General features: G+C 44.5%; 1 protein-coding gene and 1 non-coding gene across 6 annotated transcripts; both read right to left on the bottom strand.

Annotated features, from left to right (window-relative positions):
- Positions 1–13,317: 13,317 nt before the first annotated feature.
- FHDC1 (FH2 domain containing 1) lies at positions 13,318–56,882 on the bottom strand. 5 transcript variants are annotated; one of them, XM_049852726.1, is made up of 12 exons: positions 56,861–56,882; positions 48,803–49,438; positions 38,385–38,446; positions 37,559–37,661; positions 31,593–31,678; positions 31,400–31,500; positions 28,726–28,796; positions 28,522–28,629; positions 26,316–26,386; positions 23,947–24,064; positions 19,992–20,156; positions 13,318–17,795 (listed from the first exon to the last, which is right to left on the bottom strand). In XM_049852726.1, exons 2-12 carry the CDS (start codon positions 49,298–49,300, stop codon positions 15,744–15,746), a joined length of 3,435 nt encoding a protein of 1,144 aa, XP_049708683.1. In that variant the 5' UTR covers positions 49,301–49,438; positions 56,861–56,882; the 3' UTR covers positions 13,318–15,743. The 5 variants fall into 5 exon arrangements, with proteins under 5 accessions (XP_049708683.1, XP_049708684.1, XP_049708681.1 ...); XM_049852727.1 differs by lacking the exon at positions 56,861–56,882 and adding an exon at positions 56,115–56,819 and having other exon boundaries at positions 48,803–49,335; XM_049852724.1 differs by lacking the exon at positions 56,861–56,882 and adding an exon at positions 56,115–56,819.
- TRNAG-GCC (transfer RNA glycine (anticodon GCC)) lies at positions 29,221–29,291 on the bottom strand. The gene has a single exon. It is a non-coding gene; the product is annotated as a tRNA-Gly (tRNA).
- Positions 56,883–72,089: the final 15,207 nt, after the last annotated feature.

A 72,089-nucleotide genomic window follows, 5' to 3' on the forward strand; every position in this document is an offset into this window, starting at 1 on the left:
GAGGCCTCAAGGATGGCAAATCTTGGCCTTAAAGACGTATTGGGTTCTTGGAAACAGCCAAACCTTGTAGCCACACGTGAGAAGCAATGGTCTGGTATGCACAAGTCACTCTTAGAAGTCCTCTCTAGGACATCCCTTTGAAGCTGGATGATAAGCCATACTTCATCTTATGGTTGTATCGCATTTGTGGTGAAAGATAGGTATAAGCCTATTTGACGTCCCATTATTTTTCTCACATGTGTTTCCATCAGAGAACAGAGCCCCAGACAATTGTCACTTAACATGTTACCATCGAGTTGATTCCGACTCATAGCGACCCTATAGGACAGAGTAGAACTGCCCCATAGGGTTTCCAAGGAGCACCTGGTGGATTCCAACTGCCAACCTTTTGGTTAGCAGCCATAGCTCTTAACCACTACACCACCAAGTTTTCCAGTTGTCTCTTAGGACACAGGAAATGTTCACAGCACAGATTTCCCTGATAATCCTGTTTATTGAGCACCTTCTATGTACAGGCTTTGTTTCAATTTTAATAGCAACCCTGAAAGGTAGGCACGATTTTCCCATTTTATAGATGAGAAACTGAGACTTGGCTGATAAGTGACTTCCCAAGGTAACTCAGTTAGTAAAAAGCAGAGTTGGGATTTGAACCAGGTCTGTGTGGCTCCAAAGCCTATGCTATCATTTCTTAGGCCCTGCACAGGTCCTCAGAGGCCCTGCAGTGGCAACTGTGCAGACCAGCTATGAAGGGGCCTTTAATCCCCTTTGAAGGAGATGGTTAGAGGCCATTGGTGTAAGATGTGAGCAAATTCAGCAGAAGGTGGGCTAGCGTGTGGCCTCAACATCCTAACACTCTCACCAGGAACTATACTATTACAGAACCAAAGACCTTTCAGCCCTGATGAGAACCCGGAGGTCATGGAGCCTCACCTCCCTTGGAGGAATGAGGAAACAGACATGAAGAGAAGATGTGGCCCAGGGTTACCCAGGACAAGACGAGGGGACCCAGGGCTCATGAAATCCAGGCCTCTGCTCTCTCCTCAACATCCTGTGGCATTTCTTTCGCCAGTGATTTGCAGATGTTGGGGTACTGGATGGCTTTTCCCACTTCTGTATTGCCTTCCTTGCAGCCAGGATGGCTGGTTTTGTGTGGGTGGAGAACACACCACAGGGAAGCAGGTGATACCAAGGTGGAGTCAGGAAGGAGTGTGCTGGGCTTCGGAGACAGAGCTTTCCAGTTGCTTGTCCTTCTGCTGGCTTTGTTGACCTTGATGGAGAGCTCCGGGCACAGCGTGTTCCCTTGGCCTTTCGCTGAGTGACACAATGCCTGTTGCTATGGAGAGAACGCCTTCCGTCCACGGAAGTGTTGGGCAAACATCTCAGAGAGAGGGACGCCAGGAGTCAGGTGGAAGGGGAGGAGTCCCATGGAGACTTTGGCCTCAAGGGTGAGATCATGGGCCTTGGGAACAAATGCATTTTATAGATCCAATAAATTAGACCCAACTTGGCTATTTCTGTACTGTCAGGTGTCATGGAATCCTCCTTGCCATTGGAGAAGGAAGCAGAAATAGAGGCACATGTGGGTTGAGTGACCTGCCAGAGGTCACCCAGCCAGATAGGGACAATGTCAAGGTGAGGAGACAATGCCTGAGTCATCAGGCAGCTGTACAGCCTGTAGGCCTCCCTGCCTGACACACATAGGTCTCTAAAGCCTTCCCCTTCCCAGGGCAGAGCTTGGCCAGTGAGCTCACATCACTCAGTTTCCCTTGCAGGGGTGCTGTACCAGTTGAGAAGGTGCCTTGTCTGAGCCCCAACCTAGAGTAATACTAATGGTGAATACGCTGCTTTACAAATATTTAATTATTTAACCATCTCAACAGTCTTGAATTACCTGTGGCTGGCTATTATTCCCAACCACAGATATTAAGCCGTTTTCCCAGAGCCACACAGCTAACAAATGGCGGAGCTGGCAGCGGTCTAACTGTCCGTGGAGGGCAGGCACCCAGCCTGTCCATCTCCCCACCAACCTCTGAAATGTGCAGGGGCCCTCTGTGAATCAGGGGTGTAGTGGTCATGCTTGAAATGTCCCAGTGGCTGTTCTTCCTCTCTCAGTGCTGTGGCAGGGGGTGCCCAGGACAGTGGTAGCAACTCTGCAGCGGGGCTTTGGCCACTCTGGAAGCAGCTGCCCTCCAGCGGGCCCAAACGTCTGCATGTTGTCTTAAGTTTCACATTTTTCTTACTATAAAGCATAGACCCAGTGCCTGGGGCACTCAGTGCGGTCCTTGACTTTGTTCTCCATCCCTTTTCTGGCTTCTGAGGGTCCTCCCCAGCCAGATTCCTTTGTTTCCTCCTCTGGGCCTTCAGATGTGAGCTCTGAGAGCCACCACCATTACCCACTTAGGCCAAGCCCAGGCGGAGGCAGAGACGGGGGCTGGGGCGCAGGGTCCCTTGGCCAGTGGGTCTTGCTAATGTGTTCCCCTGGGGCACAGGAGATGCCCAATCTTCCCTTCTTCCATTCAATTCCATCAGCTCACCCTTGCTGATCGCCTACTTTGTGCCCACTGGTACTGGGTACTGGGGGGCTCTACAGATGAAGGAGCATTCCCCTCCTTCCCCAACACACACACAGCCTGAAGAGGTCACGGCCTAGGGAAGAGTCAGACGGACACAAACAGCTGTTCTACAAGGCGGGCAGGATCAACACTAGAAGCTGAAGTCCATGAGAGTTCAGGAGAGGAAAAAGTCAATGCCAAAGCAAAGGGTCAGAGGAGAGTTTATAGAGGGAAAGAAGTATTTGCGCTGGCTTTGGAGAATGGTTGGATTCGGAGGAGCCATTGGAAAAGCAAGCCTGTGCACTTCATTTTAGAATCCCTGCAGGGCTCAGAGCTTCCCAGAATCACAGTCAGGCAAACGGACCCTTAACTCTCACTGAGGGTCTGCCATACGGTGACTGTCCTCTTGCTCCCGGGCCTGGCCATATGGACAAACCCAAGGGGAACAAGCAGATGCTGCCATGGCAACAACAGGCCTTACACCCAGGGGACACTACTAGGTGTTCTTTGGTGTGATGATGGTGACTGTCATGAAGCGTCTTCTCAACATTCAGGTGCAGCGGGGGTTTCCCAGCGGGGTTGCTCCTGCAAGGGAAAAGTGGCTTTCAGGGGCAACTGAGTCTGGGGCAGTCATTTCACAGGTTCAGAGCCTTTCAGGTGAAAGAAATTTGAGGGGACTCCAACCCAACCTCCACCCCAGAAGAGGGACACGAAACTTTGGCATGAACCCACCTTATAACTGAGGACTTATCTCTGTTTTGCTTTGGAGTGGCACAAAATAAGATCAATTCTTTTTCTGCCTGAAAGCCCCTTACTTATTGAAGGTTTTGATGGTGTCCACCACCAGATCCTTCTTAGCCTTTGTCTTAGTTTCTTGGTGCTGCTGTAACAGAAATACCAGGCATGGGTGTCTTTAAAGAACAGAAATTTATTTTCTCACAATTCTGGAGGCTAAAAATCCAAGTCAGGGTCTCGGCAGTGTTGATTCCTTCCTCGTTAGTAACCCTGAGCATCCCTTGGTTCCCCTGCTTGTAGACATCCTCACAGGGCATCTGTCATCCCCACTGTGTGCGTCTCTGTGACTCTTTTTATAACTTAGAAGGGATTAGATTTAGACCCTACTCTCCTCGGGTCTGATCTCATTAACATAACAAATACAACCCTCTTTCCAAACATGATCACATCCATAAGGCCATGGGGCAAGTCTACTCTGTCCTATACGGTCGCTATGAGTCGGAATTGACTCGACAACAGTAGGTTTGGTTTCGGTATTGTTCAATCCGTAACAGCCTTGTTCAGTTTAAACAGTCTTGGTTGCCTCAGCTGCTCATCCTCAGGCATGGTGTCAGACCCTTGGGATGATCCTTCTCCTTTGTCATGGCCCACTCATCAAGGTTCTTCCTGAAAGGTGGTGCCCAGGGATAAGGGCAGTACCAGGTGTGGACTCAACAGCTGGACCTCACTCTGGACACCATTGCTCCATGAATGCGGCCAAAGATGGTGCTAGGCATTTGGGTAGTGACGTGAGGCTTTGGCTCACAGGCTCCCCTTTCACCTTTCCCAGAATTAATTACTCTACCACTGAAAAGTGGGAATGACAAGTTTTCCCTCCCACTCGGTCCCTGGAGTTGTGAAGTATGCCGAGTAACTGTCCAGACTGTGAGCTTCTTGGAAGAAAAGCAATAGCTGAATTTCAACCACTTCTTAGCTGATTGAGAAAAGCAGGGGCTTGGGAAAGGGCTGAGAGCAATTAGGCACCTTATCCAGCTGCTTATCTAGTGACTCTTACTTCTATTGTGTTGGAGCTGAACTTGAAGTTGGGAGTAGGAGGCTCTGTGGGGGCGGAGAGGCTGTTCTGCTGTCTGTCTCTCAGCAGTCACCAAGAAGCCTGCCTGGCAGGCAGCCCACCTCTGCCCTCAACTCATGGTGATGAATCAGCTGATGGGAACCACTGGTGCCTTGGGAAGGAAGAAAATAAAGCTGACCAGCACAGCTGATGTCTCCACTCAGCCATGGGTGAATGGGGGCACTGTTCTCTCTGCTGGGGCAACTTCCAAAGCTGAACCATCCTTTTCATCCAAATATAGCCCAAACCTCTTTGCTGCACTTGCCCAAATGAGCAAAATGGCTGTCCTTTAAAGTGGCAGGACTGACAAGATTGTTCTAGCAACTTTCTCAGACTAATGGGGGCCCATTGACAGCACAGAAGTGGTGAAGATGTCAATTATTCTCTGCTGACGGCTTTGGAAAGAACCAGTGCCTAATTCTGGTTCTCCCTGCAGGGAGGACTTCCACACTCTGAAATGGGTAGGGCTGTCTTCTAGGCTGCTTCCTCTGCCAGTGTTCTGAATGTACATGGCGGGGGACACACATGGGTCCTGTCTCTGTGCTGAGTCAGCACCCTGGAGAGCTGCACCCACCCTCGTCCTGCCTGATGAGGTCAGCCCAGAGCGAAGGGGAAACCAAGACTGTAGAGAGCTCTGGGACCCCAGGAGCCTAGGGAGTCATGTCCCAAAGAGCAGCACTGCCCACAAAATCTCACTGTGGGCACTCAGATGGGTATGTGGCATGGCTCAGCACTTATATTATTAGCAAACTGCTTCACAGACATTAAATTATAAGCCTTCTAAGGGGCAGTCATTGCAAGAAGAGAGAAGAGGCACAGTAAATGCCTCTGCATCACTTGCTATGGGGAAATGGGCTCTGCATTCACTCCACAGAAGTTCTGAGAGGGTCCGGCCCCGAGAACAGCTTATGAGCCCCTCCAGAGCCCCAGCGTTCTTACCAGCCAGGCTTCAGGCCTCTCTCCAGCCCACTGATTCTCAACAACAGGGTGAAAAATGAACCACTGGGAACAGAAGCAAAATGTGGCATACACATACAATGGAATAGTATTCAGCCATGAAAAGGAATGGCCTTTGGATACATGCTACAACATGGATGAACCTTGAAAACGTTATGCTGAGTGAAAGCAGCCAGACACAAAAAAATATTGCATGACTGCACTTATTTGAGGTATTTAGATTAGACAAATTCACAGAGACAGAAGTAGATTAGAGGTCACCGGGGGCTGGGGGAGAGGGGAATTGGGGAGTTATCCCTTAGTAGGTACAGAGTTTCTATCTGGGGTATTGAAAAACTGGTGATAGTTATACAACTTTGTGAATGTACTGAATGCCACCAAATTGTACACTTAAAAATGGTAAAAATAGTAAATTTTTGTACATGAATCACAATAAAAAATAAATGAATCACTGAGGAGTTTTTAAAATGCAAATTTGGGGCCCCAAAGGTCACACAGGGGGTCTCCTGCAGCCCCTGCCATCTTCTCCTTGATTGTCCAGAAGGATAGAGGAGTATGGCTGAATCAACCCACATCCAGCCTCCCTCCTGGAAAATCTAAAACAGAGGGCATGCACTCTTCTGCTGGGCTAGAACAGACAAAAGGTGGTTCCAGATATAGAAATGGCCCACGTTTACTGGAGTTGTCCTAGGAGACTGGAGCCCCTGTGTCTGCCCCTGCTTTCAGCCTGAAGGATGGACCTCTAGAGAGGAGAGCCCTTTTCTTATCAAGCAGTGGAGAGTGAACATTACTGCTGCCCTAAGACTCAGTGCCTTAGACTACTTGACTCCATAAGGTAGGGACGAAATGTTCCTGGCATCCCTGGCATTGTCTCCTAGAAGCATTGCTGCAAGTGAAGTTCTCTCTTCTAGAAACATTAGTACTACAGTCTACCCACTGCTATTGCTAGCTGCCATCGAGTCAGCCCCCGACTCATGGCAACCCCATGCACAATGGAACAAAACTCTGCCAGGTCCTGCTCCATCCCCATGATCAATTGTGGATCAGACTGTTGTGATTCATTGTGTCTTCACTGGCTGATTTTTGGAAGTAGATCGTCATACCTTTCTACCTAGTTCGTCTTAGCCTGGAACTCCACTGAAACCTATTCAGCATCCTAGTAACATGCAAGCCTCCACCAACGGACAGGTGGTAGCTGTGCATGAGATGCACTGGCTGGGAATCGAACCCAAGTCTCCTCCATGGAAAGCAAGAATTCTACCACTGAAAGAGCCCACCCATAGATGGGTTAAACAGGTTTCTAATGGGCTGTCCTGGAAACATGCCTATAAAGCATAACATGGTTGCTCTGGGAAAACACGTTTTGAGTTCAGGCCTAACTGCAAGCAAACTTGGGGAACATTATCTGCTTATGAGTTAGGGGTTGCCTGCATAACTCAGCCCTTGAATGCTTCGAGCAGGCCAGGGGTAAACCCCAGGACCTGATTCCAAGAGCCTGGCATGCATCCGTCAATGGGAATTCCAAGCCAGCCCCTCATTGAAAGGCATCAGGTGCTTTCCCTCCCTCTGCAGGCTGACGGCTAGGTCATGCCAGGCTCCTGGTGGGTCCTTGGTAAGGAGCCCATGAGTGAGTAGACTGGGAATGCTTCTTGGGGCCATGGCCCCTCTTGCAGTGGGGGTCAGTTATCCTACTGACCAACCAGGAAGCCAAAAGCCCCATTGCAGAGACAGAAAAGCCATTTTCTTTAACTACAAGAATGTTACTCCTGTCTTATCCAGTGAGGACATTTTACTGGAAGATATTTTTGGATAAAAAGCCCCCAGGCAGAGGTTGGGCTGGGTTATTTTTCAACCCTGCCACAGATTCCATCTGAGGTCTAGGCTGTTACCTCATTGATGAGCAGACTGACTTTGCAGGCCTCCTGTACTCCATTTTGTTTGTGCTCATGGCCCAAATAATCTTAAGAAATACTTACCAAATGACCAGATGCAACACCGCTTATTCAAATTTGGTTTATACGCTTGATGCTTACGTGTGCTTGGGGACACACATCAAAATAAAAGTCTTCTCCCTTTGAGGGGGGAGGGAGGGGCAGGGTTGGACCGTGAAGCAAAAAAATATAATGAAGAATAAATAATAGTTTACATTTCAATGGAAAATCCTGGAACATTGCAAAATGTCACATCAGCAGATAGGAGCAGGTAGGGGAAAGGTGTTGTACTCTTAGAGGCAGAAGTTCATGAATTTGTACAACCTTGGAATCTGAATTAATAGTTCTACCAAGCTATCCCAGAGCCTCTTACCATAAAACATAAATAAGATCTTAAGGTGAGGCGGGGCCAAGATGGTGGAATAGCCAGATGCTTCCAGTGACCCCTCTTACAACAAAGACCCAAAAAATCAAGTGAAGCAATTATATTTATGACAAGCTAGGAGCCTTGAACATCAAAGGCAAACTTAGAAAACAGACTGAGTGGCAGGGGGAGAGAGAGACCGTTCAGAAGTGGACAGGAATTGCCAGACCTGAATCACTGGTATCCCTCAGGCACCATTCCTGGAAGCGCTGTGGTGGGCTGGTGGTAGCTTTCGACCGCAGTTTTCTCAGGGAGAATCAGCCAGCTACACAGCCCACTCACAACTCCGGAAGCAGAGAACGGTGCTCTCAGCAAAAGCTAAGTACTTACATATATATTTCACCATGATCCCCGCCCCAAGCCAGCTTCAGTGGCTATTGATTTCCCTGGGCCTGACATAGTCCCATTTGAGTGCCCTCAGCCATGCTCTTGGACTTGGAGAAGGAATAAATTCACAACAGGGGTAAGAGATAATTTGCCAGTTCCACTAACTTGGGGGGCTCAGGACAGAAGAAGCTTTTGTCCAGGCATAAGCAGTCCATGGACTTTGAATACGTTTAACCCCTGCATGGACCCACAAGGGCATATTTCAGGAGAATAGGCCCTTGCTGGCAGACTACAACTGTTTCAGCTGTGTGGTGGAGAGGTGGGTGTTTGATATTTGAAACGGCTTTGCCTATTAAACAGGGTCCTCACCTACCCACATTAGGGGCCTAAGGACTGGTGGCTCCACTCAGGTCACCTAGCCACCCAGGACAGGGTTCCAAGGATAACTGGTACTTCCCAGACCTTACAATCAAAAGCATTGGGTGCCCATGGACTGTCTACAGAACCCACCCACCTGTACGATCTAGGGAACAGGGATACACTTTCCTCAGAGACACTCGGAGGACAGTTCTCAGCCCCCTGCCTTGTTCAGAGCATGACCTCCTGCTGCGACCAGATACCGGTACCTACACCAATCACCCCGCCCCTCTAAGACTGTAGGACAGAGCCTGTACCACGCACTTGATGACCAGCTACCTGGACACCTGAGCTGAACCCAGACAAGAAAAATGAATGGACTCATAAGCGCATATACCTGATAACAGCTCTAGCCATCTGGTGGCAAGACATCAGAGTCCCAGAGACAAAAATAATCAAGCTAGCTCACTCAAGCAACCCATTTGGGCATATCAAAACAAACCGTAGCAAGAGGCTATGATACATTAAGCAAACATAAAATAAACTAATACAATAACTTATAGATGACTTGGAGACAAGAGTCAATATCAAGTCACATAAAGAAACAGACCATGATTGCTTCAACAAGTTCTCAAAACAATCAAAGGATCTTCTGGATGAAGGTGCCTTCTTGGAATTACCAGATGCAGAATTCAAAAGATTAATATACAGAACTCTTCAAGACATCAGGAATGAGATCAGGCAATACGTAGACCAAGCCAAGGAACACACAGGTAAAACAGTTGAAGAAATTAAAAAGGTTCTTCAAGAACATAATGAAAATTTTAATGAGCTGCAAGAATTCATAGAGAGACAGCAATCAGAAATTCAGAAGATTAACAATCAAATTACAGAATTAGACAACTCCATAGAAAGTCAGACAAGCAGAATTGAGCAAGTGGAAAGCAAAACTGGTGAGCTTGAAGATAAAGCACTTGGTACCAATATATTTGAAGAAAAATCAGATAAAATGATTTTAAGAAATGAAGAAATCTTAAGAATCATGTGGGACTCTATCAAGAGGAATAACCTACGAGTGATTGGAGTACCAGAACAGGGATGGATAACAGAAAATACAGAGAGAATTGTTGAAGATTTGTTGGCAGAAAACTTCCCTGATATTGTAAAAGATGAGAAGATATCAATCCAAGATGCTCATTGAACTCCACATAAGGTAGATTTTAACATAAAGTCACCAAGACATATTATAATCTAACTTGCCAAAACGAAAGATAGAGAATTTTAAGAGCATCTAGGGATAAATGAAAAGTCACCTACAAAGGACAGTCAATAAGAATAAGCTCGGACTACTTGGCAGAAACCACGCAGGCAAGAAGGCAATGGGATGACTTATGTAAAGCATTGAAGGAAAAAATTGCCAGCCAAGAATCATATATCCAGCAAAACTGTCTCTCAAATATGAAGGTGAAATTAGGACATTTCCCGATAAACAGAAGTTTAGGGGGTTCATAAAAACCAAACCAAAACTACAAAAAATACTAAAGGGAGTTCTTTGGTGAGAAAATCAATAATATCAGGTATCAACCCAAGACTAGAACACTGGACAGAGCAATCAGATGTCAACCCAGAGAAATCACAAAAATAAATCAAGATAAAAAAACACTCGAAACAGGGAAACAGTGATGTCATTATGTAAAAGAAGACCACATTAAAATAATAAAGAGGGACTAAGAAATGTAGTCATAAATCTTTCATATGGAGAGGAAGACAAGGCAATACAAAGAAATAAAAGTTAGGTTTAAATTTAGAAAAATAGGGGTAAATATTAAGGTAACCACAAAGGAGACTAACTATCCTACTCATCAAAATAAAATACAAGAAAAAAATAGAGACTCAGCAGAAACAAAATCAACAACAATGAATAAGAGGAAAAGACAATATATGAAGGTAAACTACTCAACACAAAAAATTAAGTGGGAAAAAGAAACTGTCAACAACACACCAAAAAAAGACATCAAAATGACAGCACTAAACTCATAAAAACTCATACCTATCCTTAATTACGTTGAATATTAATGGGTAAATGCACCGATAAAGAGACAGAGAATGGCAGAATGGATTAAAAAAAACACGATCCGTCTATATGCTGCCTACAAGAGACACACCTTAGACTTAGAGACACAAACTAAAACTCAAAGGATGGAAAAATATATATATCAAACAAACAACAATAAAAAAACAGCAGGAGTGGCAATATTAATTTCTGACGAAATAGACTTTAAAGTTAAATCCACCACAAAGGATAAGGAAGGATACTATATATTGATTAAAGGGAAAATATGCCCAGAGGATACAACCTTATTAAATATTTATGTACCCAATGACAGGGCTGCAAGATACATGAAAAAATCTGCATTGAAAAGTGAGATAGCTCCACAATTATAGTAGAAGACTTCAAACACCAGTTTCTGTGAAAGACAGAACATCCAGAAAGAAGCTCAGTAAAGACACGGAAGATCTAAATGCCATAATCAACCAACTTGACCTTAGAGACATACACAGAACACTCCATCCAACAGCAGCCACGTATACTTTCTTTTCTAGTGCACATGGAACACTCTCTACAATAGAGCACATATTGGGTCATAAAGCAAACCTCAACAGAATCCAAAACACAGGAATATTACAAAGCATTTTCTCTGACCATAAGACCATAAAAGTAGAAATCAACAACAGAAAAAGCAGGGAAAAGAGATCAAACACTTGGACACTGATCAATACCCTGCTCAAAAAAGACTGAGTTATAGAAGACATTAAGGATGGGATAAAGAAATTCATAGAATCTAACGAGAATGAAAACACTTCCTATTAGAACCTTTGGGACACAGCAAAAGCCGTGCTCCAAGGTCAATTTATATCAATACATGCACACATCCAAAAAGAGGAAAGGGCCAAAATCTAAGAATTATCCCTACAACTTGAACAAATAGAAAGAGAGCAACAAAAGAAACCTTCAGGTACTAGAAGAAAGCAAATAATAAAAATAAGAGCAGAATTAAATGAAATAGAGAACAGAAAAACAATTGAAAGAGTTAACAAGGCCAAAAGCTGGTTCTATGAAAAAGTTAACAACATCGATAAACCACTGGCCAAACGGACAAAAGAAAAACAGGAGAGGAACGAAATAATTCAAATAAGAAATCAGATGGGTGATATTACAACAGACCCAACTGAAATTAAAAGAATCATATCAGATTATTATGAAAAATTGTACTCTAACAAATTTGAAAACCTAGAAGAAATGGATGAATTCCTAGAAACACACAACCTACCTACCTAACACAAACAGAGGTAAAACAACTAAGACCCATAACAAAAGAAGAGACTGAAAAGGTAATTTAAAAACTCCCAACAAAAAAAAAGCCCTGGCCGGGATGCTTCACTGCAGAGTTCTATTAAACTTTCAGAGAAGAATTAACACCACTACTACTAATCGTATTTCAGAGCATAGAAAAGGATGGAATATTCCCAAACTCAAGAATCCAGCATATCTCTGATACCAAAACCAGGTAAAGACACAGCAAAAAAAGAAAATTATAGACCTATATCCCTCATGAACTTTGATGCAAAAATCCTCAACGAAATTCTAGCCAATAGAATGCAACAACATATCAAAAATATAATAATAATAATTCACCATGACCAAGTAGGATTCATACCAGGTATGCAGGGATGGTTCAACATGAGAAAAACAATCAACGTGATCCATCATGTAAATAAAACAAAAGACAAGAACCACATGAGAGGCAAGCAGAGAGACAGGGGGACCTCATACCTTCAAGAAAGCAGTGCCAGGAGAAAAGCATGTCCTTTGGACCCAGGGTCCTTGTGCTGAGAAGCTCCTGGTCCAGGGGAAGATTGAGGACAAGGACCTTCCTCCAGAGTCAACAGAGAGAGAAAGCCTTCCCCTGGAGCTGACACTCTGAATTTGGACTTCTAGCCTACTAGACTCTGAGCGAACAAACTTCTGTCTGTTCAAGCCATCCACTTGTGGTATTTCTGTTATAGCAGCACTAGGTAACTAAGACACCCACTATGGGGGAAAAAAGAAATTTTGTGTTTCTGTGGATCACTTCTCGTACAGCAGAGTCGAAGGTATAGGGAGGTGTCTAGTGTCCCAAATTGCTTATTAAAACACGGGCAAATCCAGATTCTAAGTGTCCAGGGAACAAGCAGAACTCACACGAACATTATCAACACGCCCATTCATTGGTGTCAGGAAATCCACTGACCCCGTGATACTCTTCTCGTCCACTTCTAAATACAGCAGAAGAGCAGCTAGGACTAAAGCTTGACACGGAGACCCTGAGGTACGTTCGAGATGCATCTTAAGACACAGTCTCTTTAAGCGCCAACACTGCATTTCAAACAAAACGACACCTCCCTCCCTCTCTACTCATTCCTGAGCCAGCCGCAGAGGTGAGCTGCGATTTCCCAATCGTGTCCTGAGCCAAAACTCATGAGGACACACAGAAGCAGATCCAGACTTGCCGGCCTCACGGAGATTACACAAAGCTTGGCCCCAAACATGGAAGAGAATGAGTGTGTGTGAGGTGCTGAACATTCCACCGTGGCTGACTGGCTGCCAGAGGCCTGCTGCACTCCCACTGCTCCACCGCCAGGGCCCCTCCCCAGGGCCCCAGTTAAACGTGCAGGTCCTGTGTGACCAAGAAGACAGGGCACTAAGAGCCTAATTTGGCTCTCAATCCTTTTGAGGACAAGACTGCTGTATCCCAACCCTCCTGCATCTCATCCATCCTGCCTTCTCTCTGTGCAGGAAATCGAAATACTCGCTTGCCAGGGTCACGCAAACACGTCAACAGAAAAAGCCAAGGCTGTAACACAACTCCCGTAAACAGGAACTTTATTACGCTACATGTTATGTAAAAGAACATATAAATGGACCATTAAATACATTCAGTTCATCTTAAACAAATTTATATAGAAACATATTTACATTACTCCATTATATACTTAAATTATTTTTCCAAGCTTACTACCGATAAAAGGTAATAGAATGATCACCTGCTCACACAGATGTACACACAGAAGTTGCACACGGGGCTAAGTACAATACCTCTTCTGGGAAACTCAGCTGACCACTGGGTTTTAAAGCAACAACCCACTGTGAAGGCGCTTTCTTCTGAGCAGGCCTTTAAGTAAGGCTTTTGCTTTAAACACGCTGGGGGTTGGTTCTGAGAAGCTGATCCCAGGGCAGAGGAGGACTGTTGGAGTTGGAAAGGGCCATCACTGAGGCTGTGCCGCCACTTCCGTAGACTGGGGAACAGAGGCTTGTGGAGAATAGATGACTTTCCACAGTTAGACAGCCTCAGCAACGAAGTGGGGCCCCCACCCTTTCACTATCCACAAGTCCATGAACCTATGACCTCATTCGTTCATTTCCCACCACTCATGGAGTCTATGTTTTAAAAGTTTTTGTCTGCCTGGTTAAATATATGAATTCTTAGGTTTCTTTAGATAGTGGATATACCTACACAGGGCTATTCTACAAGAGGTATTGTGATCGGGTGTCTTACTTCTTCAGCCATAAAGTTTTACCTTTTCAACTTAGCTGACTTAGGGAAGCTGAAAGTTTCCAATTCATTTATGTGGAAAGCAACATTCTGCAGGAGAAAAATCATGACACCGGCCACACGGATGCATCACAAATACACCAGATTTGTTTAAATCCATCTACCGCTGTTGGATCTAAACCGAGGTTTCACCAATAAATGAACCAAAGTGAGAAAAAACAGGTAACTTAAAAAAATTTTTCTCCCATTTACCAATTATTCTCAGAAGGAATAATTCCTTTTGAATGGAACCTGACTTCTTTCCAAAAATTTTCTGATATAAATTCAGCTAAAAGTAATTTTATTTTTAATTTAAAAACTGCATTTGGCTTGTCTTAGGATTTAAAAACCACTATATACCAAGGAACAGGTCCCTAAGTGACGCAAACAGTTTGCTCTCTTACCAAAAGATTGGCAGTTCAACCCCCCCGCCATAGCACCCTGAAAGAAAGGCCTGGCGATCTGCTTCCATAAAGATTTTGTCCAAGAAAATCCCAGGGAGCAGTCGTACTTTGTAACATATGGGGTTGCCATGAGTCAGAATCAACTCAACAGCAATGGGTTTGGTTTTTTTGGTACCAAGAACAGATCCCTACATTAAAAAGCATCACAGTTAAAGAGAGAGTCCCCAGCTCCAGATCATATGAGAAAAGATGAAGGAAAGGATGGGTAGAAAACAAAGAGAGGTGAGAAGGAGAAGAAAGACTGAGTGAGAGACAGGGTTTATCCTTGCCTGTAACCAGAGCGAACACAAGCCATAGCAGCCACCTCTGAGTTTTAAAATAGATACACAGACAGGAAGACAGGGACTGGGAGAGAGGTGCTCAGGTGAACTGCCTTGGATGCCTTTCCATTAAAATATGGCACTTCTAAAATACAAAAAACCCAACATTCTACCAGGGGCCACCACCTGTCTCTAGGTGAGGACTGCCCTGCAGCTAGGGGTCCTGGGCATCTGGAACGCCACCATGCACCCCACGTGGCCCACCCGCCCCCCATGCTCACGGTGCTGCCTCGACCACACGGGAGGGAGCATTCCATTTCTACCCCCACGGTCTGACATGCCCTCCTGGTCCCGTGCAAACCTTTACCCAGTTACACAAGGAGAAATGAGCAGGCCGGAGATTCTTCACGGAGATAGAGCCAACCACAGAACCCCCAAGGGCTTGCAGGGAAGTCCAATTGCCAGCAATGGGCAGCGTGAGGGCAGGTAGGACTCTGAGGCCAGGGAACAAAGAAGATAAAAATACCTTCAACTAAAGGGTATTTTTTTTTCTGTCTTTTTTTTCCCCCCTTGGAAGCATATCACTCTGCAAAAGGAACCAATGAGAACATCTAATTTTCATAATATTAAAATAAGTCTTTGATATACAAAAACTGGCCAAAAATTTTTACTTGTTACCTAAGAATGTCCTTACACTCTAAGTCTTCCTGGGACCTTTGCTCTGGGGCTGGGCGGCTCACACACACCCTCAGACCCGCCACCCGCTGTGGGCACGGGCGAGGGGTGCTGCCCTGGCACAGTAGTGGATGCACGTTCAGATTTTACAGCAGGAGGCTCCAAGATGGCACCTTACAGACAAGATTGTTAGCAGGTGGTACCAGGGGTTGCTGTGTGTGGAACAAAGACGTTCAGTGCTGGCCTCTTTCTGCCCTCATCCCAGAAGCTGTCCTCACCGTCCAGTCCAGGGCGGTGAGAGAGGAGGACACGACCCATCATTTCCACAAGGGATTCAGCATCTTCCCCAGCGTGGTCCGATTTGAGCCTTTCGGTTGGAGGGAGGCCCTCTTCCCGACCGCTCTGCCCTTCAGAGGGGCCTCTGTGTTGGCACTGGGCCCCTCAGCAGACTCTGGGCACTTCTTGGGGGTGCAGGTGCTACTGGCCCGCCTCAGGGTGCTGCTGTCCTTGGGGAAGGTGTCCTCAGGGCCACCCTTGACCCTCAGCTGCCGCTGGGAGACTGCCCGGGTGAGGCCGGGGGCTTTGGTCACAGGAAGGGAGTCTGTTCTCGTGGACCGCGACGAGGAGGCCACAGTGTTTCGGGCAAAGCTGGGGACGGAGGCCGGGACACGGAGCAGGCTGGGGGCCGGTGAGGTCTTGGGATCTTCTTCGGGGCTCTCAGGGCCCTGGGAACTGGAGCGGCAGACCTTGTTTTCCTCAGGCTTCTGCCGGAGCACGTTCCTGAGTGGTTTGGCGCTGGGCTTCTTGAGAGAGCTTCTGTGCTGCAAGGGAGGCTCCTTCCCCAGCCGGGTGCTGCTGAACCGCTGCAGCTTCTGCTCCTCCGGGGTTGTGGCCACCGCCACCGCGGCGGGCCTCCTGGGCGAGGTGTCCGAGGTCCCTCGCATAGAGCCCCGGCGCAACAGCAATGTGTCTGTGCTGCTCGGGGCCCCACGGGGTGCTGGCTCGGGCCTTTTCCAGCCCCCAGGCCCCCCGCTTGACTTGGAGATGGGCACGACCTTCCGAATGCTTTCGTTCTCCGAGGCGTGCAGGACTCGCACAGGCTTGGGAATGGCCCCCGGGCTCCTCCGAGCGCTGCCGGGCTTTGGGGCCCCTGGGGAGGCCTCTTTGAGGGAGCTTCTCTTTGGGGCTAAGACATCTTTACCTCTGGGGGTTCTGTCCCTGGGAGGGCCATGCTTGCAGCTGGGCTCACTCTTTTGGGAGACTGGAGCGGGGGCCTCCTCAGGGGGGCTGGAAGCAGGGTTGGAGGAGACCTGGCTGCCCCCAGTCTCCCCAGCCCCCGAGGACACAGAGCCATCCCTGTCCCCACTCTCCTCTGGGTCCCTGCCCCCAGGCCTGGAATCAGTCCCCTCTGAGCAGTCCAGAGTCAGGGAGCAGTCAGTGGTGTCCGAGACACAGAACAGAGGCCCAGCATCCTTGTCCTCAGGGTCACCGCTACCTACAGAAACCTGAGCCACACCGCTGGGTTGGTCAGGGGCAGCCCTGTCACCCTCCAGGGCTAGACCAAGGCCCTCCCAGGAACCTCTGCCCCCAGGGGTCAGGCTGCGATTGCCAGTATCCAGAGCCTGCAGGTGGCCATCCTGCGGAGATGCCTGTTCCAAAGGGCTGACGTCATGCAGGGGCAGCTGGGACACCTCCTCTGGGCCCTTGGGGCCCTGGAGGTCAAACCGGGCCAGCCCCGTCACCAGCTCATGCTCCTCAACCCCTAGAACCAGTGCCGAGAGTGGAGGGGACCGGCTCGGAGCCAGGCCCCCAGGCTCACTCTGCCTCTTTCGGAGGATGCTGACCCCGCTGCGCCCTGCTCGGGGGAAGGCAGAGTCAGGGCCCCCAGGCCGGGGGGCTGAACGCTGGCTCTGCCAAACTGTAGACGGGCTGGGGGCCTCCACCCGGCCCTCCAAGGCCTGAGGTCTGTGTGTAAGTCTGGGACTGAGGTGTCCAGCCTCCAGCCCAGCTACTGCGGGCTGGGCCTGCCGGGGGTTGCTCTTCCGGGGCAGGCTGTGGGACTTGGTGAGCTCCTCGGGGCGGCTGATGGAGCTCTCCAGGAAGGTCAGCAGCTCCCGGCCAGCGAAGGCGCCCAGGGAGAGGCGGGAGCGGCGGGTGTTGGGGGGCCGGTAGGAGGGGCTGAGGGGCCTCGGGTGCAGGAAAGGAGGTAGGTCCTCTGTGCCCTTCTTGGTCAGCAGCTCCACGTCATTCTCACTGCTGCTCCGGCCAAAGCCCCCGAGATCCCCTGCCATCCAGGAGCTTCGCTTCTGCTCCAGCTCCCTCAGCCGCTGCTGCTGCCTCAGCTCCTGCACCTCCCGGTCCTGGTTGTCCTGAACAAAGGGTGGAGAGAAACCCACAGAGGCATAAGCCACATGGGAGTCGTATGTAATTCCAGCCACCTGTCCTGCAACCAGAGTGCACGCACAGAGGGGGCCTCGCAGCCTGCTCTGTCTGGGAAAGAGTGTGTGTGTGTGTGTGTGTGTGTGCACACTGGTCTGTGTGTGCCTACAGGTGTGTGCACGCACATGTGTGCGTGCAGAAGGGGGTTAGCTTTCCCACAGCTACCTGGGGATCTGGAGCACACTAGGCCTGTCCCAACCATCTGTCTAAAGTTGTCATCTGATCCCTTGGACCCAACCTTCAGCTCTCCAGTCAATGCGTTCTCCCTTCAGTGTGGTCTGTGGTTCCACGCAGGCTTGTCGCCTCAACTCCAGGGAAGCCCACGTTGGTGTCTAAGCAGAGCAAGACAGAGAAAACTGCCAGGAAAGTGCACTGCTATTTAGGTAGTGGCAGAGAGAAAAACACAATGGTGTCCAAAGGCTGTTAAAACTGTATTTAGGTATCGGCATGGATATGTGCGCGCACACACACACGTACCTGCACACGTGCTCATGTGCAGGACATTTTACTTAACAACCATTTGGACGCACAAAGATATACCCAAGACATTAAGAGATGCCTTCCAAAGCCCTGCTCTCTGCCTGCTGTCTGGTAAAGAAACACCACAAACGCCAAGGTGGCTCGGCCAGCTGCCCACCCCAGCAGAGGGGCTAAGCCCCTCATGCCCACCCTGGACTACGGCTCTGTTCTCATAATCAGAGAAGAGGAAATGGAGCAGGCGTGCTTTACAAATCCTTCCACCTTTCCCCCTGCTCCAAACACTCACCCCTCCTCAACAAAACTGATCCAAAACAAGTGCACACACCAAAAGCAGCCTTTCCCACCTGGCTGTGCACTTTACATATACTTGTGTCATATAAATACGTGGCTCTCACACACAACCCAAATCTGTTATCACGAGCACTTTATACTTGAAAATCAATTGTCTCAAATAGTGGAATTTCCCTCCCAAGTTTCCATGAGGCTCTGGCTGGGCTTCCCTGGCTGGGCTCCCCTCGCCTGACTCCTGGCTCCTCTGGCAGTTCTGGGCTCCCCCATCCTCCCCCAGTCTCTCAGGCCTTCTCCTTTCAAGGCGGCCTGGAGGGGGGCTCCTGGCTCTCAGGGCAGCTGTGCTGACAGCATCATGCAGGTGGCCTCCTTGGCCTTAGAATTCTGACCGGGAGTGAGGGCCTCAGGCCGAGCCAACTTGGCCTCTACCAGGCCACCACCGCCTCCCCAGCTGAGCTCACTGCTTGGACAGAGGAGCGTAAACGTGGCCACAGACTGAGCCTCCGTCTCTTAGATGGATGGAAAAAGGAGAGCAGAGAACTCAGAGTAACCCTGGGTTGCTCAGTTAGGCTCAAGAGAAAGCAGACGGTCCTAAAAGGAATTCCACTATGGACAGACCTGCCTTTAAAACACAGGGGAAGAGAAGCCGCTAGTATTTGCTCCCTCCTCACCACTGGGAATGAAGGGATGTGAGTTATTTTGTTTTGTTTTTAATAGGTAAACATGTTTTTCCCCACAAAATCAAGCAACCCAGAGAGCTTCCTGGCTTCTGCCCTAAACTTAAGAGATTACTCGAGTGGGTGGGTGAAGGGCAAGAAAGGTGTCTCTTTGCTCAGCACCAGACATCTGAAGATGTCAAAGTCTGCTCTGGCTGCAGACAGCATGGGTCCCATGTGCTAACACCGCACTACGGCTGTGATGCTCACAACAGGAAAGAGTGGACCTTCCAATTGTCCCACTGCAACCAACCCCGGAAAGATGAAATTCTCCGCTGGGGAGGGAGGTCATAAAGACATTTAGAATCTTCAAAGAGACTTTTAAATATCTTTATTGCCTCCACAAATAAACTTTACTAACAAAATGCTTTTAGGGAATTGGCCAGAGAGCTGGTATGAGGTGCAAAGTAACCGAGACAGCCACACACCAGACTTCTGGTGCTGTGGAAGCCCATGGGGCTGGGACCTCAGGGCCATGTCCCAGTAATCACAACCGAGAGCCTGGCAACGCTACCTGGGCCAGACCTTCCTGAAACCAGGAAATGCTCAACCATCTGTCTGCCGTGGCAGAGGAGTGGGTAGGGAAGAAGAAAAATAAAAATCCAAATAACCGTGAAAACAGAGAGGTGCCATGGGCCATACCTTAACTGCCTTGTTGAATTTGGTACAAAAGTCTCTAAATATCTGGAGACATTCATCCAGCTTCATGGTTTCTTTGTCTTCACAGAAAAAATCTATAAGGGTGTGGGCCTCGTCCTGGAGCCTCTGTTTCCAGTGTTCTAGTTCTGTCAGCTTCTCTACGGTAAACTGCAGAGAAACAAACACACGCTGAGGTAAACAGGGCCAGCAGATGGGGTGCTGGACGTCTCGTCTGGGGCCTGGGAAGACACGTTCCCTGGGTTCAGTTTCAGGTCTCAGAAAAAGGCTTATTGACAGGCCAGTACACTCAAAGCCAAAAAGAAAATAACCCAAGCAAAACTTCAGGGAAGCAAGGTAAAGCCCTTCTGTGGGAGGGTTAGATGCAACGAAATAGATTTAAGAGCTTTAACCTGTAGAATGCCATTCACAAAATCTTTATCTTTAATGTCACCGAAAAAATTACATAGGTGTACAGCTGTTTATTTTTTAAGGCAGGTCTATCCTCTAGACCTGAGCTTTATACGTAAGCCAAAGGTCCCTGCGTAGTGCATTCAGTTTGTGCTCAACTACTACCCTAAAGGCTGGCAGTTCAAAAGAAAGGCCTAGCAATCTGCTTCCATAAAGATTACAGTCAAGAAAGCTCTATGAAGCACAGTTCCGCTCTGTAACACACGGGGTCACCATGAGTCAATGACTCAATGGCAACAGGTTTGGTTTTTATACTGACCAAACCAAAAAACCAAAGCCAGTGCTTTCGAGTAGATTCCGACTCATAGCGACCCTATAGGACAGAGAACTGAGTGACCCTATAGGACAGAGAACTGCCCCATAGAGTTTCCAAGGAGCGCCTGGCGGATTCAAACTGCCGACCCTTTGGTTTGCAGCCGTAGCACTTAACCACTACGCCACCAGGGTTTCCTTATACTGACCAAGAGGGTCCAAAAGTCAGCTGTCCTACTGATAAGCCACTTGTCTTATTGACAAGTTGTCAATGTTGCCAGGGTGAGAGGGAGTTTAAGCTTGATCCTGAATGAAGCCCTGGTGCCTAAACTAAGGCCCCAGCCAGGGTTTCCTAACCAGGGGTGCTTCCCAGAGTCAGCAGTGACACTTCCTCGATAGTCACATGCTTGTACCCCACCCACACAGCTTAACAGGTTTGGTGCATACCCAGGAGATTCTGGTGGGTAGCCACGGTTAGAAACTACTACTTTCCTATACAAACCCACCCCTCTTTATTTATTTTCTCTGAATTCTTCAAGTATAAATAAATCCACAAGGACTTTACAGATTCTGGTACTGTCTCCACAAAGATGTGGGAATCAAAGAGGTTTGCCTTCCTCCAATGAGTTCCCAACCCTTTTAGGATGGAGAGCTACTATGTCCACGGGTCACAAACACATTTCCCTGGACTGAAGTTCAGTGGCATTGAACTTGTTGAGCTGTACTGAGGAGGCGTGGCGGTTACAGGGAGAAGAACACCACAGCAGCCACAGCCCCCTGGGATACCGAAGTCTTCTTATGTTGCTGTCTTTTTCATTGTGGGATAGGACTTATATGAAGGAGGAATGTATGAAATATTTTATTTTATGAAATCTCATCTGACTTGTTAAAAAAGGCTTCTCTTTGAAAAACATTTTGAGTAAGGAAGATGTGCCCAGGACATGGTAAAGTTATAGGTCGTCTCCTTTGTGGACTTGCTGTTTGAATGTCCTGGGAGAGCTATAGCCCCCAAAGAGAAATCCTGGTAAGACTCACCACCTCCCACCCATTCTAATACACATTCCCCCTTAAAAGCCCTTTTCTTACAGCAAATACATTCAAGAGGTGGTAGGAAACCAAAACTATTTAAGAAACCAAATACCAGAGAAAGTAACCATCTGAGTCAGTAGCCCAAGGCAGTGTGTGCATTCATGATATATTTTTCTTTATGGAGAGAAGGGTATTAATGAAAGGATAAATCTTTGCCTGTCATTCTACCACAGAAGTGAAGGACAGATTCCAGCCAAGAACAGCTCAATTGCAAAAAAATAGGACCCCTGACAAGAATCTACACGGAAGCTTAGATTCACCTCATATGTCTCAGTTTGAGATCCTATGGGAATCGGTAGAATACCAGGAAGGAAAAATTTAAGGCACTGAAGTCTACCTTAGCACCTGGGAAAACGAAACATTCTGAATATGGATCTGAACAACAACCAATCTCAGAGTTATTTGCTAAGAGTTTTTTTGTTTTGTTTTGTTTTTGTTTTAACCTCTTCCACCTGATTAGGGCCACAAACTAAAAAGTCCAAAGCTACACCAGCAAAACATGAATGACAACAGACTAGCAATTGAGGCATCAAATTCAACTTTACATCTCTAATTTGCCTGGTAGGGACCAAAGTTCCAAACCAATTCATGAAGCATTTCTTGCCCAAAGGGTTAAAATACTGAAAACAGATCTGTAAAAATGTGTGCCTGTCATTTTTCTGCTCAAAAACCTTCAGTGATTTCCAAGTACTTACAGCATAAAGTCCAAGGTTTTCCAACAGGCACTGGAATCCCTCGTGGCCTAACCCTAGCCAACCTTAAAAAGTTTTATCTCACTTATTAAAAAAGAATAATAATAATAATAAATTAAGAAAAATAAATAGTTCTGTGAAACATTTTATTTAGAGATATAAAAATGGCTACAGGAAGACTTTCAAAAGCTAAAAACATGTTGCCTTTGAGGAGCATTCTAGAGGTGAGGCTACAGCAGAGCTGCTTTATCACTAACCTTTCTCCATTAATACTTAGTGTAAGATATTAGCATTTAATACAAGAAACTTGAGGAAGATGAAACATCCAGAACTCTAATCTTGACGTGTGATGGTTCTCATTCTTGAGCTTCTGAATTTGTTTTATGCACCTGGATGTGCTTACTGTTTAGGTGTTTGTGGTGGTCGTGCTGGCTTTGGTGTTTCTCTTTGAGAAAAATCTGTGCACTTTTGACAGAAAATTAGAGTTTGGATATATTTGAAATAAAATACAGAGCACACACTTAATAATAAAAATAAACTCACGGCAGAGCCAGAGCAAAATCAAATATTTGCTGGTGAGAGCTAACGCTCAGAATATTTTGATGTAGCTTAGTTACCAGTAAAGGCTCAAGTCGGTACAGCTCTGGAGCACCCTGTTCCTTCCTCGTGCCACAGGCAGCCCTGTCACACGCATTCCACCTCGCAAGCCTCAGAGCACAAACAACACTTTAGAGAGCACACGGTTTAACTGAAGGCTAAAAGCGTGAAACGGTGCCACTTTTTTTTTTAATAAGGATGATAAAAGAAGTATGTCAGACTGTGTAATTAGTGAGTCACAGTGAGCTGTCACCAACATGTCCACTCTGCTGTTTTTTGTTGATGTTATTCGGAGCAGCTCCTGACACACCCTGTGGGGCGAATGCATTTCTGGTGTTGATAGGCACAGCTATCGCGTGGTCTACCACTGTCATTATAAAACATGACAAAACGTAGCCTGTCTCTTCAGTAAAAAACAACTGAAGGAGCAACAACCCAAGTTCTAAGGCATTTTTCAGGTTTCTGTGGAACTTCACTCTGTCGTCCAAAAGTCTGATAGGAGGCAGGAACTCCTAAAGTGTGGCTTAGAACCAAAACTTGAGTTACCAGGCATAAGCACCATATGTTGATATTATTTCACGCCGGCGAACGTGCAAATTCAACAATGATAAACAGAGGCCCAACCCCTAAACAAATTCCTTAGTTTTAGACCATATTCAATATCCTGTTTAAAAAACAAAAAAACAAACAAATTCCAGCAATGAATGGCCAATAAATTATAAAGTTCCTTTTACTGACTTAGAGGAAAAATATGAATGGGAGCCTACTTCTCCCACAAACACACCCATGCAAATTTAACCAGCCTTGGTCTTATTACTGCAAGATGAAATCAGAGGGACTGACTTGAATCACCTACAGACCTGAAGGAATTCTTCCATCTGCTGACAAAGTTCTCTATCCCGCTGGATGTTTTCTTTGAGAGATCTCGTCCTGACAAACATTGAGTGCAGCTCTGCCTCCGTGTTATCCAGAGATAATCTAAAAGAAGAAAGGAAAGAGTGGGCACTCACACAAGGAAGCCGTGTGTCTTGTGGGTACATTACACAAGATCAACCGTTGGCCACCCTTAGAACCAGAAAGGGAGGGTCACTGCGACTATATTTATCTACCTTTGTGCTCAGATCCTGTGAGATTCTCTTGATGTTTTCTTAAGAGGGGGTTTCCTCCATAAAGACATACTCTGGTTCAGTGAAAGCAGGCAGTAACTTTGCCCTTGCTGGTGAGATAACCCAAACCAGAGGACTTACAAAGCTTTTCATAAACTAGGTCTGAACAGCATTTAAAACCAGCAAGACTCTGAGAGATTTATACTTTTCTCCAGCCACGAAACACAAAACAAAGCTTTAACTCAAAAGAACCAGAAGTCAGGGCAACATATGCGGATCAGATACGAAGGGTACTCCAGACTTCCCCTCACTTGCCACGGACAGCCAGAGCCGGCACTCTGTGTTCTACAGAGAACGAACACACAGTTAACCATTCTGCAGAGAAATGGTGGGATCGACTGCAATGCTTTTTGTTCATACGCTAAATCAAGATCAGTTGATGTCTGTCACCTGGTAAAGTGAACAGGTGAAACCTAAAATCCAGGTGAAATTCAAGTAATGAATTCATAAATTAGGATGCTTTCATGCTCCCATTGTCAATTCTCATTTTTCTTTGTACAAAAAACATTTTCCACCTTTGTTGGTTATTGGCACCCACCTGTGACCTGCTTGTACTTCGCCTTACATTTTGATCAAGCAAACTTTACTAATAGTTTTTCTAATAGGATATGTAGCTACACCTCCCACATTTAACTCTAACCAGAAATGCCAGTTTAAAATTTTTTAATAATTATTTCTCTTCCTTACATTTCTTATACTCTACTAGTCAAGAGTAATACCTACATATATTTCCTTTAGTAATTTGAAAACAAAACAGTTCATATCTAATTAAATGCCAATACTTTTTGGAGAAGATTTTGAGTCATCTGTAAACATGAATTTTGAACTCTTTACATCTTTGAAATGATAATCACACTTTGGGACAGACATGGAATCTGTGGTCAAATGTGTACAGAGTCACTAATATCGAGACACTGGCCAACAACGGAGTCCCTGGGTGGTGCAAACAGCTAAATATTGCTTCGCCACTAACTGAAAGGTTGGCAGTTCGAGCCCATCCAGATGCACCCTGGAAGAAAGGCCTGGCAATCTACTTCCGAAACATCAGCTATTGAAAACCCAGTGAACCACAGTTCAACTCTGACATACATGAGGTTGCGATGAGTCAGAATCAACTTGATGACAATGGTTTTGGTTTTTGGCCAATGATGGGGAAAGGTTTGAAAAGCTATGATTCATATGGCTCATATTTGTTCATGACCATATGTGGGCACACAACTAATAAATACACGAACTGAGTTGACACATGGAGTGGTGTGCTGAAGTCAACTCACAGTAACCAACTATGGGTATCTGTTCCCACCCCTGCATTCAGTAACATCACTTTGGTAGCTTGAAATCAGTCACAGTAGCAATATTTACACCACAGAAATTAGCAAATGCTACAGATCAGGGCTTTTTTTTCATTAAGAGAAAAAAAAAGCATTTACCACTGGATGTATTATAAATTTTAAAAAGCAGAATTCAAAATGTCAAATACCCATAGACTGTAACCACATTAAAATATGCATCTTTATTAGGATCAGAAACAAATTAGAGTGATATAAATAGAGCTTTATGTTTGGTACATACTTTCTCTGTAGAGCTGAGTGACTAATCTAAAAAGAAATCCTTTCACAGCTCTTGGCATGGTTTCAACTTCTTCTAATTTAACAGAAAATAAATGTACCATGTTAGACTCTACAAGGAAACAGTAATTGATAGCCCTGGAAGTTTGACTGATTTGTAACAGCTCCCAAGGTTGTGTTGTTAGAGCTCTATCTTTTGCGTGTGGAGGGATTTGAAGTTCTTAATCCATCTTTTTTTTTTACACTGATGATATTCATTAGAATAGACTGCAATCATTTTTTTAGACTAAAAATAAAGATTAATTTTTCAAAAACCTCCAAATTCCAAAGGTGCACACACACCCCTGTAAGCAAATGAAAAGGCCTGAAACTTCAACATGATAAAGCTTTCTAAAGTTCCAACTTGAATCAAAAAGTTGTCAATATTCTTGCACTTTCATAAGAAGGCAGTTTTAAAAAACTCTTGAGTTCTCACCATTCGTCTTTCTTGCTTACCTAGCAGCCTCCTGAACGTGATGCAATTTTTCTGAAAAGTTTAGAAGAATAACATCTTTCTTTTGGGCTTCCTAGAACAAAAACAGAATTTCCTCACTATATGGATACAACGGGAAGGAAAACAATTTTCCTAGGGCTTAAAAAAAAAAAAAAATTTTTTTTTTTTTTTAAAGGAGCCTTAAAATCACCCGTTTTTATGCCTGATGTATCCAAAGTAATTCACTGAGACACGAACTCTGACATTCTTGGTAAGATTTACCAGAACTCCCCTACTCTCATGATACATCTAACTTCCCAGAGCAATTTATCCTTACATGAAATACAACTGGTGTGCTTGAAAACTCAAGCAAAGGAGGTGGCAGCTTAGCAGGGCCATTGTTTCTAAGAGAACCCAATATATCCTGCTTAAATACCCCATACCTACAAGTATGCCTTTAAACGATCGAGAAACCTTCAGCTGCTAAACCAGTTTTCGAACTGAGTTTAATCAGAAGGTGCACATGCCGTGGAGGTGCTTGCATTCTTCACCTGTTCAGAGGGTGAGAGGAAGGCAGGTGGGAAGGGAACAATTACTGACTAAGAAACCTTCCCCAGATGGACAGGGACCAAGTGACGCAGAGCAACTAGGCACATGGATCTAAACACGCTCTGTCAGACAAGAATCTGCTATCCACTCTGGATAAGGAACACACTTCCTGTTTTAACACTCTGCAAATTAACTTGGGAGTTAAGTACCGAGCTAAACGTGTCATCTATCTTCTGAAGATTATTCTGAAGTAATAATAGCACATATTGTTTATGGAGAGCTTACTATAGTCCAAACATTCAACTTTATGGAATTATTTCCTTCAGCCCTTTCATTTCTCTTAGCTACGTATCACTCTCCCCAGGAGCCCTGGTGGCACAGTGGTTAAGCAGTAGCTAACCGATAGGTCCGTGGTTGGAATCTACCAGCCACTCCATGGGAGAAAGAAGCAGTAGTTTACTTCTGTAAAGATTTACAGCCTTGGAAACCCTATGGGGCAGTTCTACTCTGTTCTATAGGGTCACTAGGAGTAGGAATCGACTTGACGCTCCCCTGGAGTCCCTCTCTGTGTGGTGTAAATGGTTAACATGCTCAGCTGCTAGCCGTAAGGTTGCAGGCACCCAGAGGTGCCTCGGAAGAAAGACCCGACGACCCACTTCCGAAAAAGCAGCCACTGAAAACACCACAGAGCGCAGTTCTACTCTGACACACGTAGGGTCACCATGAGTTGGAATTAACTGGACAGCAAGTGGTAGTGTCACTATTCCCATTGTTATCTGTAGAAATTGAAGGTCTTAAAGTTTAAGTGACTTGTCTGAGGAAGCGCAGCTGATAAAGGACAAGTCAAAATCTGCTTCAAGTTCTGTCCCATTGTAAAGCCCACACTCGTAACACCCATACCGCACCGCTTCCTTCCCAAAAAAAGCTAGGTCTATGTGACTGATGTCACAACAACACGTTGAGTCAATGAGGGGAAAAAAAAAATCAGTAACATTAGTTATTTGAGACTATTTAACAACAAGGCTATAACTGTCTTTGGCTAATTTTTCCCTTGGTAACTAGCTATTTTTGTGTCACACAGGCCTTGTCAAAAGAAGGAAGGGATCATTTTCATTGCTCCGACTCCCTCACTCTTTACATAGAACTCGTCACAAATCTAGTCAAGTGGGCATCATAAGCATTCTAATAACCAGTCCTCTTCTCTCCATCACTATGGCCATTACTCATTTCATGCTTGCCAAACAACTAGAGCCAACTTCCACTGAGTGGTAGCCCTATTTCTAGATCTCACTCTACCCCAACCCATCCTCCACACTGCCTCATTTTCCTAAACACAAAAACTAACCTAGTCGCGCCATTACGCTGTGCTCAAACCTCTGCTGACTCCCAGTTGCTAAAACATGAAATCCAAATGGCCCAGCTTTGGCACATGAGTCCATCATAATCTGGTCCCACCAATCCCTCTGCCCCACTTCCCCTCCTCCACTTCTCTCCACCCCTAGAGCCCAAGGCACCACTCAACCCTGGAACGTGCAAATAGTGCTTCTGCAAACAGATCCTGCTCAGAACACGCCAGGCCCTCTCCTAACTGCTTGATGCCACCTCACACCTGGGAAAAAGTCCATCATCTCCAAGGAGGATTCGCACACATCTCTCTCTGTGTGAATCACTTTCACATACCTGTGCGACAAAGTGCAGAAGATTCATCCCAGGTTTGTTTGATTTTGTGTCTGCCAATTTGAGCAAAGAAGACAGTTTAAATCCCACTGCATTGCCAGCATACCCTCCCTAAAGAAGACAAAGCAAGAGAAAAAAATAAGCATATGACTATAGACAGACAAATATAAATGTGAGAAAAGTTCCTACTTTTTGAATTTTACTCACTGCATTCATGATATTCCCAGCCTGGAGCACCAAGTGTAATATAGAATGTAGCTCCTCACATGACATCAGCTCTGTCAAGAAGAACACATCATAGTAGCTTAGAGAAGGGTTCAACTCAAAAGGTACTAAAGACAACTACCACATCCAAGCTTACTGTGTCTGAAGCAAGCACTGACCTCAAACTGTCTACGAAGTCTGCACAGACAACCAAGCAGCATATTCTGCAGTATATCTAACGCAACATTTAGTACTGGAAATCCTCGTCCTAGTATTTAACTGGAATCAAATGTGCATGACAGTTACAAACCACAAAATACTTCAAAAGAACCCCTTGCCGTCGAGTCGATTCCGACTCATGGTGACCCTGTAGGACAGAGTAGAACAGCCCCATGGAGTTTCCAAGGAGCACCTGGTGGATTCGAACTGCCAACTTTTTAGTAGCAGCCACAGCACTTAACCACTACACCACCAGGGTTTCCAAAGGGGACAGTGGGCTGCATGGGCCGGGAATCGAACCTGGGCCTCCTGCATGGCAGGTAAGAATTCTGCCACTGAACCACCCATGTGCTACAAAAAACTTCAGTGATGGTAATTTTCAAATACTGAAAAATACTAAAGCCTAATGAAAAAGGGATAGGATGTGTGATAGAAACAACTTCCTTCTTAGCAGTCATTTCTTTAAATTTTCCCTTCATAGCCACTAACCTCTGATATTATGTTTATGGAGTATGAAAACTGATAGAGAGCAACATTTTGTTTAGCCAATGAGCAGTAAGTTGGTTAAAAAATAAATAAATAAACAGGCCAGGACGACATGTAAATAACTTGCAAAGTACCAACCCTGGGGACCAGGGAACCTGTCTATTTTATTCAAAGCTACGTATTTCATTTGGATTGGCTTAAGGCTTTAAAACTTTTTTCATTGTAATATATTGGCAAGCTAGTTTTTTAAACACCAAATTTTTTGAACACCTATGTAACAAAACAGTAATATTGCTTTTTTTATGTATTTGACAAACTAAAAAGAAAAACCGATTATTAAAAATACAGTATATACAAATAGTAATACGTCACCTATGATTTTTTAAGTTAATATTCCCTTTAAGCCTGGTATTACTTCTAAAAATTTTTGTTTGGATCATTGCCTATATTATGTTATCTAAGAAGGCCAGTTTTTGAAGGGTATCCAGATAAGACATTTCTGCCATGCCCACAAATTTGCATTGCTCAATGTGAAAACACACGCTTCCACCTCTGTTTGAACAGGAGGAATGACCCTTCTAAGGTGCTGCATAAGCCTTGGTATAGGAAGAAATTTGAAAAAGCCTTTATATTGAAAGAAGAAACATTCCTACTTCTTTGTCTTCTCTCTTAAGTGAAGAAAATATGACGAGCTACAGAGGAAAACCTCATCTCAACACAGGACAGAACAAAAAAACAGAAAAACCTAGTAAGAACAAACAATCCTACAATGACTAGGGGAAATGAGGCTGACACTGATGAACACTGGAGCCTGTGAGGGTCAGTGAGGGCCAGGGAATTTGCCTTGGAGATGAGAAGGAAGCGAATGCAAAGGAGCTGGGCCGGCACTCTCAGGGGTGTAAAGGGCAGGAAGCAAAGCTCCCGTCCCTATGTCCCTAGGAGGAAGGCACTACAGCGAGTCTGAGAGGCGTCTGTCTAAGCTGGGCAGGCGAGCATTTTATGAGTTGTTCAAAAAGAAATGAAAATTACCCACTTGCCCCTCTCAAACTTAAACAGCCCACCCAGATATTAGAGACAAGAGGAAGCGGGTGGGAGACAAGACCACAGAGGGGAACCATCAGGAACCCTGGCAGAAGAGTCACACTGGAGCACCTGTGAGAAGTCAGGGGGAAAGGAAGTCAGCCTTCTGTAAAAACAGCGTCCCAGCCACCCAGAGAGGCTGGAGCATGGGAGGAGAGAGGACGGTGGCTCAGGAGCTCAGGCTTTGGGACTGCATTTGTTTTCATTAGCTGCCCTCAGTCAGCCCTGACTCATGGTGACCCGAGGCACAATGAAACGAAATGCTGCCTGACCCTGCACCATCCCCATGGTCAACTGAGAAAAGGACAGTTGTGATCTATACAGTTTTCATTGGCTGATTTTCAGGCCTTTTTTCCCTAGTCTGCTTTAGTTTAGAAGCTCCGCTGAAACCTGCTCAAGCAACATAGCAACACGCAAGCCTCCACTGACAGCCGGTGGTGGCTGCGCATGCGGGGCATTTACCGGGAATCAAACCTGGGTCTCCTGCATGGGAGGTGAGAATTTTACCACTGAACCAAATCCCCCATTCTGTGTACATGTACACCCCCACCCACAGCGCGCCCGTGCGCGCACACACACACAAAACACTCAAACAGAAAGCTAGCCTAGGGCAGAAGCAAGAAAGAGCCACAATCAGCAAGCTTACTCCAAAGCTTGAGATAAAAGAAACCTTCGTGGAAGGATAACATGTAAATTAAAATTCGGTAGGCAAAAAAAAGAAAAGCAAATAGAAATAAATCTTAAATGCCATCCCTGATGACATCTCCTATCTCCTCTTAGGATGTATCAGAAATGGGACTTTCCACGTCTAATTTTAACTGAATAGTCTTTTCAACAAACTGCTACCACAACTAATAACAGCAAATGCATGTGAGATCATGTGTTTACTTACCTTTTGTAGCAGTTCTTAACATTGTTATATCTGTGTATAGAGAAGAACAAGAAGGTAAAAATTCCTTCTTTAGCACCATGGCTTCAATTCGAAGTGAGTAGCTGGAAAATGAATAAATAAACTGTAGACTGCAGTGTCAGTAATTTAAAAGTCACGCTCTGCACAGAACAATGATCAAGGATGATATCCTTACTTTGGCACCTGAATTAAGCAGTGCATAAAGGAGTCTGCCAGCGACAGCTTGGACACATCACTACTGAATGCTTTTAATTTCTTTACCTAAAAGACAAATAAAAAGGAGGCAGAGAAAAAAAAAATATTTAGGATTAAAATTTAAGATTATTAGAAATTTCATTTTAGAATTCTTCTAAGAAAATAGGACTTTGTTGCTAAATCAAATTAATAAAAATGCAGAACTAAGAAAAGACAGAAAAGGAAATCATCACACCTACAACTTTGTTTTTTTTTAAAGGAAAAAAAAAACTCACAAACTCGAAAGAGAGGAGCTAGTGTCACTTCTATAGATGTACCCGTACCCACTGCCATCGAGTCAATCTGAACTCATAGTGACCCGGTAGCAGAGTAGAACTGCCCCTTGGGGTTTCCAAGACTGTAAATCTTTATAGAAGCAGAATGCTGTATCTTTCTCCTTCAGAGGTGCTGGTGGGTTTGCAGCTGAGTGGCTAACCGCTGGGCCACTAGGGCTCCAAACCCACTAACCCATTCCCCTACGAATCAGAGAGGTGGAGCCACTAGAACCCTTAGGGGCATTACTACAGGGAGACTGAAAAAGGATCAGCTGTAAGGATGAACATTTTCTGTAACTAACAGTCTGCAAGGGGAGATCACTGTTTTGGAGAAGAAGGAAGAGACTGGATAGTCATTACAACATGATTCTTCGAGTTATAAGTGAAAAAAAAAAATCCTAGCATTTTGGACATAAAATACTTAGGCTGGGTAAGGTCTAAGACATCTCCTCTCTATCAAATTCCATGTCACTTATAATAGCTTCATTGGAAGGGACTACTGTATCTGGCTCTCCAGCAGGAAGATAGAAAAGAAAAACTGATAAAACAACTGTAAGACCAATGCCAAGACTTCCCCCTCTGAAAAGAGCAGGTAATAAAACAGCACATACAGCAGGATCCCATTGCTGTACATTTTTAAAAGCGTCTATTGTCCCCCAACCCTCCCACGCACACACCGCACACACAACAAGACGACTCAAAGGCCAGCCGCGAGTACACCAGGTGATAGGACTACAAGAGGCTCTTCTTTTCTTCCACCACTCATTTGTAATTTCCAAAATGTCCGCAATGAACATGTATTTATTCCTCTTGTAAATAATTAAACTAAACTAAATGTTATGAAACACATACAAATATTCCTTCAAATGCAGTAAAAAAAAAAAAGTTCTGACAGATATATCGCCAAACAGCTAACAGGTGGGTGTGGGGGCAAAGAGGTCCCCACATTCCACAGAACAAATTCTCACACAGCATCACACAGAAACTGGATCCATCCAATGGCAAGAGCGCTTTAAGTCTACCGTAACAGCGAATCTTCCAACAAAACTACGTCACAGTAAATAGTGCCTTAATCATACCAGTAAATTCTACAGCCTATTGTTACAGCTAATTGTTGCCAACAAGCACTTTCCACTTTTTATTATTCTTTATAAAGCTTACCCTCTTTCCCATAAAAATAACACGATTTTTAAGTCTCTTGAAAAATCAGAAATGACACTTGAAAAATATAAAGGAGGAAGTATTTGAAAAGATCCACAAACTGAAGTATGTGAATTCCCTGAAAATATAAAATGTAACAGTGCAAACTCACACCCTAGCATTAAGTCTAGTCCTTAAAACTACTTTTTTGGTTTTTTTTTTTTTAATGGGCAGAAAATAGCCATGTATGGAATTGTATTATTTCCCCTACCTTTAAGGTCCAAGAATGAATTCACCATTTTTAGCTTTACTAAATTCATGGGCAGATGGAACTTCTAATTTAGATAAACTCAAGTCAGTGCCACATTTCTGAACTGAGAAAATCATGGGCTGAATTCTGATCCCTTCTGAACTAGAGTTTCACTATATATGGGCAGGGGCACAGTGAGGGTGTACCTTTTATAAGACCATATATGCCGCATGTGGAAAGCCTATGAAAGCCACAGCACAGTTCTCAGTCTGAAGTATAAGAACAGGTCATGAGAGGGAAACTTGGTAAATATTTCTATTAAACATCAGACTAAACTGTAAGTGAGTGATGATTAATATCCTTCACTTATGTAAAGGGCTAAAAATGTTTATGGATTTCAAGAGAATGGCAGTGGAAAGATACTACTGAATTTAAATGCCATGTATACAGTTCTTAATTCTTATTTCAAAATGAGATTTGTGTTCATTAAGAGAGATTACTGTACCTTTGCAGAGCAGAGAAGAAAGAGAAGTGAACAAACCCTATAATTATTATACAGTCTCAGCATCATTATCAACGAGCATTTATTAAACATCGTTAGGCACGATTTGTTGGCTGAGCCAAGTGACTCTCATTACAGCCCTGGCTGTGTCGGGTTTCTGTCTCAATAGCAAACAGCAAGCTCCTTAAGACTCACACATTCTGAAGGGCAGGCCGCCTTCATTCTCTAAGTCCATTCACATGGCCTTGACATAGCAGGATTTCCCACAAACATACCCACCCAACAGAAGACCCTGAGCTTCCTCTTTGTCATTCCCCTTTGGGAAGGAGAGTAAACAAAGATGGCAGGAAAAAAACAAAAAAACACAACTGCCCTCAAGTCGATTCTGATTCATGGTGACCCCAAGTGTCTAAGAGTAAAACTGTGCTCCATAGAGTTTTTGATGGTTGATTTTTCAGAAGTAGATCAACAGGCCTTCCTTCTGAGGTGCCTTTTGGTTAGGAGCTGAGCATGTTAACTGTTTGCACCACCCAGGGACTCTGAAGGCAGTAAAGTGGTAATAAAAACGTCCAGAGGAGGCAAAGCAACCTGCTTCTAGAGAGAACAGAAAATTTCTACCATCTTCTAGCCCTGTATCCATGCCACTAAGACAGCAAGTAGACATAAGAGAATAGAAGGAAGAGCTGTTAGGCTGGGGTGAAGGTGAGCTGCTCCCTTTGACCTCTACCTGGCTCCTATTCAAGCCTCTTCACACCCAGGCCCCCTGTGACCTGAACACTTTGCTGTATTCACAACACACTCCCAGGGCTCTCATTTCTGGGTGCCTCTTCCTCTGCAAGTTTTAACCATGCATTTGAGGAAAGATGAACAAACACACTAAAGAAAACATTTGTGGTGGAGGAGGGCAGAGAAAGTCCTGAAGACAAATTAACCTTGAGTTGGATCATCAGCTGGGAACTCAAGAGAGAAGAGGGTTGTTTCCGTTCGTATTTTTCTGAGTGCTGATAAGATTACAGTATTGCTCCAGTGACACTTTTTCACACCAGTACTCTGTGATAGCAGAGGCAATGAAAAGGCTGTGAGGCCAGCCTGCCGAGAGGCGCAGTCTTGACAACCTTTGCCCTTCCTTCCTCAAAGGGAGGAAGTGGAGTGGAGCAGAAAGATCTGTTCTGGGGTTAGACAATTCAGGGTCCAATTCCAAACCTCTCCTTTCTCACCTATCAGTCATGGGATGCTAGACAAGTCATAGCCAACCTACGTAAGCCTCAGTTTTTCATCTGCAAAATGAGGAACATCTTATGTTGCTGTGAGGATTAAATGAAAAAACACGAAAAATAATAGCTACGGTTTATTAACTTCCTGTGTACCAAGCATTTAAATACATTATCTGGTTTAACTTAATTTTGCCCTGTAGAGTGCCCAGAACGTGGGGGTCCTTGATAAATGTTTAGTCCCTTCTTGAGCTAAAAATGAGCACAGAACATTAATTACATCACAGGCTTAATGTGGTTACATCATACGCTTACGCATTTATTAGCATATTTTGGCCACATTCCTAAACCTCTCTTCCTTGGCCCCGCCTCCTCCTTGGTTCCGTCCCCACCCGCCATCCTCCACCAAGAGACCCAAAGACTCCTTGGGTCTGGTTGGTGCCAGAGGCCACACAGCCTCACAACACAGCCAATTTGTCCTTGAAGCAGGCATTCCTCCGTAGGTGGCTTCAGCCTTCCGAGAGGTCCTTTGATGGCAGGATTCCCAGAGAGGGCAGGGAGGGGCACCCGGCTGCCCTGGGGACTGCCAGGGTGTTCCTGCTGGAGGAAGCTCCCAGACGAGTTTGGAGGGCGTGGTGCTCTAAAGCCCAGAGTCAGTAATGTAAACAAGGAGCGGTGTGACCAAGCTTGTCAGATATTCACACTGAGGATGACCTCGCCGCAGGAGGGTGATGGGAGAAACAGCTGTGGCTGCTCAGTGGCTGGGAAGGCATTTCAGGATCCCACGCCAACGGTTCATCTCAGTGGGACACTGTCTCTGGGCTTAGCTGATTGTCTGGGTCAGAGAGTGCCTCAGGACTTGGGGCATCGCTTGGGTGGGTTTCAGTCATCTGGCCCTTCACATTCTTCCCTTTGAGTCCCGCACACAGCTCAGCACACAGTTCTTTCGAACGGGATAGATTTGACAGCTAACTTGCTTTTCTGAAAGATTCCTTATTCTCCCACAGTCTCTGCATTCCCTAAGCACCTCTGGGTTTTAAATAAGAAATGAAGACATTAAGAAAACCGCATTCCACCTTCTACCTCTCCACTGTGTGAAGCTGGCGGCCTCCCTCCTGCCTAACCTGCTTGTAGTTAGAAATCCAGAGCTTTGAGAGCGCTTGGCCGAGCATTATCCAATCTGAGGCTTACTCAGAAAGGATGAGGTCAGTGAGGAGAGGGGACCAAGGGCGGTCCTATGGAGAAGTCCCGGGCAAAAGCCCAAGCAGGAGGAAGGTTCCAAGAGCCTCTCAGCCTTTTTCAGTGCAACTCAAATTAAACTCTAGAGATCCTAATTAAAGATTTTGGAACTCCCACTCTTCACATAAAAGAAAGATTAAGGACTGTTCAGTATGTAAGATCCAGGGTAAATTATGATTTAATGTACTTTTCCCTTGAGGCTCTAAGGCCTTTTACTAACACTAACAAATGCCATTAATTCACCTTGGCCTAGGTAAATTACACTTAATTTGCAAACAGAAAACTCAAGGTAGAGAGAGCCTCGGGTTATTAAAAGTACTCAGTATATCAGTAATATACTAAGACCCTGAACTTGACTTCTTGAGTTTAATACTAACCAATATAAAAGAAAAGGTATAAATACATTTCTCTCGCATGTGATTAAAGGTGCTGAAAATCAGGTTCCATTTATTACCTGTGGGAAGAGGATGAGGATGGGAAGGGCCGGCAGTGCACGTGAAAAGGAGGCCTCACACTTTTTACTCTGTAAGATTCTATTATTTAAATGTGTACGAGCACGTGTATTTGTATAATTTCTTACTGAGTTTTTTCAAGGGTTGCTTGGTTGAGAAACAAAGGACAACATAACAATTTTGGAAGGTTTTATAAAATTGTTATTCTGTTTTTCCTACTGAGCTTCTAACCATTCGGCAATTCGGTTAATTACGTCTAGAAAAACTCGGTAAGTTTTATTATGCTACTGTGTTACTACAACAGAAATTTCTAGTCTTTAGGCAATTGTGTCGACAACAGTTACTTACAGTTTACCCACCTCTTCAAATTTTTGGAGCAACGAAAAATGGTTGTTTTCTTTTTTTTAAATACATAATTCAAAATAACCTGGCTTCACCCGAGGCAGAAACGGTCATTAGAGGATGGAAAAGAGAACTAAAACTTATTAAGCCCCCATGTGCCAAGTACCATGTTAGATATGTAACTAGGATTTAATCATCTGACAACCCAATGATGTAAGCATCATTATCCTCACTTTACAGGTGAGGAAAATAGAGTCCACAGGAGTTAAGAAGCTTGTTCGCGTTTCTCTGGTAAGGGTACGATGGCTCACATTTGCACATAGATTCTGACTCTTAACCCATGCTCTTTCTAGTGGGTCACCTTTTACTTTTACGTGAGAAAATTCAGGGGTCCGGATAGGCCAGTGCCTTTCCAATGTCAGTTTTGACACTCCTAAAAATATTACACTTTGATCATCACTTCTCACATCTAACAAGCGTGTGCCAAATTCCTTACCTCTTCTGACTCTGGCAAAAGCTTAAGCAACTCTCGCAAGGTCTCCGATCCATAGTGCTCACTCCTTCCTTGATGGATATCTTCCACAACGGACTGAGGAGACCTTGAAAAGATACAGATTCCAGTTCACGTTTACTGGAGTGGCAACAGAAACTAGCCGGTGGGGATGAAAACAAAGCACCTCCACCTTCCTTTCCACCCACCTTCTCCCCAGCCTGACCGGCAGTATAGGGTCAACGCTCACATCAGCACCACTGAAGGGAAACTTGGGATCCTGAACACCCTGAGACCCCTTCACAACATGGGATCCTGAACACCCAGAGACCCCTTCACAACATGGGATCCTGAACACCCAGAGACCCCTTCAACCAGAAAACCAGCCTGGGGCATCCCAGAAAGGCTTAAGGCAGGAATAGTCCCTGGGACTCTCCTTTGAGAGGATAGAAAAATCATCTTCGGTCTCACTGGAACTCCTGGAGAGCCTTCTCCTTTCCACTTAAAACCCTCAAATTTAATAGCTGTTTAACTTACCAGTTCCAACCTATACTCAAGGGGCAACGCTAAAGATGAATCTATAAATTTCCTGGCATGACAGGCTTGAATGGACACCCCAGGGCCATTCTCGCTGTACTTGAAGCCACTGAATTATGTTTTCCTGAAGGAAAACAGCAGAACATGACAGACCCCTGCAAATTCATCAAGGCATGCATCTAAAAGGGATTTGAATGCATGAGGAATGATTTTCACTCAGAATTGGAGTTTCGGCTCAGTCACACCCAGGTGACGCTCAGAGCATGGATATAACCAAAGTATACAAAAATCTTACTTCTTAAATTGCTTAAGAAATATCCCAGTGTTCATGCTCCGCTTTGCATCCAAGATAGTAATCTGGAAAAAAAATGTAGAGACAGAAGATTATTAAAGTACAAGTAAAAAAGAGTTAGAGGAAAGAAGAAAAGTAAAACCCATCAAAGTACAAAACTAATTTATAAGAAAGTAATCTCCACTGTGCAAATTTTGGAAACCCTGATGGCAGACTGGTTAAGAGTTTGGCTGCTAACCAAAAGGTTGGCGGTTTGAATTCACCAGCCGCTCCTTGGGAACCCTATGGGGCAGGTCTATTCTGTCCTATAGGGTCGCTATGAGTCGGAATCAACTCGACAGCAGCGGGTTGGCTTTAATATAATTTTATGAACACTAAATTAAAATATTATTATCTCCCAACTTTCTTCAATATTATAGTTCCTTAACTGTATAGTTATATATGTTTTAAAATAGATGTGTACTTAAATCTTTTTAACTTAGCAATTTCCTCTTAGAATAATATAGCCCACACTTAAAAGCCATGATTTGGACACAGATGTCTTAGCCTAGAAAGAATCATATGAGACTTGAACTGCAAAAGGAAAAAAAAAACTGTAAAGACATTGTACAACCCCAATTTAGGGATATTAAAGGACATCTACTGTCATCTTCAGAAACATCATAAAATGCTCAACTGTTTTCTAAAAGCAAACTCACATTTTTTTGAAAAAGTAAATATATGTCCAATAACACTTTTAGAAAGAAGTAAGAAAGCATCGTGTATCTTATTTACTCAGAATTAAAAAAGGAAAACCGGTGCTATAGTTCACCAAGTCTAAGATGCACACTTTGCACTTTAACATCTCTGGAATTAGGATGTGTCTTACAATGTATGGCATCTTAGGTCTGATGAAATATGGCAGCTATTCTAGTGGATCATCAAAACCCAGATTTTGATTGCAACAGGTTTTTACGGCTCAACAGTAATAATCTGGAAGGGTTTTATCAGCCTAGGAATTATACTGAACTTATTACTTTTTTTTTTTTAATACAGAAGCTTTTTATTTTTCTGGAAGTAAATATCCAGGATGTATGGAGGAAAGATAACGTTAAAACTGCTGCAATTTTTTCCACTTGTTTTTTGATAAAGAGAGGCTAGCTATAATAGGAATGTTGTTATAATGTCCTTCCCTTCCAAATGTATGTTATTCATTGTGAACAAAAGGGAATCAGGTTTCAGACTAAATTCCTGATCTCTGGGCCTGCTTCAAAGTTTATAAGAATGCTTAGAAGCAGCAAGACTGTTAACCGATGTTAATGTCACTTCCTGGCTATGAGGTTAAATTTTTACAAAAGTATGGTTGCCTTCTTTTGAAGACTAATCTTAAACCACCACATTATTTACTAACCCAGAGCTTTTTTTCATATTAATACAATCACCTGCCAGCCATAAAATAAACTCCCAAAGCTAGAAGGGCAGGCTTCTTATTGGAATCCTACCCAGGGATTTCAGTTCAAGTTCAGTGTGAAAGGAGGGGAGAGAAGGAGGAAAAGAAAGGGTGAGAAGAAAACAGGTCAAACTTAACACGCTTTGACAAGGAAAGCTCACCCTAAAAAGAGGAATCTAAATTTATTAGGACAGAAAACTATGTGCTTTTGGTTAGCAGCCAAGCTCTTAACCACTGTGCCACCAGGGCCCCTAGTGGTATTCACAGGGGGATTTTTTTTAGGAATGGGGGGCAGATTTATAGAAAGCCATCTGCAGTGCCTGGCCAAGTCCCCTGGTAGCCCTAGAGGTGTATCTGTGGGAGGATGGACAGAAGTCATTTTCCTACCAGTTAAGACACCTGCCAGGAGCCTAAGGACTTCCTTAGCCCTAAAGGAGTAGCCCACCACATTCAATAAAGAGGCAGCCACAGCCTCAAGGAACTGCTGTTCACAGCTTGAGGTGGGGCCTCAGAAACCATTCACCAATTTAAGGAAGTCAGTAATATCCCCTAAGGAAAAACCTGGGCACTTAGAGGGAAATCAAAGCCCAGAACCTTGTCCAAACCAAAGAAAACGAGACAACTGATAACGTGGGGACAGCCCACTCTTTCCTGATATCCCTAGACCTCCTCTGCATTAGGAGCCTCTTTCTCATAGTTACCACTCTTGACCCTTCTACAGAGGTGTTTATAAAGGTGGTTGTTGAAGTCCTTTAAAGACAGTTGTCACTATACATGCAAATTAGCTTATCTTACTTCCCAAATGCTTGCAGCCTCAAAGCTGGGCAATTGAGAAACGAATCTGTGTGGGATTGGGTGGTGCTTTGGAATCACTCAGGGCAATGGAATTTGCACATAGGATCTCTGGGGACTCACTGGCTGTCCAAGCTTGGAAGTCATAGACATCTCGCCTGAAGAAGAACAGGATGAACCAACCTGGCTCATGAATGAGCCCGGGCCACCCCGCCCCCCTTCCACTCTAGTCAATCCATAACCCTCTCTTTTGGCCAGCCCAGGACCTGTAGGCAGGCCCACCACTGAAGTCAGTGTCTGCAACAGCAGATGCAGCCAATGGACTACAGAGTTCACCAGCTTTTCCGCTGTGTACCACCGAGTCAATTCCGATTCACAGTGACCCTAAATGACTGGTGGAACTGCCTCATAGGGTTTCCTAGGCTGTAATCTTTACCAGTGCACATTGCCAGGTCTTTTCTCCCAAGGAGCAGCCAGTGGGTTTGAACCACTGGCCCTTCAGTTAGCGGCTGAGCGCTTAACCATTACACCATCAGGGCTCCTTCTATTACAAGCCTACATTCTCCTACCAGTTGTTTGTTGTCGTTAGGTGCCGTCAAGTCGGTTCTGACTCACAGCGACCCTATGCACTACAGAACGAAACACTGCCCGGTCCTGCACCATCCTTACAATCGTTGTTATGCTTGAGATCATTGTTGCAGCCACTGTGTCAATCCACCTTGTTGAGGGTCTTCCTATTTTCCACTGACCCTGTACTCTGCCAAGCATGATGTCCTTCTCCAGGGACTGATCCCTCCTGACAACATGTCCAAAGTATGTAAGACGCAGTCTCGCCATCCTTGCCTCTAAGGAGCATTCTGGCCGCACTTCTTCCAAAACAGATTTGTTCGTTCTTTTGGCAGTCCATGGTATATTCAATATTCTTTGCCAACGCCACAATTCAAAGGCGTCAACTCTTCTTCAGTCTTCCTTATTCATTGTCCAGCGTTCACATGCATATGATATGATTGAAAATACCATGGCTTAGGTCAGGCACACCTTAGTCTTCAGGGTGACATCTTTGCTCTTCAACACTTTGAAGAGGTCCTTTGCAGCAGATTTAACCAATGCAATGCGTCTTTTGATTTCTTGACTGTTGCTTCCATGGCTGTTGATTGTGGATCCAAGTAAAATGAAATCCTTGACAACTTCAATCTTTTCTCCGTTTATCATGATGTTGCTCATTGGTCCAGTTGTGAGGATTTTTGTTTTATGTTGAGGTGTAATCCATACTGAAGGCTGTGGTCTTTGATCTTCATTAGTAAGTGCTTCAAGTCCTCTTCACTTTCAGCAAGCAAGGTTGTGTCATCTGCATAACGCAGGTTGTTAATGAGTCTTCCTCCAATCCTGATGCCCCCTTCTTCTTCATATAGTCCAGCTTCTCGGATTATTTGTTCAGCATACAGATTAAATAGGTATGGTGAAAGAATACAACCCTGACGCACACCTTTCCTGACTTTAAACCGATCAGTATCCCCTTGTTCTGTCCGAACAACTGCCTCTTGATCTCTGTAAAGGTTCCTCATAAGCACAATTAAATGTTCTGGAATTCCCATTCTTCGCAGTGTTATCCATAGTTTGTTATGATCCACATAGTTCAAATGCCTTTGCATAATCCATAAAACACAGGTAAACATCCTTCGGGTATTCTCTGCTTTCAGCCAGGATCCATCTGACATCAGCAATGATATCCCTGGTTCCATGTCCTCTTCTGAAACCAGCCTGAGTTTCTGGCAGTTTCCTGTCGATATACTGCTGCAGCCATTTTTGAACGATCTTCAGCAAAATTTTGCTTGCGTGTGATATTAATGATATTGTCCTATAATTTCCACACTCAGTTGGATCACTTTTCTTGGGAATAGGCATAAATATGGATCTCTTCCAGTCAGTTGGCCAGGAAGCTGTTTTCCATATTTCTTGGCATAGACAAGTGAGCACCTCCAGCGTTGCACCTGTTTGTTGAAACATCTCAATTGATATTCCATCAATTCCTGGAGCCTTGTTTTTCGCCAATGCCTTCAGAGAAGCTTGGACTTCTTCCTTCAGTACCATCGGTTCCTGATCATACGCCACCTCTTGAAATGGCTGAATATCGACTAATTCTTTTTGGTATAATGACTCTGTGTATTCCTTCCATCTTCTTTTGATGCTTCCTGAGTCATTTAATATTTTCCCCACAGAAAATATTCACTATTGCAACTGGAGGCTTGAATTTTTTCTTCAGTTCTTTCAGCTTGAGAAACGCCGAGCGTGTTCTTCCCTTTTGGTTTTCCATCTCCAGCTCTTTGCACGTGTCATTATAATACTTTGTCTTCTCGAGAGGCCCTTTGAAATCTTCTGTTCAGTTCTTTTACTTCATCAATTCTTCCTATTGCTTTAGCTGCTCGACGCTCAAGAGCAAGTTTCAGAGTCTCCTCTGACATCCATCTTGGTCTTTTCTTTCTTTCCTGTCTTTTCAGTGACCTCTTGCTTTCTTCATGGATAATGTCCTTGCACAACTCATCTGGTCTTCGGTCACTAGTGTTCGATGCGTCAAATCTGTTCTTGAGATGGTCTCTAAATTCAGGTGGGATATACTCAAGGTCATATTTTGGCTCTCGTGGACTTGTTCTGATTTTCCTCATGTTCAGCTTGAACTTGCACATGAGCAATTGATGGTCTGTTCCACAGTCGGCCCCTGGCCTTGTTCTGACTGATGATATTGAGCTTTTCCATCGTCTCTTTCCACAGATGTAGTCAATTTGATTTCTGTGTGTTCCATCTGGCGAGGTCCCTGTGTATTTTTTTTTTTTTTTTTTTTAAGTATAGTCGCTGTTTATGTTGGTGAAAGAAGGTATTTGCAATGAAGAAGTCGTTGGTCTTGCAAAATTCTATCATTCAATCTCCGGCATTGTTTCTATCACCAAGACCATATTTTCCAACTACTTATCCTTCTCCTTTGTTTCCAACTTTCGCATTCCAATCACCAGTAATTACCAATGCATCTTGATTGCATGTTCAATTGATTTCAGACTGCAGCAGCTGATAAAAACTTCTATTTCTTCATCTTTGGCCCTAGTGGTTGGTGCGTATATTTGACTAATAGTCGTATTAACTGGTCTTCCTTGTAGGCGTATGGATATTATCCTATCACTGACAGCGTTGTAGTTCAGGATAGATCTTGAAACATTCTTTTTGATGATGAATGCAACACCATTCCTCTCCGAGTTATCATTCCTAGCATAGTAGACTATATGATTCACAATGGCCATACTGTTTTCAGTATTGTTCCTCCTCAGTTCGGCCATTCCCAAGCTCAAACTTCTCCTATCTGCCAACAACTTCTCCTTTTGGGGTATAATGGAACTTACTTATAAGACTTTATAAGACCTTTAAAGTCAATTTCAGCTCACTAATACCTAGGATATCGATGTTTCATTTTTGACAATTTCCAATTTCCTTAGATTCATATTTCGTACTTTCTAGGTTCCAATTATTAATGGATTTTTGCAGCTGTTTCTTCTCATTTTGAGTTGTGCCACATCAGCAAACGAAAGTCCCAAAAGCTTTACTCCACCCATGTCATTAAGGTTGACTCTACTTGGAGGAGGCAGCTCTTCCCCAGTCATCTTTTGAGTGCCTTCCAACCTTCGGGGGCTCATCCTCCTGCACTGTTTCAGACAATGTTCCACTACTCTTCATAAGGTTTTCACTGGCTAATGCTTTTCAGAAGTAGACTGCCGGGTCATTTTTCCTAGTCTGTCTTAGTCTGGAAGCTCAGCTGAAACCTGTCCTCCATGGGTGACCCTGCTGGTATCTGAATACCAGTGGCATAGTTTCCAGCATCACAGCAACACACAAGCCCCCACAGTACAAAAAACTGACAGACATGTGAGAGAGTTAACCCATTCCTGGTGAGCAGGGGAGCTACAACGTAAGGTAATGCATTCAACTCAATCCAAGGATTTCCCACTGGGATGTGAGGGAGACCTGCCGGTGATGACAGTCACCCCACAGACTGCTGGATGGCCTATGGTTCGGTGGCCCTTGGGAACATTAAGACAGAGGTACTACGCTCCTTAGAAGAGGGTGTGTGAACGCCTGCACCACCCCCTCCCTAAAAACTCCCACAAGCTCTCCTAGTTTCTTCCCTACAATTCTTGTTCCTTCACCTAGTATCAATCCACCTCAAAATTTGCCTTTCATGTCCTCTAAAGGAAGAAAACTTTTTAAACCATGTTCATTTCAGTATACCTACTTAAGTAACACTAAAAAGTGGTTATTTCAATTCCACTTCATATTCTGAAAAGCAAAACAATCTTCCTGTAGCCTCCAACATGAACTTAGCTTTTGGTTTTGGGTGGTTTTCCTTTTTTAAAATTTTGATTGCCTGTCAGTTGGGAATTGCACCCACTCCCACACTTTAGAAAGAAATGAAAACCCAGTTCAAGTATATTATTTTTTAAAATACATTTTAAACACTCTATTATGGCCATGTCCCATAATTCTAGAATATATGGGATCATAACATTAGCTGGGATAGACTGATACCTGAAGTACCATGTAGGAAAGGAAAACATCATCTCTCATAAATTTAGCAAAAGCAGTCTTCCTTCCTTCCATCCTTCCTTTCTCTCTCCCACTCTCCCTTTTTTTCTAATAAGCAATTTTAGTTATTTCCTATCTGGTCAATGTAATATTGCTATAGCCATCGTGGTAAATGATTTCAAATGTTAACAACTGTGTTTTTGTGTGTGTGTATGTGAATCTCAATTTTGATCTTTTGATACCTTGTAAGACCTTTTGCTCCCTTGGTTCAATTTTGTCCAGTTGAGTTACATTTACTTTTCTCTGGAGGATAACAGGTCCTACGGCAGAAAGAGACACATACAGACCCAACCAACATTAGTGTGTGAGTCTCTGAGGAGGACGGAGGAACACTGGTAACAGATCGGCAGGCACCAATGGAACCTGAGGGGTGACATCAGTGAACTCTGCAAAGAAGGTGGAGTTGCAGCTAAACCGTTTTTTTTTTAAATCCCCAGTAGTATATCTTTGCTATTTCTAATTACCTTATTATGGTTTAATCACTATTGTACCATCACATCTGTAGTTTCTTCAAGGTAATTTTTAGGTAACAAGGGTATAAGCCTAGTAAAATTTTATAACCTTTTTGTTTTCCCTACTAATTGCTCTAATTTACTGTTTTCAGTATCGTTCCTTCTCAGTTCGGCCATTCCCAAGCTCAAACCTCTCCTATCTTCCAACAACTTCTCCTTTTGGGGTATAATGGAACTTACTTATAAGACTTTATAAGCCCTTTAAAGTATAAGCCGGCCACATACTGCCAGGCCATTTCTGTAGGCGGTTATTACGTTTTAAGGGGACAGAATCTGATCCTCAGCACATCTCAACCTCCAGAATTACGGCCTGAGTTGTAAAGTGTTGATGTCATGCATCCAGGCTCTGGGTCTGTCCTTCCGCTGAACATGCTGTTTAAGGTGTTCTCCAGGCCACACAGAGGGCTACTGCTTTCAACCTTGGAATTTGCTTACTCGAGAGTGAGCTGGAGGATTCATTACTGACCTTTCTTAGACTGTAGCTCTAAAGAGTTATAACTTCTTTAGAAGAAAATCTAATGAGAAAAGAAAATAGCTTGTACTATATTCTTTTTTTTTTTTTTATATTCTGTTATGGAAAAAATATATATATATAATACTTCTACCTGTGTTGGACACAGCAGAAGAAACTGAAAATAATTCTGGATGACCTCTGTTATGTGACAATATCACCTAAATCTATACCTGAACTACTTATCATAACCTGAATATTAAACAGTTGAAGAGTTAGATTAGTTATAATACATAATCATGGGGATTTAATATTTCTTTCTAGTATGCTATTTCTAAGATCAAGACCTACAAGTTCTAAAAGTAAAGATCCAGCTGGGTACAGGACAGGAGAAAGATGAAGGGAAAGTTTTTTTTTTTTAAGGAAATGGATATTTTTGTTTCTGCCATAGCCAGGAAAAGGTGCCATACCCCTGGCACTTCCCTCCCCCCCGAGTGATATTCCCCCCACCTGGGAAACATATTTATTTTTCTTATGGTACTTTAGATGAAGGTTTACAGAACAAACTAGTTTCTCATCAGTTAGTATACACATTGTTCTATGACATTGATTAACAACCCAACAACATGTCAGCACCCTCCCTTCTCAACCCTGGGTTCCCTATTACCAGCTTTCCTGTTTCTTCCTGCCTTCCAGTCCCTGCCCCAAGGCTGGTGCACCCCTTTAGTCTTGTTTTGTTCCCTGAGTGATTCTTAACCTCTCTTTAATTCAAAAACATAAAGCAGCAAGTTCCCTGTACACCCTTAAACTACCATTTGGTAAAATAAATGTCCACCCTTCATAAAGGATGCCACCCGTTGTCATGTGGCTTGCTGCCACCCCAGCGGCATATAGGCGGGTCTCTTCTATTACAGGTGCTCTCCTGGGACATGCACTCCAGCCCACGTCCATTCACTCTTGCCTCCAATACTCTTGGATCTCAGTGAGTAGTAGACATGATTAGAAATGACCTACTGTACAATAAGGAACCTCTGTTGGAAGCTGGGGCAAAGGCCAGGATACTAAGGAAATGATTTATTGCTCCTTCCAGTACTGAAAGGATACTTGAAGGGAAAAAAAGGTCTTTGTGAAAAAGAAAGAGGCAGAGAAAGCCTGTTCAGCACTGGAGGGCCCTAAGGTTTCTCCTGAAGACTTCCTTCTCAGATTTATTTCATTGTTTACACTAAAGCAATTCTAATCCCGCTGCTCTCTGCATCTTATTTTATTTTTTTTAATTAGTATTTTATTTTACTTTTGGAGCAAAACCAGTGCCCACTCCACAGCTTCCAGTCATAATGACCAGTGACATTGGTTACATTCTTCACATTGTGTCAACATTCTCCTTATTTCTGTTCTAGCTGTTTCACTCCCATTGACTTAAACCCCCGCCCTCTAGCCTTCTCTGCACTTTATAATAAATAGCCTCTTGGCTATTTCAACAGGGGATCATGCAGCCAGCTTTACGGGTCCCCAAGTGAACTGATGGAGAGGAGCTGACATGTTCCTCAGCCAGAAAGGGAAAAGAGGACAAGATTGTTGGCTCAAGGAGTCAATAATGCATAGAAGCTACTTCTTCATTCCAGGGCCCTGCCCATTCCCTTATCTAGTCAACTCCATCTTTGGCCTATTTTCTCTGCTCCTTCGCAGCAGATTTAAAAAAACGATGGACTTCTGTTGCTGCGTGTACGTGCATGTGCACATGCGCACACAGGAGCACAGAGCATTCTTTCCTTTTAAACCCTGGCTTCCTAATTATTTCTTCTAGCAAGCAGAGGCTTCTCTATTTTCGTGTTTCTAAACTAAGAGTACTTAAAAGTGCAGTTTTTTATTCAGTTTCCGCAATATTTGACGACTTGTAACTCTGGGGTCTTGCTTTCCATTAACTTCTTATCAACTGCTAGCTTTATTTTTTTTTTTTTAAGTAACACATTTAGTGTTACCTGGGAAATACACTTCCTCTCGTAAAGTCTATCTGGAAACAGAGCGATGCTTCGGCTCTCTGGAAATCTTTGTTCCACAATGGCCATAATTTAGTTCAGAGGTCTGAGGAATGAAGGCCACCTCAAAAACACTTGCTGAAGGAAAACTGGAGGGGGAAATAAGGGTAAAGACCATAGGATGTATATTAGTTGATGACGTGATTTAACAAAAGGCGTTTTGTCCCAGACAGCCTAGTTAACCCCAGATAGCTACCAGTCTAGTTCAGGAACTCAGTTTTTGTTTCGACGGAGACTAACATTACTGGGCTTCAGCAGAATTTCTCCACCAGGGAAACCACACAGATGTGCTAGAGACAGGACAGGGCTGAGAGGCCAAGAGCCATGGCCCCCAAGTAGCATGTTCTCTACATGAGGTCATAATCCACAGGGATGTCTGGGAGAATGCAGCACGCACACTTTGTATTACTCAGCTCGAGCCCAGCCTATATAGCCATTGCTATCATTTCCAGGGCACATTCGCTTGCATTGTCTTTTTTCTTAGTGAAGTTTAGCAATTTTTTGAAATGCCTGCACACCCCAAACAGAGCACAATGCACTGTGTGGAAGATGACCCCTTCACGCCCCATTCTTACCTCTTCTCGAGCATCCCTGAAGGATGAGTTTAGAGCTCCTCCTCTCCTGGAAACGGGAGACTTGGTGGTGTCTTCTTGCTGCCCAAACAGCTCCTCGATGGTCTTGGTATCGATTTGATAGTGATGCTGTTGCCTGGCTGCCAAGGTCCAGATGTTGGTTTTGCCACGGACTTGCTCCTCTGGAATGGTTTTCCAAAAAAAGCTTCTCATCCGCTTCTTCTTCCCAAGGTGACTGTATCCATTCACGTGAGAAGGTGGGGGCAGTCCTGGAGGCAGAGGAGGGACTGGAGGTCCCCCAGGTAGTGGAGGTGGTGGCGGGGGAGGAGGAGAGGAAAGAAACCCTTCTCCTGAAAACGGACATGGTGGAGGTGGAGGGGGTGGAGGAGGAGGTGGAGGAGACACTGGTGGTGGCGTTTGCCCAATCATGAATCCACCTGCTGTGGCGATATTCCCATTTTCTTTATCACTGCCCAAGGAGACACAATTCATAACATGCATAGTACTGTTGTCTTCTAAGGAGATAATTTCTTGACCTTGAGAAAGCAGACACAAACATCAAACTTGTGTCATACTTTTTCACCCACGGGTCTGCCACCAGACAAAAAAGGCACTTTTGCTTCATGTCATATTCCAAACCTACAAAGAGAAAACAACTTGAAAGTCAGTATAAGCAACATCAGTATAGCTTTTCCCTCCAGAGGCAACTGTAAGGTTCTCCCACATTAGTTGGATATTAAAATCAATGAGGGTTAACACATCCAAAAGTGCATGAAAAGAGACTAATACTTTCCTAAATACCAACCAGATTTTACTACTTGGAAATGCTGTCAAATAAGTAACACTACGCCCAATTAGGAAACCTTTTCTTAAACAGTAAAGCTCCTATTTATTGAAAATCCACTAAGGTTCAGCAAATATTGCTCGTTTTATGAGTAATCTACATGCTTACTAACTGGTTCCCTCTCTTTGGGCAATGGATGCGCAGCCCTAGGGAAGAAAATTGCTGAAATGTAAGGCACGAATGACCCTGCCTTTCTCTAGTCTGGGCACGTTCCCTACCAATCAGTGGGTCAAAAGGCATCTTCCATCTTGTTCGTAGTAGGAGGACATTTGGAGATGACAAAATAATGGCGTAACTCATTTCCCTGGAGTTGGGGCCACCATGTTCTTGCTCTAAGTGGTGATGTGGCTTCCTTCAGCATAGAGAAAAGAACACTAGATGTGAAGTAAAGGCTCCAGCTCTAAATGAAGCTTTACTGTTTCCCATTTCAGAGGTCTTCTGGCTCCCTAGACTTCACTTTTTCTCATCTATGAAGTCAGGAGGCTGGGATACATTAAACGACCTCTATCGTCCCTTCCAAAGCTATCGTTTTGACTCTAGTTAAGCCACTCTTTGGAAACCACGAGAGCTTTCCTCACACCCCCCTCTTTTGCTTCTTCTGCAAGACAGTTCTGCAGTGCAGTGAATTACTTCATATGGCCCTTCTAGCCATAGTTTGTGGCTCCCACCAAATGACTGGGTGGGACTAAGCAAATGAGTGCCTGTGGCTCACCAAGGGGACTGGACAGCTTGCTAATAATATATATAAGGTACAGGGCACCCTCCTGGGTGTGGGACCATACAAATAAGGTTTCTCAAACCCTGACAAGCGGATTGGTCAGTTTTGCCATCCCACTAGGTTTGAAGGGAAACACAGAGAGGGAGCGAGAGGAGAGACAGAGAGAGAGGACTTTTAATACTTCCGTATTACAGTGAGAGAGGGTGCAAGACGGCTGTGGTGGGGCTTGCCGATCCTCAGAGCTAAGAGGTGCGGCACTTGCCCAAGAAGGCCCCCAGCAGGGCCCGGTGGCAGAGGGCGAGGAGAAGCTGTCCTGATTGAGGAACTGCGTCCTGAGTTGTTCCTGTCACTTCCAAGTTGATCTCGATCCCGAGTTGTACTCTGTTACTTCCCTAATAAACCACTTAACTCTAAGTATGGTTCGTGAGTTCTGTGAGATGTTGCAGCGAATTACGAACCCAAAGACGAGAGTGGGAGTATTGGGGTTGGGGCGGGGGAGTCACTGACGTTAGAGATGATGGAGTGGAACAGAGGTTTGGAAAAATTCGACATTTGGAACATGTTTAACCTCCGCCTTGGAACCAGCTTTGTGCCGATCCTTATAAAAAAAAAAAAAACTATTCATTTAATTCACAAAGAAGAGTACACACACACAAAGGCACACTGCCCATATCCTACCTAAGGCCACATATCTATCCCTTATCCACACAGTCAATAACTTATTTTGGTGGCCTGTGTTTTTATTAAATTGAAAAAACTTTTTTTGGTGTTGGGTTGTGACAGGCCTGATGGAAAAACAGGGACCAAACAACTACATTTGTTTAGGCATAAGAATAGGCAAGTGGGGATGGGAGGAAGAGACCCCGCGCAGGATGCCAAGTGGGTGTCCACGCTAGTGTGAAAAGGGGCTGTTCCCTCCAGATCACCAAGTGCCACATGTCGGGCGTGTTCCTGGACTTCCGAGCGTGCTTATCCTTTGACAGCATCGTTCATCAAGGCCCATACTTACAAAGACAGACTGGTCAAACCATACTGCCTCATTACCTGGGTGTACACCAGTATCATTCATTCCAATATTATGAAATGCTTTCTACAGAACTATATACGAAGGCATGATTGCCTTGGGATGAAGAGGTGGAGATTCCAGGCTCCTTTGTCTCAGATCCCAGTTCTGCAACTTCCCAGATGGGCAACCCAAGGTAAGGTAGGTTATTTTACCTATGTTTCAGCACCCTCATGTATAATATGAAAATATACCTGTTTCACTGGTTTGTATAAATATAAATAAGCTAATACATGTAAAGTCTTTATCAAGGTGCCTGCAACACAGCTATTATTAATAGCAACAACAAACTGGTGTCCCATGTATGTGATTTCCCTTCATTTTCACAAGCATTATACTTGCTTTAAAATATGTATTCGGTTCATAAACAAAATGCCAAGTTGCCCCTGGCTGCTGGAAACATACCTTTAATATTTCCATTCCCCACTTCCTAAATAATGAGGTGTGTGAGATCTGTCTTTTCCAACACCCAGTGATTCTATATCAAATTATCTCTGCATTACAAGAACAAATGTTACTACGAAACATTCGAATATTTAAGTTTTGAAAATTGTCTATGTGTGGATAGGGAATGGCATTTCCAACTGTTAATTGGATAATTTTTTAAATAAGTAGAAATGGAAATTTTATCCAAGTAGGTTTATAGTTCATTTGAGAGCCAACTGGCTTTTAGAAGGAGTTTTCATAAGTATCATCAGGGCATAACTAGGCTGTTTTCAGAGTTGGCCTCCCTAAAGCAAATGACTCATTGTCAATTACAATTTATAGTTATATTTGAACTCTTCTTTTTTCAAGACTGTACAGGTAATTCTGGCAGTTTACCCTTACATATTTTAAAATACTTGTGTACGTTACATATCCCATTTATAGAAGAGTTGCTAGCTCTCCATTTCACCTCCAATTTCAGATACGCTGACTTGTTCATCCCTCTTGAGAACGATGATGAGCAAAAAAACATTTCCAACCTAGAAAGCTAGAACTCATCCAGTGCTGTGTAAGTATATGCACAGAAGTGCCATTAAACTTCACAAAGAAAATGTAGAGATACTAATAGTGAGAAAGGGTATACCCTCAGAGGGTATGCAACATCACCATCTTCTCATACCAAAGCCCCAAAAGAATGCAATTCTTCCAGATAAAGGCTTGTTAAAATAAAAAGTGACACATGTTAGCTACGCAATCACATGATTCTAACCACTGCCCTATTTGAAGAAGGAATGTTCTTCAAAAAAAAGTTAAGGGAACAAAAGAAAATTTACAACACTACCCCCGGTATGTTGTCTGACTCATTTTCTCCCAGGGTAACAAGAAGCAAGGATCCTAGCCACCCAACAGCTTCTAATGAATCAGTTCACCAGCAGTGATTAGCCAAGATGTCAATGCTTTCGCTACCAGCACGACTTCAGTGGGGCTTCCCCACGGGCCAGAATTTCCAAAGTCTGAAGAGACGGTAGGAAAAGGACAGTGCAAACAGACATTCTAACCCGTTCCACAGCCCCATGAGATATTTAAAGACAGGATACAAAAAGAACATTGGATTTACTATGGTACTGTCCACCATAAAGATGGAAACGCATAATGCCCGCCAGGACAACGGAGACTGCCTTGGCTCTGTGTGGAAAATGTCAAGTGTCCCATCAATCTCCTCTGGACAGACAGAGATGGCTGGTATTTAACATCTCACCTACAGACTGGGGACCTCAGCGGTAGGAAAGAAGGCTGCTGAGGCTGATCTCTAAGAACAGATGCCCGGCCCTGGACAGAAGGCAGAACTGCCACTGTTAGGCTCTGAAGATTCAAACTTCTCTTCAAGTTCCCTGAGTGCTAATCAGGGTCCATTAGAGGTGTGTCTGACGCTGGACCTTCCTGGTTGAGTATCTTTTAACTACGTGAAATTTTAATAAGTGAATACTGTGGTCATGTAGTCTGGTTGGTCCACAAGCAAAAAGTCTTAGAACGAGAAAGTTCATAAAAGTCTTCAAAGAAGCCCCCGAGGCCCTTCCCCCAAAGCTCTCTTGCTAAACAGCCAACACTGCTTTACCCTTGGTCAGAAACGTCCCTAAAGCGCCACTCTCTTGAAGGGAGTGCACAGGAGGAAAGAAAATAGCCTTTGTACTTCATCTCACAGGGCATTTAAGAGAAAAACATGTTCCTGAAAGTCAGTTTAGAGCCGTGGAATTTTGGACAGAGAGTCAGTGGGGCCTGGTTGTTCAGCTGGTCACTCACCCTCCGGGTGAGCAATAATTAAAAGTAACTCCAAGAAAAATCTGCCAGAAAACCTTTCTCCCAGATTTCTGACATGTGTCACAGATGAGGTGGGGTACAGAAAGACTAGCCCACACCCTTTGGATGATAAACAGGTTTGGAGAGAAGAGGCTGAGGAACACAAATCTCTATTTTACTTTTGGGAGAAGAAAGGGTGGGAAAAGCACAGGCAATTCTAAAATATGGAATTTTTGCTCTCACTCCACTACTTGAGAAAAGGCTCCTCCACCACCCCCACTTATCTTTCAAATTTTTCCTTGATTATTAAATATAGAACGTCAATCAATACAACCACACAGTGAACCAGCGATGCCGACTTCCAGCTATTCCCCTTGGCACTCCACTCAGCAGTAAAAAGGCCCAAGACACGGTGTTTCCACTCAGCGCGCTTAATCTGTGGCACAACATAAACGTGTCACATGCCTAACACCCCGAGAGCAACACCCTGAGCGCGGAGGAAGAACGCCTAGTTTTCAGTGTACATTTTCACTTTCTCAGTGTCTCATCACCAAGGGAAATACAAGCACATGGGCGCCAAAGGATGCTCTAGAGGGAAGGCAGGCAAGCGTTTGCTACTCTTTCCAGGAAGCCAACTGTGGGCCAGCAGAGGGGGGTCACAGACGGCCGGGCTCTAGGGGTGATTTCTGTCCAAACAGATGTTTAAAAACTGACCACTAAGTTCTGAAGACATTCGGTGTGTAGGGCACCAAGGGCACTGCTTTTTTTTTCAAGTTGGTCTGGGCATATAGCAGTTTCCCAGGTCTTTGCATTGCTAAGCCCACTGCCTCTTTCCGCCCCCAACCCTGCGCCCGGCATCCCGCACCAGCCACTCACCAGAACGCCACCAGCGCGGCCGCCTCCGCCGCAGGAGCCGGCGGACGGCCGCACAAAGGGCTCTTAGGGGTCGCGAGTCCCCGCCGGTGGCGGCCACACGGCCGCGTCCACCCGAATCCCCGGGGGCCTGTATCCAGCGCCCGGCGGCAGCCAGAGATGCGCGAGTGGGAGGTCCCCGCCGGCAGCCGCAAGCCAGCAGCCGGCGTTTCTTATCTGGGCCGAGCCGGAGCACTCCGCTGGCGGGCGCAGGGCCGGGGGCGGGGGCGCCGGTGCTCTGCGGAGATAGACGCCCACAGGCGCGCGCGGGCTCTGCGGCCGACGCAGCGCAAGACAAGGGCGCGCTTGGAGCCAGGCCACCCGCCGGCCATGCGGAGACAGCGGCCCCGAGCGGGCCGACGCCGGGGTCCTACCGAACGACGCCTGGGAAGGGCTGAGCCTCCGGCTCCCGGGAGCGCCGTGCGTCCTCCCGGTCCTGGCGCAGAAGCGGCTGCAGCAGCCGCCCCGCCAGCGCATCCCTCCCCCGGCTGATTGGGCGCTCCCGGCCCCTCCGCCGGCGGGTCAGCGCGGGCAATGGATCGCTTCGGCCCCACCCCCTCGCCCCGAGGGGCCCCTGGTTCAGAACCCGCCCTCCCCCCCCGCCACCCCAACCCCGGCGGCCGCCCCTCTTCGGGGGCCGCTGCACAGAAGCGGGGAGTTTGAGGGGTGGAGGTGGCACGCTTGAAACGAAATGGGGATCTCCGCGTTCGCGGACAGGGTGTCTGCTACTGTCGCCCGGTCTCCGCGGCCCCGCGAAACCTCCGCGGCGGCCTCTTCCCACGTCCCCGATCGGTGTCCCGGGCACAGGCGAGAAAGCCCCGCGGCCGCACTGCGGCTCCGCGGAAACGGAGCCGAGACGAGGAGAGAAAAACATACGGGAGACTCCCGGTGTTTTAAACGGAGGTTGGGGGATTAAACGGGGAGTCCGCTGTCCCCGAGCTGGTGGCACCGCAGCGCCGTGTGGGTGACTCGCCAGTCCACCCCCTTCTTCCTCAAACTTCTACAGGAGCGGGGCGCAACTTCTAACCTGAACTTAGCAGGGCCAGAGGGAGTGTGAGAGAGCAGCATCACCTGGCCCTCGGTCCGTGTCGTCCAGCCTCAGTCCCCGCCAAGCCCGCACCACTGTCAGGAGGGGAAGTCGTGGCTCCCCACCCACGAGGGTCCGCAGCGCGGCGCCTCGGGTCGCGCGTTCTGTACTAGGCTCCTGCTTTCGGATGGGCCGGGGACAAGCTGGGGACGCAGTTAATCTACAAGTCTTAGCATTTAAAGCTAAACCACGTCCAACCCGGAGACGGCCCGCGACGGAGCGTGTCTTCTCCTCAGGGGGCCGATCACTGCCCTCTGCGGCCGGAGAGTACGGCCAACAAAGTCGCCGGAGTGGGGGCGCACACCTCCTCCCCAGCCTTCCCAGCGAGGCCACTGGCCGCTCTTCTCGGCGCTGCCGCCCGGCTCCTGACCGATTCCCCCCACCCAGGCCCTCCGGAACCGGGAGTCTCTGCTCCCCGCGCCCCAGCGCCGCGGTCTCCCCTGCCCAGGCCCCGCGGCTCCCACTCACCCGCGGCTGGCGCTCCCCGGCAGCTTCCCGCTCCCGCCTCGCAGACTGCCCGCAGCTTCCAGCCGCGCACCCTAGCCGGCCGCCCGCTGTCTCCCAGCGCCGCGCCTCTCTCCGGTCACTGCAGCCGGCACCGCCGGAGACCGCGAGGGGGCAGGGCGGCGCGGGGCGGGGCGCAGCTGCCGCCTCAGGTAACAATGCCGCAGCCGAGGCTGCTCCCGGCGCCCGCCGCAAAGGGCAGCACGCCCTTTCCGTCTCGTCCCAGCCCGCCCCTTCCACTCCGAGCGCCGCGGGCTCCGCGCTCGCCTCCACCTGCCCGGGGCCCCAGGGTCTGCACGCCGCCGCGGGGCGCGCTGGCTCCCGCACCCAAAGGCTGGTGCGGGCCCAGCCGTCCGCTGCTGAGGGAAGTAAGGGCGGCGGGAGACGAAGAAAACCCAGTTGTGAAGAAGGACCAGGTGTCCTAGTGGAACAAGCGAGGGGAGGGGCCCAGCTGGCTTCTGAACAGGCAAGTGCCTTCCACAAAGGAGCCTCTGCTGCAGCGTCCGGGGCACCCTCCCCTGCGCTCACGCGCGCACGCACACACCGCACACATGTGCGCACACGCTCACCCATACACATGCACACGCCAGGCCACCCCTCTGTCTCACACTTGTTTCTCCCTGGAGCGAACTGTCCCAGCCCCTGTAGCCCAATCCTAGCCCGGTCGAAGATTCCTAAATGTCAGCTCCTCCCAGGTACCTGCCACCTACACGTTTGTTACTTCTTTTTTAATCTCCTCAGTGACGGTGGTAACAGAAACCTTTCAGATGTTTGAAAGCAAAGAGAAGTCCATCCCAGGCCTGACGGCATGAACGGACGCTATCGGGGAAAGGCTCCCAACAGGAGGAAGCTGGGGAAACAGTTTAATCGTTATTCACAGTGATTAGTGACGCCAGGCAGTGAGCAGCGTGCAGTCTAAGACAACCTATCCTGGGCAAACCTGCTGATCGGAAATAACTGCTGGGGCGGGGAGGCGCCCTCTGCGAGGATGAAGTCATTGTTACCTTTGCCTCGGTCTCGGTCCTGGTAATCCCAGACAACCCACCAGGGCTTTCTCAGCCTCTGGTGCGTGATGACTTCCGCCTCTCCACCCTGGTCCTCAGCCCCTGAACTCCTAGGACAAAGTTTCTCGGCTTCCATTTACGAGTCTTGCATAGGAAAAGAGAAGCTATTAGGGTAAAAACGAAAACTGTGCCAGCGTAAAACCCACATCTTGGCCACTGATCACACATACAATCGTTTGCCATGGAGAAAAACAGATACACGACTAAGGTCACAGAAAATCTCAAGAGTGGGAAAATGTAATACAGGAGCAACACAGGCTCGGCAACTTAATATCAATCCCAAAGGAATATTAACTGCCAGGGCAAAAGTTAAATTACACACACAGCACATCAAAAGTGAGGGGCAGAAAGGAATCCCCTCCTTTTCTTTTACCACCTTGTCAGATGAGGAGCCTACATCCACCACACAGTGTCCTGTCAAGGCTTGAGAAGCTCCCCTTTCCCCGCCCCCCCCCCCCACTGTACTGAGCATACCATCTAGAATCAGTCACTCTTGAGGGGTGGGGGTCAAATCTAGTGACCCGCCCTCAGCCCCTCAGTGCCTTTGATCTCCCTGCAGCATCCCGCCCTGTAGACCTTCCCTCTGCTTTTCTGGCCTCCTCCGCTGACCCTTCTTTTCCTTTGAGGATAGTAACAAGGCTCTTAAAACTCTTTCTCCTGTGCCTGTGGGTACTGCCTTCTGACTTCAGTCTGGGCAGGTCCAGATTTTGTGGACCTGTGTAACTTGCAGGGGAGCTTTTAAACAGAAAAAAAAAAAAAAATTACAAATGTAACACCAGGTACCTTTCCTTGGAAGGAGCCGGGGAAAGTGAGTGGCATGGAGGCTTGGGCTTGGAGGTAAATCTATTTCTGAATTCACTTCTATGTCAGGACTCTTGAATCCACATTATTGCTATACTACCTCAAGTCCAAATGCAATGTCCAAAGGTCGACTTATCTTTCTCTCAAAACTAGTACTGTCCACCTGTTGTGGATTGAGTTGTGTTCCCCCCAAACAGATGTTGAAGTCCCATGTGTAAATGTGACCTGTTCGGAAATTGGGTTTTTGACAGTGTTATCAGTTATCAGGGTCACAATAGATAGGTCCTGATAGAAAAGAAGAAAAATGTGGAACAGAACTTCAAATCCTCAAAGAATCCAGACTTACTGGACCCGTTGAGATTGGAGAAATTCCTGAGACAACTGGCCTGAGATATTCTTTAAACCTTGAACCAAAACTATTTCTTGAAGTCAGCTTATAACTAAATAGCAGGTTAGCTCAAAAAGTAAAAAATTGTCAACCTTGAGTACTGGCACTCTTAAAAAATTACCTTTGTCCAAATGGACAAAAGTGATTCTAAAGCATAGATGAGAAGGTTGGGGGGCAGTGAGACTGAGTTAATGGGAGTGGAGCAACTAGAATGGAAATAATGAGAACGGTGACACAATGTGAAAAATGTAACCAATGTCACTGAACATTATGTGAAAAATTGCTGAATGGGAACCTGTTTTGCAGTGTATACAAAATACAATAGAAAGATTTTTTAAAAAATGTTATCGCTTATCATGAGGCCATACTGGAGTAGGGTGGGTCCTAATCCAATATAAATGGTATCCTTATAAAAGAGAGAAGAGACAGAGGGACAGAGGGAAAATGGCCATGTGAACACAAAGGCCATGTGACATGGTCTACAAGCCAAGGAGTGCCAAGGATCACTGGCCATCACCAAAACTAGGAGAGAGAGGCATGGAATAGGTTTCCCTCAGAGCCCTCAGAAGGAATTAGCACTGCCAATAAACTAATTTTGGTTTTCTGGCCTCCAGAACGGTGAGACAAAAAATTTCTGTTAAGTCACCCAGTTTGTGGTACCTTGTTATAGCAGTCCTAGGGAACTAGTATGCCCTCCACCCCTTTACCTAATATCTGGTACTTTATATTTGAAAGCTTTTGTTTTGTTTCACTTTCTCTCCTAAGTTCCTTATATCCAAGTATTTTCCAAATTCGTCTATTTTCCCTCAAGTAATATCTCTTTCATCGTAGTTTATATTCACTGCTGCCACCACCATACTCGCCCCAATTAGAGGAAGGTGGAACTGTTAGTATTTACTGTTGGCCATGTGTCAAGCATTATTATCCTTTAAAGGTAATCCAACAGAATGTGGACATTTTGAAACAATATCATTAATATCACAGGCAAGATAACTTTTGCTGAAGATAATTCAAAAATGTTGTAGCAGTACATGGACAGGAAACTACCAGAAATTCAAGCCGGATTCAGAAGACAACGGAGAATGAAGGATATCATACGGATCTTGACTGAAAGCAGAGAATACTAGAAAGATGTTTACCTGTGTTTTATTGACTATGCAAAGGTGTTTGTGTGGATCATAACAAATTATGGAGAATATTGCAAAGAATGGGAATTCCAGAACTCTTAATTGTGCTCCTGAGGAACCTGTACATAGACCAAGAGGCAGTCCTTAGAACAGAACAAGGGGATACTGACTGGTTTAAAATCAGGAAATGTGTTTGTCAGGGTTGTATCCTTTCACCATACCTAGTCAACCTGTATGCTGAGCAAATAATCTGAGAAGCTGGACTATATGAAGAAGAATGGGGCTTCAGGATTGGAGGAAGGCTCATTAATGAACTGCATTATGCAGAAAACACAACCTTGCTTGCTGAAAGTGAAGAGGACTTGAAGCACTTACTGATGAAGATCAAAGACTGCAGCCTTCAGTATGATTATATTTCAACATAAATAAAACTTGCAACTGGACCAATAAGTAACATCATGATAAACAGAGAAGATATTGAAGTTGTCAAGGGTTTCATTTTACTTGGATCCATAATCAACGCCTGTGGAAGCAGCATTCAAGAAATCAAACTGTGTAGTGCACTGGGCAAATCTGCTGCAAAAGACCTCTTTAAAGTGTTGAAAAGTGAAGAAGTCACCTTGAAGACAGAGGTGCACTTAACCCAAGTCATGGTGTTTTCAACTGCCTCATATGCATTTGAAAGCTGGACAGTAAATAAGGAAGACTGAAGAACTAATGCCTTTGATTTGTGGTGTTGGCAAAGAATATTGAATATACTGTGGACTGCCAAAAGAACGAATAAATCTGTCCTGGAAGAAGTACAACCAGAATGCTCCTTGGAAACAAAGATGGTGAGATTATGTCTCACATACTTTGGGCACGTTATCAGGAGGGATCAGTCCCTGGAGAAGGACATCATGCTTGGTAGAGGGCCAGCAAAAAAGAGGAAGACCCCCAACAAGATGGACTGACACAGTGGCTGCAACAATGGGCTCAAGCACAACAATGATTGTGAGGATGGTGCAGGACTGGGAAGTGTTTCGTTCTGTTGTACATAGGGCCACTGTGAGTTGGAACAGACTTTACGGCACCTAACAACAACAACATATGCATGCAAAAGCTGGATGATGAATAAGGAAGACCGAAGAAGAATTCATGCCTTTGAATTACAGTATTGGCGAAGAATATTGAATATACCGTGGAATTCCAGAAGAATGAACACATCTGTCTCAGAAGAAGTACAGCCAGAATGCTCCTTAAAAGGGAGAATGGTGACACTTTGTCTCACGTTCTTTGGACATGTTATCAGGAGGGACCAGTTCTTGGAGAAGGACATCATGCTTGGTAAAGTACAGGGTCAGTGAAAAAGAGGAAGAACCTTGGTGAGATGGACTGACACAGTGGCTGCAACAATGGGCTGAAGCATCGCGACGATTGTGAGGATAGCGCAGGACTGGGCGGTGTTTCGTTTTCTTGTACATGGGGTCGCTGTGAGTCAGAACCGACTCCCCAGCACCTAACACCAACATCGCTTACATCTGTACTTTATATGCGCTGTCACCACCAACATACTTGCCCCAGTTAGAGGAAGGGGGAACTGGTATGTATTTACTGCTGCCCACTTGTAAGTATTATTACCCTTGATTCTTATAACAACCCTAAAACCTGGCACTCTCTATTCTCCAGCTCAGAGAAGTTCAACTGGACCCCCGTATCCACCAGCTCAGCATTCCCTCTGCTTCTCCTCTTTTCTCCCTAAATCCATCCTGGAATTCTGCTGTCAGATTAGTGTTTTATAAATCTGACTTCATCACACTACTTACTTATTGGAGGCCTTCTATAGCTTCATGTAAGTGCCTACTGGAATAAGGCGGGATTCTTTAGCCTGACGATCTGTCTGCCTCCTGCCTTCATCTCCCACGTTTGCCCAACAGAAACTTGACGTTTCACCCAGGCACCACTGCATGATGCCCCTGAACATGCCATGCTTATTTTGACTCTTATTTTCTGCCTTGTACATGCTAACATGTTGCCATTGAGTTGATTCTAACTTACAGCGACCCTATAAGACAGAGTAGAACTGCCCCATACAGTTTCCAAGGGGCACCTGGTGGATTCGAACTACCGACCTTTTGGTTAGCAGCTATAGCTCTTAACCACTACACCACCAGGGCTCTTTGTACACATTAGAGGGCTAAAAAGTACTTAAATGAAGCTGAGCACAACTCTAAAATACGGTTAATGCCTTGTTGAATTAGATCTCAAACTTCAAATCTAGAAAACAACCAAACAAAAAACACACCACCAAACCCATTGCAGTCTAGTGGATTCTGACTCCTGGCAAGCCCACGTGTGTCAGAGTAGAAATATTCCATGAAGTTTTCTTGACTGTGATCTTTATAGAAGCAGGTTGCCAGGGCTTTCTTTCCCAGAACTGCTGGGTGGGTTCAAACTGCCAACTTTCAGGTCAGTAGTGGAGGAAACTATTTGTGACACCCAAGCAGGGGGCTCTTGAGCAGTGGGCAGTGCGTCCAGCTCTCACCAACCATGACAAACCTCTCAGAGAATGTGTGAGTAACTTAGTGTGGTCCAGGCAGCAGGCCAGCACCAAGCCCTACAGGAGAACTTTTTTTTTCCCTCTCTGTTTGCAGTTTGCTCTTCCCTCTTCCCAGACTGTCCTAGATTGCCTCATTTTCTTCACCCAGTTCAATTTCTTTCTTCATGCCTTTTTTTTTTTTTTTTTTTTTGCTACCTCCCTCAGCCCTAAGAAGCTTTCAGTTCCTCCTACAGCAAGCATTCTCTATTTGTACCAGCCATCAGGGGCCACTAAGTGAAGCCTGAGGAGCCCTGGTTGCAAAGTGGTTAAGTTCTTCGCTGCTAGTCAAAGGGCCAGAGGTTGAATCCATCAGCAGCTCTGTGGGAGAAAGATGTGGCAACCTGCTTCCTTAAAGACTACAGCCTTGGAAACCCTATGGGGGCAATTTTACTCTGTCCTATAGGGTCACTATGAGTCAGAATCGACATGATGGCAGTGGTTTGGATGGGTTTTTAAGCAAAGCCTTCAATTCAAAATGAATCAAATTTCAGGATCGATTCTAAAGAATACCTTGCATTTTTAAAATAGGGTTATTAGTGTGTCTGAAATTTGCTTAAGGAATAAGTCTAATCCATGAGCTGACTTCATGGGTCGTTTAGCGAGCGATGATAGACACATTGAAATAAGTGCCCTCTGGCATAGAATTGAAGCATCACACTGATTTTAAATCTTTGTCTCTTTGTTTCTATGATACAGACTGAGATTTACGTAATCTTTATTCTTTGTTAAAATATGTATATGGTGAGATCAGTTATTAAGTATTTAGACTTTAAACTGTGTCTTTGTCTCTTAAAATTGGAAACTGCAAAAAGAAACACACTCCAACTATATGTACATTTAAACAGACTTGCAGACAAACGCGAAGACTCACCAATCCTTCTATTCACAGCCATTTCTGGGAGAAATTGCTAGTTCTTGTTTCCTTTAAAAGGTAGAAAGTATAAAATAAAATTAGCAGAATCGTTATATCGCTATCCATATAATTTACATCAAATGCCTTGTGGGCAAAAGGCAAACATTATATTAATTTTCCAAACAACTTTTGAACTGACAAGGAGATATTTTATTTTTCTAGACTAAGAAATTTAAGTAGTAAGTTGCCTTTACATATAGAAAGTAATGACTAAGCTCTGATCATGAAGAGGAAGAAACTTTTTTCTGGATGCTAAGTAGTGATTTCTAAAAGTTTTAATAGAAAATGCTTTCACATGTGATGTTAATATCCATGGCAGATCAACGGCGCTTAGACCTTGCCAGAAGTAAATGCAGGTACTTTGTCAGTAACAGTGCCTACAATTGTTTGAGGGTGGTTTGAGGGTAGGAGAGATTAAAGACACTCTCACCCAACATATACGATGAAGTAATTAGATACTCAGTGACCCTGGCCCCGGGCTGCCTATACGTCCTTGAAGCAGATGGCCCGTTTTCTTCCTTTTAATGTATGTGTATGAGTTTTTATGAGTGTGTGTGTGTGTTTTGGAGTCAGGATGGGAGAGGAGACGAAGAAAAGAGAAATACTGTGTGTCACTGAGTTTTCACCTAGAAAACCTTTTTAGCCTACAATTGATTCAGTGCCTAGGGAAAAAAAAAAAAAAAAGGAAACTGGTTGGTATTAGTTACAAGTATGGGGTCTGGCTGTTTATAACATTTAAATCTTGAGGGGGGAATAATAACTTTAAAATGTAACACGAAAAAATATCACTTCTTTCCATTACTTATCATCTTCACAAGGACATGCCAATGCCAGTCCTTAAAAAACCACCACTACCACCAAAACCAACGATGTCTCAGCAAGAGGAATTGATACAAAAGGGTGTCAGATGCCAATTTCTTTTCCTACTGGTTTTAACTGTTTTCAAATTGTTTACCCTTCTAAGAAGTTAGAAGAGCAAACAGTAATTGAAACCATAACACACACAGAATAGGCAGTCCCCAAACAGAAACCCAGTGAATCAACAATATTGGGGGTGGTGGTGGTGTGTGTGTGTGTGTGCACGTGTGCGTGTGTGTGTTTTCCTGGGAAAATACTAAGGGCATGTCCCATGCAAGACTTTGTAGGGACTGTAAGGTGGTAGAAAGGACATGTTGGTGACTTAGCAATTTGTAAAACCCTTTTGCTCCCCTTGGGTATTGGGTATGTACTTAATTTAATGGGCCAGCTATGGACAATCACTTTGTGCTTAGCTTCTATTTTTAATAAGAAAGTAAATACGTGGCTATGATAGCAAATACTAAAACCAGCCTATAATAATCAGTATTTTAACATTTCTCAAGCTAGATTTATTGGAATAATTAGATTGGACCATTTTTTTTGGAGAAAGTAAAAGGTGACAAGCTTTTTGGTGGAAAGGCTATCCTTCAAGTCTTGACTGGCCTTAGACCCAAAGAAGAGACCTGTGAAAACACTCAGCACCACAATTAGCTCCCATTTCCATCCCTTTGTGGGCTTGACTGAAGGAGTCTGGTGGGCTTCAACCTAGGACTCCTCTTTTCATCTGCACTTCTAACTTGCTGTCCCTGAAAAAAAGAAGGTCCTGTATTTATTCTGACTCAGAGGGGTGGTTCTAAACATTCAATCATTTATATTTTAAAATGGATGGAAAAATTTCCCCTCACAGTTCTGAATCCCTTTTATCTCGTGTTTTTGTGCATATGATCGACTTTTGTGTGTTAAATAATAAACTGTATATTAGATATTAAAATAGAGTAAAATTTATCTGCAGAATGTGTTCTATTGGTGGGGATTTCTCAGGGTTGGGCTAAAGAGCAAATAGCTTTACATTTAGAATTAGTTTTTCTTAAAATGTAGCTGGTTTTTTAAGTGAAACCGAAGGCTTCCTCCTCACCCCACCCCTTTGTTGAGGCTCAGGTAAAGGAATTTCTGAAATCTCAGGTTTGAAGTTTGTGTTGTCCTTCCCGTGGGGTGACTGATGGGCAGTGTTGCTGGAGGTCTCTGGGGCAGGGGTGGTGGTGGAGGTTGCTGGGCAAGCACACAATTAAACCCAGGACATTAATTTCTACTGTAAAATGGAATTCATTTTATGCTGGAAATGGGTTCACAAAAAATAAAGCAACTTCCCTTCCCAGGAGAATCCCAAAATTATTCACTGAGGATTTGCTCAAAGTTTGATGTCAAAAGGACACATTTATAATTTTGAAACCCATTGCCTTCAAGTCGATTCCGACTCATAGCTACCCTACAGGACAGAGTAGAACAGCCCAATAGTTTCTAAGGAGTGGCTGGTGGATTTGAACTGCCAGCCTTTTGGTTAGCAGATGAGCTCTTAACCACTGTACCACTAGGGGTCCATAGTTGTAAAAGGAGTATAAATAAGGGAAAGCAGAGAAAATGCTAGTTCCTTACATACCTGCATTTCCCCCTCCATGTTCACCATTATAAAAAACTTGAACACGTTTTCTTTTCTTTATAAGCTTTCCTTCTTCAGTTTGTCTCAATAAGGAGACTAGTTTCCAAGATGGGCAGGCATGCTCACGTTAAACCTTGTCTACCTGAGGTTACTGCAGAGGAATGAATTCTACCCCAGCAGGCCCGCAGTGCAGGAACTCTGATCCCATGCTCAGGAACAGAGCCTGCAGAAGTCACTCGGGGGTTCAAAGACCTTTGTCCTGTGTGGTAGGCTGGGTAGAGACATCATGAAGAAATCAGAGGAGCCCTGATGCCGCAGTGGTTAAGCATTAGGCTGCTAACCAAAAGGTTGGCAGTTTGAATCCACCAGCTGCTCCTTAAAAACCTTCTGGGTTTACTCTGTCCTACAGGGTCACTATGAGTTGGAATCAACTCAATAGCAACAGGCAAGTCAGAAAGCAAGGAGCTCTGGTGGCACAGTGGTTAAGTGCTTGTCTGCAAACCAAAAAGTGGGCAGTTCAAACCCACCAGCCTCTCCATGGCTTCAGTAAAGATTACAGCTTTGGAAATTCTGTGGGGCAGTTCTACTCTGTCCTATAGGGCCACTATGAGTTGGAATTGACAGTATGGTGAAGCCCCCCCCCTTTTTTTTTTCTGCAGGGGATTAAGTCAGAAGGCTTGAACAGGAATAGGGGTGTCCGGGGAAAAAGTGAAGCCATTCATGGGGAGATTATGAATCATCTCCAAATTTTTATTAGCATCCAGACTTTAAACAAAAGTCATATTCCTTTTGCCAAAGCTCTTAAGATAACCAGTGAAGACATGTTTTGCATGTGTGTGTGTATGTGTCTAGCCTGTCACAGTATGACCATTTCTTCATCAGGAAGCAATAATTGATACAGCCATAAAGGCCTTATCTGCCACAATTGTTTTCAAATTCCAGAAAGCCATTTTTACAGATTCCAAGGCCCTCCTGGGTGACCTTGAAACACCCATGCACCATGGCTCTTAAGTGCCTATAGTTACTACCCACACACTTAAGCAGCTAGGTAATTAGTTGTTACTTTTTTTTTTTCCTTCTAAAAAAACTGCAGTACTCAGGCTGACCTCCAGTTGGAAATGAAGGTCACATAGTAAACTGCTAAGCCTTCTCATCAACAATTCTCCACTGACGACCTACAAGCTACAGAGGAATTCTGCTTCTTTAACTGGCCAAATGTACTCTATTGCCACTAGGTAAAAAGGGATCAAACATTCTATGTTGGACCCCCCGATAGGGGGAAAAAAAAGGTGCCGAGGTTAAAAGCTTACAAAGAAATAATATTGTGTAATTTGTAAGATTTGATTTATGTGTGGTTGACTGAGCTGCTAGGATAGGACGGTAAAATGCACCCTTTCCCACCCAACACACATGTATGCACAGAATCGAGACGTTCCAATTTGGAGCCAAAGGGTAGCTGCTTTCACACTCAGCCACTAATGGTATGTTCTCCATACTGGTTGCCTCCCTTACCCACACCGTTGATATTTATGATTTGTGTAGACCTTCCTCCCCTTTAAACTAAAGTGTTTGAGGGCAGGGCTGTCTTATTCATCTTCATATCTGAGTAGTACCTACCTACCTCCAGGGCTCTGACAATAGTTGGTAGTCAATGTGTCTGCCAACTAAATGTGTGATCCTTGCCGCCAGTGACTGACACCAGGGGGCCTCTATTCATCAAGACTAGAGGCTCCAGCAATAATCGTCATCATTACTGACAATACTAAATGTCCTTTATGTGCCAGGCACAGGGAGGGCTACACAAATGTCCAGAATAGTTCCTGTCTTCAAGACGATTATAGCCCAGAAGGGAATCCACCAGATGACACTCAAGCTCTTTGAAGCAGAATATATGAGTACGTGAAAAAAATAGCCAGATACCATAACATTTTATGGTGAACCAATGAAAGGCAGGTGTGTGCAGGCCAGTCAAGTGAAGCCTTTCAGGGCACATGCTGACGCTCAACCCAAAGCAATGCAGTCTAGTTGTTAGACAGAAACACTAGTTTAACTTTGACATGGTTTAGAAAGAGTGTGAGTTCTCTCTTCTGAAATTTGATAATGTGATCAAGCAAAGGGGACTGAGAATGGAAGCGTGTAGCTTGGAAAAGGGGTGAGGCTTCCTGATTTCAAATGAGAACAGACTCCTGCTTCAACAGACTACACATAAGAAAAGAGGCTACCATGAGGAAAAAGATGTATTACGATGGTGAAAAGACACCAGACTAGAAATTAAAATCTGCATGAATGAGGTTTTTCTTGATTGGGTAGTCTCAGTTCACCACTGGTGAACAGAAATTCACATAAAAATGAGCTACAAGGATTGAACAGGCATAGTTCTGCCTAGAATAAATCGAGGTCAGTGTTGAGGTCACTGATGAGGAAGTGTGGAACAGCTTGGACTGAAGCTGCTTGTGTTTGGGGGAAAAAAGACTTGTTTTCATTGCTCTAGTCATGAGCATAAATAGTGACTCTGAAAGCTTGAAAACCCAAAGGCAGCACAAGAGCCTCTGATTACATCACTGCATTTTTTTTCCAGAAGGACAAAGAGGCAAGTTAAGACCAGTGTCGGCTCTGAAACCTTTATACTTTCTCTTCCCTTGTGAATTCAAGCCATGTCTCCTATATTAAAATTTCTTTTGTCGTTAGATTTATAAGCTGTTCATTCCTAACTTCTACCCTGTTTCCCTTGTTTTATGGCCGGCTTAACCGGATAGAAATGCTAACTAAGGTTTACACAGATAGTATGTTGATTGAGCCTCAATGAAGTTTAGAGAAAATAGACAATCAGGATATTTATTGAAGGACCGTAACATAGAAAATCTGAATGATGAGTTAAAGGTATGCCCTTCTCAGGGGGCTAACAGCAATCCAAGAAAAATTGTTAGCGACTTCAGGAAACCCATCTGAACATTTTCAGGGTGTTAGCAGTCAGGTGATAAAAGTCAACATGGGTAAGTTGACCAGTCATTCAGCAAATACTCATGACCGTTTAAACTTACACATATTTTTTCAACTCACTTGATAGTACCAGTGATTATATAGTAACCATTGCCATGGTTAAAATTCAGTTCTTGAAACATGGTCTGGGTTGTTTGCTGCTTCTATTACTGATGTAAACTAGTCAGAAAATTTTAAACCAAAGGATTTCTCTTGTTCTTACCTGAGGTAGGGGTGAAGGAATAGAAAACAGAATTTGAGAATAAAGCAGATATCCATTACTGATTTGGGGAGTACTTTAAAAATTAAGCTACTTTATTAATTTAAGAAGTGTGAGTTAGGGATAACTTGGTCAGCTCCTAAAGTATCTTTAGGTTGAAAACAAATTATTAAAAATTACCAATGTAAAAATGTAATTTATCTTAAACAGTTTAAGTTGTTGTAACTAATGAAGCTATAAGCAGCTAAAACTCAAAATTTAAGAAATCTAGAACAGTGGTATATGTTTATTCATGAGAGGAGGACACAACAGTGAGACAGAAGAGCCATCAGTATTCAGTGTTTTATTTTTGGACTTCACTTCCCTCCTAATTTCAAATAGCTATTTAGAAAGCATTAATTTGGAAATGGGCTGAGGAGAAAAGGAGAGAAAAAAAAATCTAGTTTAGTGAATGCATGTTTTTCTACATGGATTCTTTTTTTTTTTTTTTAAACTAGTCTCATAGCCTAAGCCATTTCTTCTTTGGTTGTCCTGTTCCTGCAATCTTAATTGACGAAGAGAAAACTGTTCATATTCATGACTTTCTGTGTTTCCAAATGCAAGTCAAAATTTTTTTTCACATGCTACTGGAGAGATTCTGGTATTTGCAGGAGTGGAGCCTGTGGGTCATGATACCAAGAAAAGCTTCCCAATTGCCATGCTGGTGCAAAAGGGGACAGGCTTAGAATCTCACCTGCATTTCTGAATTAAGTATCCTTTTACAAAAATTGCATTATAAAAAATCAAATGAAGAAAAGTTAAAAAATATATAGTTCCATGAAAGCCTACATACCTGCATGCTTGTTTCAACAATAGTTAAAATTTTGTCATATTTACTTCGACATCTTTCTGTCTTCCCGCTCTATGTATTTATGTCTAAAGGCATGTGTTTTTGCTAAACCATTTAAAAGTAAACTGCAGACCTCACGTCACTTCACCTGTAAGTGCTTTAGGCGTGCCTCTCCTTATAGGGATATTCCCCTCTATGACCCCCAAACCTAATATTCTACCTAAAATAATTAACAAAAAATCCCTAGTAATATCAAATACACACCCAAATTACCCAGTTATCTCCCAAATGTCTTACGTAGCTATTTTTTTCTTTTGTGACTTACTTTTTTTTTTTTTTTGCAGTTTTATTTTTTTTCCTTTTTTTTTGAACTTTAGATGAAGGTTTACAGAACAAACTAGTTTCTCATCAAACAGTACACACATTGTTGTATGGCGTTGGTTAATAAACCCATGACATGTCAGTACTCTCCCTTCTCAACCCTGGGCTCTCTATTACCAGCTGTCCTGTTGCCTCCTATCTTCCAGTCCCTGTTGTGACTTAGTTTTTGAAGAGACCAAGCCAATTATCTTGACTCCGCATAGTGTCATCTTACTTGTTCCTTAATCCCCTGTATTTTCTGTACACTGACAATTAAGGCAAAAAGCTTGATTAGATTCAGGTCAAACTCATTTATGAATATCTCATAAGTGATTTTGCATAATTTATATTGCATTATATCTGGAGGCACATGATAGCAGGGTATTACTGACACTAAATTTTATTACTTGGGTAAGATGGTGACAAGGCAAATCTCTTATTAATAATATTCCTCCTTACAGGAGTCCCTGGGTTAAGCACTTGGCTAGTTTTTTTTTTTTTTTTTTACTAACTGTAAGGTTGGCAGTATGAATCCACCCAGAGGTGCCTCAGAAAAATGGCCTGGCAATCTTCTCCCAAAAGATTCTGAAATAACAGGCAGTTCTTGGATTAGGAATGAGTTCTGTTCCTAGGTCTGTCTTTAAGTTGAATTTGGAGGTTAAGTTGGAATAGTCAGGTAGGATTCACATCTAATGTCAGTTAGCCACGTTTGTCTTGGTATATAGTATATGGTGTACCTTTCTATACATAAAAAACATTAAAGAAACACTTCCAGATACACTGAAACATCTTTGACATAACTGTAATAATAATATGTTGATGCATGTCGCAAAGTAGTGCCCGTTCGTTATTACGAGCCATTGTATGTACCTCAAATTTTTTATAAAACAGGCTTTATGAGGGGTTGGTTCATAGCTGTGGGTTGTGTGTAAATCAGATGTTTGTAACCCGGAGACTGCTTCTACATGAGGTTGCCACTGAGTCACAATTGACTCAGAATTGACTCAGTGGCAACTGGTTTTTTTTTTTTCTTCCTATCCAAATAAGTAACATGTGGGCTAATACTATAGTTGTAGTTTTTGTTGTTAGTTGTCATAGAGTTGACTCCAACTCACAGCGACCTTATGTAAAATTAGGGATCCCCTCATTTTCCCTGACCATCTACTTCACCAGCCACGATGTCCTTTTTTAGTGATGGGTCTTTCCTGATGATGTGTCCAAAGTAAGCAAGCCAAAGTCTCGCCATCCTCGATTCTAAGGAACATTCAGTTGTATTTCTTCTAGGACCGATTTGGTTGTTCTTCGGGCGGTTCACAGTATTTCCTGCACTCTTTGCCGGCACCACAGTTTGAACGCATCTTCTTTCGTTTTCACTGTCCAGCTTTTGCATGTGTGTGAGGCAATTGAAAAGACCGTGCCTCGGGTTAGGTGCACCTTAGTCATCAAAGTGACATCTTGGCTTTTTAAAACTTTAAAGAGGTCTACCACAGCAGATTTGCCCAATGTAATCTGTCACTTGATTTCTTGACTGCTGCTTCCCTGAACGTTGATTGATGATTCAAGTAGAATGAGATCATCGACAACTTCAATTTCTTCATTTATCATGTTGTTTATTGGTGCAGTTGTGAGGATTTTTGTTTTCTTCACATTCAGGTGTAATCCATACTGAAGACTATAGTCTTTGATCTCCTTCAATAAGCAGGTTTATTAATAAGTCCTCCAACCCTGATGCTACGTTCTTCATATAGTCCGACTTTTTGGATTATTTGTTCAGCGTGTAGATCGAATAAGATGAAAAGATACAACCCTGCTGCACACCTTCTCCAATTCTGAACCAAATACTATGGTATTATGGGATGTTCTGTTTTCCTTCAGCCTTTCAGCTAATGATTTCAGTATCCTTGATCCTGTGTGAACCAATTATTTCAATGGGGGCTGCAAAATGGCAATTTTTCTAATTCTGTCACTCTTTCTACATTATTAACTGGTGATTCTTCTGCAAACGACCTGCTATCTTAGGCAATCCCCCAACATTGATTTAGAATTGAAGTTTGTAAGTCATTCAATGAAACAGCAGTACAACTACCAAATATTTTTCTGCATTTGAATTTTGGATTAGAAGAGCGAACACATTTTTATTACACAGCTCCTTTGAGCTAAGAATTATGCAAAGAGTTGGAGATCCAGGGTGAAAAAAACAGCATGCGCTGTGCCTTTCTCATAAA

This window comes from Elephas maximus, chromosome 13 (assembly GCF_024166365.1).
Source record: "Elephas maximus indicus isolate mEleMax1 chromosome 13, mEleMax1 primary haplotype, whole genome shotgun sequence".
NCBI lineage: Eukaryota > Metazoa > Chordata > Mammalia > Proboscidea > Elephantidae > Elephas > Elephas maximus.

Excerpts from the sequence above, each read along its gene's own strand:
- FHDC1 (XM_049852726.1), bottom strand. The coding sequence starts at position 49,300 with ATGCATGTTATGAATTGTGTCTCCTTGGGCAGTGATAAAGAAAATGGG. Across the intron at positions 24,065-26,315 it reads CACGTTCAGGAGGCTGCTAG|ATTATCTCTGGATAACACGG; the intron begins GTAAGCAAGAAA and ends TTCTTCTTTTAG. Across the intron at positions 17,796-19,991 it reads AATTCAACAAGGCAGTTAAG|GACAACCAGGACCGGGAGGT; the intron begins GTATGGCCCATG and ends CCCTTTGTTCAG.